The 71,916-nt window shown below is 42.9% G+C and overlaps 3 protein-coding genes and 2 long non-coding RNA genes across 6 annotated transcripts in view; 2 read left to right on the top strand and 3 right to left on the bottom strand.

The window, feature by feature from the left end:
• Positions 1-19,533: 19,533 nt before the first annotated feature.
• On the bottom strand, positions 19,534-26,224 carry LOC134093923 (uncharacterized). Its single transcript, XR_009940393.1, has 4 exons — positions 26,096-26,224; positions 23,649-23,930; positions 19,911-19,947; positions 19,534-19,586 (listed from the first exon to the last, which is right to left on the bottom strand). It is a non-coding gene; the product is annotated as an uncharacterized LOC134093923 (long non-coding RNA).
• Positions 26,225-28,030: 1,806 nt separating this feature from the next.
• LOC134093922 (uncharacterized) lies at positions 28,031-42,855 on the bottom strand. 2 transcript variants are annotated; one of them, XR_009940391.1, is made up of 4 exons: positions 42,684-42,855; positions 31,704-31,852; positions 28,725-28,782; positions 28,031-28,564 (listed from the first exon to the last, which is right to left on the bottom strand). It is a non-coding gene; the product is annotated as an uncharacterized LOC134093922 (long non-coding RNA). The 2 variants fall into 2 exon arrangements; XR_009940392.1 differs by lacking the exon at positions 42,684-42,855 and adding an exon at positions 31,985-32,096.
• A 48-nt stretch (positions 42,856-42,903) lies between these two features.
• On the bottom strand, positions 42,904-53,547 carry LOC134093921 (two pore channel protein 2-like). Its single transcript, XM_062547230.1, has 23 exons — positions 53,477-53,547; positions 53,201-53,378; positions 52,876-52,992; positions 51,416-51,525; positions 50,848-50,920; positions 50,430-50,529; positions 50,249-50,314; positions 48,939-49,003; positions 48,742-48,848; positions 48,247-48,328; positions 47,977-48,063; positions 47,568-47,687; positions 47,069-47,128; positions 46,455-46,583; positions 46,124-46,173; positions 45,857-45,956; positions 45,595-45,666; positions 44,921-44,994; positions 44,726-44,828; positions 44,543-44,625; positions 44,311-44,392; positions 44,121-44,212; positions 42,904-43,802 (listed from the first exon to the last, which is right to left on the bottom strand). The coding sequence occupies exons 1-23, from the start codon at positions 53,530-53,532 to the stop codon at positions 43,724-43,726; spliced, it is 2,085 nt and encodes a 694-aa protein (XP_062403214.1). The 5' UTR covers positions 53,533-53,547; the 3' UTR covers positions 42,904-43,723.
• Positions 53,548-54,731: 1,184 nt separating this feature from the next.
• On the top strand, positions 54,732-66,190 carry ric8a (RIC8 guanine nucleotide exchange factor A). Its single transcript, XM_062547229.1, has 10 exons — positions 54,732-54,898; positions 56,343-56,390; positions 58,411-59,040; positions 60,268-60,362; positions 60,556-60,706; positions 61,328-61,423; positions 61,622-61,766; positions 62,611-62,755; positions 63,595-63,714; positions 64,047-66,190. The coding sequence occupies exons 1-10, from the start codon at positions 54,809-54,811 to the stop codon at positions 64,180-64,182; spliced, it is 1,656 nt and encodes a 551-aa protein (XP_062403213.1). The 5' UTR covers positions 54,732-54,808; the 3' UTR covers positions 64,183-66,190.
• A 665-nt stretch (positions 66,191-66,855) lies between these two features.
• psmd13 (proteasome 26S subunit, non-ATPase 13) overlaps positions 66,856-71,916 on the top strand; it is a 6,306-nt gene continuing 1,245 nt past the window's right edge. Inside the window, exons 1-10 of the mRNA XM_062547897.1 lie at positions 66,856-67,039; positions 68,429-68,507; positions 68,627-68,661; positions 68,783-68,838; positions 68,969-69,012; positions 69,109-69,195; positions 69,300-69,471; positions 70,670-70,749; positions 70,842-70,967; positions 71,097-71,159. Coding sequence (XP_062403881.1) covers positions 66,939-67,039; positions 68,429-68,507; positions 68,627-68,661; positions 68,783-68,838; positions 68,969-69,012; positions 69,109-69,195; positions 69,300-69,471; positions 70,670-70,749; positions 70,842-70,967; positions 71,097-71,159 — 843 coding nt within the window. The 5' untranslated portion in view covers positions 66,856-66,938. The remainder of the gene's footprint in view (positions 67,040-68,428; positions 68,508-68,626; positions 68,662-68,782; positions 68,839-68,968; positions 69,013-69,108; positions 69,196-69,299; positions 69,472-70,669; positions 70,750-70,841; positions 70,968-71,096; positions 71,160-71,916) is intronic.

The raw sequence follows: 71,916 nt of genomic DNA, 5'->3' as shown, positions 1-71,916 counted from the left end.
ATATTTCACATGAACAACAAAATACTTTACTTTTTAAAAATGTCATCTGGCAAGTTGAAGTTCACAAACCGTAGATCAATTTTTTTTTTTCATAAACTAAAAATGACTGGTATGTGTTGCCACATATTGCAGTGACGAAAGGATTTTCAAAATTGCTTATCATTAAAAAGGAATTTCAAGTTCACAGCTTCAACCACAATACGGAAATATATAAACATAAACAGACGAATGTAAAGAACAAATGTAAACATATTGGTTACATCATGGTCTTGGCAGACAGTCCTGAAAGTGACTAAAAAACAATGATGTTTTATCTGCAGCATCTCAGATAGTAGAGCTCAGCTCCTCCACTAGAACTCCCCTTCCAGCAGAGGCAGGAGCTGACTGCTGTGTTATGGAGAGTCCTCAGGTGGAGTGCTGGTCCAGGGGAGTGCTCCCTTCTCGTTCCCCACACCATAAGGCAGGAGCTGACTGCTGTGTTATGGGAAGTCATCAGGTCGAGCGCTGGCCCAGTGGATTGTTCCCTTATCGTTCCTCACACCACGACTCCTTTAGCGGGAATCAAGTGGGCTGGTGCCATTCACACACACACACGAGGGCCACGCACATCATTGTAGCCAACACATGACAACCCACACCTATACACACACAGCACATTCCTCAGGCCTACACAACCAGGCTGGCAGAGAGGGGGCCCACACCCACACACACACACACCAGAAGTTGGACACTGCTCCAATAAGCGATTGGTTCCTGTGTTTCCTTCATACTGTGAGTGGAGGAGATAACACCAGTGTGTGGAGCCTTTACTCATCTGATGGTGCCGTCACCGGCCCCTGGTCAGCCCAGAAGTCAGCCTTAACCCAATGGTGCCGTCACCGGCCCCTGGTCAGCCCAGAAGTCAGCCTTAACCCAATGGTGCCATCACCAGCCCCTGGCCTGCCCAGAAGTCAGCCTTAACCTAATGGTGCCGTCACCGGCCCCTGGCCTGCCCAGAAGTCAGCCTTAACCCAGTGGTGCTGACCGGCCCCTGGTGGGTTGACAATAGTCCATCATACTACAAGTCCTGTGCCTGTGTTGCCACTGAGAGGAAATGCCATGAGTGCACCTCGGATGACCTAACAAATCTTTCCTCATGCACACACCCTAGCAAACGTTTCAGTGTGCAGCTGTCTGTTTGTACAAAGCTCAGCCTGTTAGATAAGGAAGAGCCAGCTGGATCCAAATGTACCCCATCAACCCCCACCACCAACATCCCACCCACCCACCCACCACCCCCTGCCGCCACGCCACACTCGCTTTCCCTCTCGCTCTGTCTCTCTCTCTCTCTCCCTCTCACTCTGTCTTTCTCTCTTGTTCTGTCCCTCTCTCTCCCTCTCGCTCTCTCTCTCTCTCTCTCTGTCTTTCTCTCTCTCCCTCTCGCTCTGTCTCCCTCTCTCTCTCTCTGTCTTTCTCTCTCTCCCTCTCGCTCTCCCTCTCGCTCTGTCCCTCTCTCTCTCTCTCTGTCTTTCTCTCTCTCCCTCTCGTTCTGTGCCCTTCACTCATTACCCACATGCCAAAGCATTTGCCAAGTGGGCAGCTGTCGGCATGGGTGGTAGAGAGTGATCGCTTGTGAGGGGAATTCACTTTTCTTTCTGTTCTTCTTCCCCCCTTTAAGCCCTTCACTCTGAACAAGGCCTCGGCTTATCCAACATGGAAATCAGCATCAGAAAAGCATTTTTGTTATTTGAATATGCTATGAATATATCTATATCATGTCATTACCCAAGCAGAAGGGGCTGGGCTATTTTATTGGGGGTTCTATTGAATTAGCTCTGTATGGATTTTTATCTTATATATTATACTTTGGTGATATAGTGTTTAAATAAATTAAATCTTTAATTTATTGCGCCTTATAATTTTACCTCATTCACTTCTTCAAATGAAAAGATGATTTGGTTGATAGAAATAGCTCAATATATTTCAACTGGTCTCAGATCAACAGTATGACACTTTCCATTTCCCGTTGCAGAGCCATGTTTGGCAATGTCAATGAGAATGTTTGTTTAAAGAATCTCTATAAAAGTGATTTAAGTATGTACCACTGCTCTCAGTGGCGATGTATATTTAAAGATCTGTTATATGGAAACAGACCACACAGACAGAAGAGGCTTGCAGCTCGGGCCTTACTCTTTAGTATAAGGCTGCTCTGTATACATTCACTGAGGAGGATTTTTAAAAGGTGCTGTCGGCATTAATCAACTCCCCAGGTTTTATTATGTGTTTTATAACACAAACGCAAGTATGACATTATTTTTGCAATCTGGTCTAATCTCATCAATGGCCGATCATACTCACATCATTTATCATCAGCAGTAAAAATCAAATCATCTGCAAACGATGCCTATGATGATGACTACTGTGCGTTGACTGTGTTCAGGTCTCATCGCTCCGCTCCTGGTCTGTGATGACAGATGACAGGTCAGATAAAGGCAGAAGAAATATGGCTGCTTATGGCGGAAGGTATGGGGACGTGGTTCTGAAGAAGGTTATGCTGTGAGCATTAGAGCACAGGGGGCAACTCTGTGGGACCTTAAATCTGTACAGCAAACAGGTGCAAAATACTGACGGAACATGTTAGACAGGGAGGTGTCTCAACCATCACCTCTCAGACGTAAATAACAGGTTGATTGATACCACGGGTATTGTTCAGAACACTAATTGACCCACTTCAGCCATAAAATGCTTTTCTATGAGAATGGTATGGCAATACCGGACTGTAAATCCGGTCGTAGATTTACGTTGACATCCACGTCTGAAGGAGGTTAATTATCCGCGCTCCTTCCTTTGTGGGTGAGACATCACAAACACAAGTGTAACAACCTTTTAATAACTATTCACATCAAATACATCAAATACATCCTTAGCACTTTGAGATCATTTATTTGATATAAAGCGCAATATAAATAAAATGTATTATTATCATTATTATCATTTTTCCATTAGGCTGCACCCAAAATGATGAATGTGTGTTTTAAAAGCCACAAATATCCGTCTTGTGCATTTTCCCAGAGCTGTCGCCATAGCTACATAACACCTATACGCCTGAGGACGGAGAAAGGCTTGGGTCAATGCACACATTATGTCATCGTGTCATATCACACTGGCTTTTGTGGCATGTGGAGCTGTGAGTTTCGTCTTTAAATACATTTCAGATGAATTTTCCAAATACCTGACTCATCTTTTTCTTGCGCTGGTGTGGCCATCTTGTTTTGTCTCTAGGGTGCATGAGCGTAGTTTGAGAGACTTCTGTGAGTCAGGCTACTTTACAAAGAATGAAGCTGTCTATACATTAAATCTGATCGAATCACTCCAACAGTCTACACCTCCAACTTCGCTGCTGCACATACAGTACAACGCAAATACTGAATGACAGAATTCAGTCGCTTACGGGTGTGGGGAGCATTTTAGATCAGTTATACAGTAGCTTAGTGTAGTTTAGTTGACTCATATTTAGCAGAGACTTTTATCCAAAGTGACACGGACTCGCAATGGCGGGAATCAAACCTGGGTCCACCGTTTGTCAGTTGTGACGTGTCCGCTGCTCCAGCAGAGAAGTGCTGTGAACAACACCACCAACTGAAAGAAGCAAATGTATAGATTATAACACCTACATTGGGGTGTTTGCACAAACACTGTGTGCATTAGCATGCACCTTAAAGCAACACGGTGTACTGAGTGCCCATTTCGTGTGAAGGCAGTAGCTTACCATTTTGGCTTACTGTGTGGCTAACATGTATGACTGGTGTAACATGAATGAGTCTTCCGCTGTGGTAAGAGAGGAAGTCACATATCACTCATTCGAAGAGTAAATAGAAACACGTCTTGTTCTCATAAAATAAAGAAGAATGAGGAACATTCTACACCCACAAGTGTCACAAAAAATGCCACAAGGATGCACAATCCTTCTAACAGGTTTCCCTTTGTCATTTCAGCTAAGAACCAAAATAAACTTTTGGTTTTGGCATGCAAGATTAAGAAGACCTATGTCAAACACAAAATTCTCTAAACTCAAGTCAGCAATTAGTCTCTCAGCACCACAGGACTGATTTGCATACAAGTTTCAAACCTCAATGTGAGTCATCTGAATTATAAACTGAAATCTGACTGAAGTATTGGGCTGTTGTACGTGTAAATACACTGACGGCAAGGTTCAGTTCCACCATGTTTCCTTTCCACGACGAGCGTTGCAAGGGTGGAGGGGGGCTACACCCTTTGCTTCAATGAACTCCAAAGAATTATTTCTCACATGCTCAGTACACTGTCTCTAGCAGGGCAGATCATATAGACACTCAGGAAATGTCCAACTGCTGTTGTGGGACATAAATCATCAGGAGGCATGTGGAGGCTCTCCGCTGGCTCGATTAACTCTTCCCTCGCGACCGGCTTTGCACGGCGCAGCCCACTGAGCTCAGCTCACCAGCATCTGGAGACCTTCTAGGCAGCTCACCAGTTTGCCAGGTTCTCTCTCGCCTGATGATTGGAATTCTTTGAGTGGATTAAGACAAAACCCTGTCTCCAGACCTCAACGCAATGATCTCATTGCGCCACATTACAGGAAGAAAGACACTTTTGTAGTTTTTTGGTGGTAATCTGTCATGGAAATATTATAGCATGTGATCACACAGCTGAGTGGCTCTGTTGATACAGAAGAACTGGTAGATTACCTTACTTTTTTTTCTGTAGCAAATGTCTGTAGAACTCTGAGCTCTGCCTGTGGCTCTGGGGAAATCAAATCCAATCAAGGGGCAGCACGAGGCATTTACTTTGATGGTCTGGTGTGTGTGTGTGTGTGTGTGTATGTGTGTGTGTGTGTGTGTGTGTGTGTGTGTGTGTGTCATTTCAGTGGACTGTTCACTTAAACCCCATGTGCTGGCTCGCAATCAAAAAAGGAGTCCAGCAAATGGTGGAATGTGGGCCTCTGTTACAAGGACTGGTCTGCTTAGGCTCTGCTCAAAGCCAGCGCTCTGTGTGCCGTCTGACCTCGGAATCCACTAAAGTAACATGCCCACCAGTCTGGAGCGCTCTGCTCGCCTCTCGCCATTCTGATGGCTCATCCTCTTCTGACGGATATGAGGGTGAAGTGGGGCCTCTGCAGAGTAATGTCTTACATAAACGCAAGACTACAACGTTTTCATGGCGACACTCGAAATTCAAATTTTCTTCATGCAAAATAAACATGCAAAGTAAAGACGTGCCTCGACTGGTACACTGAGGCGGTGAAACTACCTGTCTTGCATAACCTGTCTTGAACTTCCCATTATCTGGAAATGTGGCTGTGGCATGTGTCTTTGAGACAAGCTTTTCAACGTCTAATGATGATTGAGAGAATGTTAGACTCGTGTGATCAGTGTGTAATAAGCTCTAATCAACGCCGCCTTATAAATACTTACTTAACATACTGTTGGTTTTGGGTCAAAATGCATGAGGTTGTTTATGAAAAACAGGGACTGGTGGGAGCGTTTCCTGTTTCATTTCTATTGGATATTGACTTGTTTGCCGTGGGATTTGTGGATTAAATGAGTATAGACTGGTTTGGAATATGGCGAAGGCCGGGGATATGAAAGGCAAGGCCTCCTGAGCAGCTGAGCCCGGCACACATCGAAATGTTTATCTCATGGCGCTCTGAAAGGCTTACAGACAGCTCCAGACTTGTTGTCATGTTTGCCTGCGAGCTAGTGCAGCAAAGGGGGAATGTTTACATTTCCTTTTGTCATGAAAACAGAAAAGTTGTTTTTGTTGGTGCCTGGGAAGTAGCTAATGGCCTTTTCTTGTCAAAGGGCGCGCTCACATGAAACTGCTTTCTGATTGAGGATAAGCCTGGAAGTCCTGTTTGATGTAGAGATAGATGAGGGTGATATCAAAAATCTATCAGCACTTACAATCCTAAGCAACCTAAAAGCTTTTGTTGAACAGCAGTAACCTTGCTAAGCAAAAATATGCTAAGTATGCAAGCTGCTATTGTTTATGATATCATTAGATCAGTGCTCATTTGTATGTGGTGAATCTGCTGTTTGTGTCTGTTTGATGACACATACCTCATGCAACTTGAATAAAATGTACTTCTCACGCTAGCCTGCAAGGTAGGCTAATGCTAACCGCACAGTAAGTGTTTGTAACTGAACAGCAAATGCTCCATCGAGCACATTCAAACCACACTTGACAAGTCACAATTTGCAATATACAGCACATATATCACATGCCTTATTTGCATAAGTGATGGCTCACTATACAAAGTAAAAAAAAACAAATACCCATCCTGGAGTTCCATCCACTAGTTTTCTGTGTGTGATGAGTGGTTCAGGACCTGGAGATCCCGGTCTACCATATAGCCCAAAACCCAAGCATCTCTCCAGTCCAGCTCCTGTGCCTCCGCGCCGGCTCATTTCTGGCCCTGCAGAATCTGGAAACGATGAAAATGACTTCCTTGAAAATGGGGCCTTTCATACATTAGAACCCCACAGGTTGACCTCAGTTCAGTTGGAATTCCCTGCCCCCGCACTCTCTTTTTCCCCCCGCTGTCTGGCCGTCTTATGCAATGGCCCCTTCAGCAGCCACCACCATGCTCCAGAGCAGTGCAGGCAGGAGACGCGCATGGGACCGATGGGGGTGGAGACAAAATAAACGGGCGCAGGGAGACGAGCTGATGGAGGGAGTCACACGGAACCCCTGACCTGGGCCTGCAGGAGCTGCCCGAGCACGCTCTGCTCCGCTCCGCACGGAGCCATCTCATCAGCGGGGTCTGATGGGGAGATATCAGCGACGCGGAGAGGAGTGGGGAACAGGGGGCCGTTGTTTGAGAACTCAACGTCGGCGAGACCAGCAGAACAGGACGGTCACATGGGTGAGAGCGGCTATCGGTGGCGAGGGGCAGGTTTAGAGTTTGGGATGTCTGAGGCAACTTTGGCCAATTTCACTTGTCGCCATGAAACAAAGGAACATTTGGGGAAATGCATGTAGAATGTAAGACTAATACTCTCATAGAAGGTTGTTAGGTCTGCAATTAATTGAAAGCCTTATTGCCATATTGATGCTAGTATGTTCTTTTGAGAACACAAAAAAAGTCACAAAATAGAGACAAAAAGTCAAAAGCTGAAAAAATCTATACATCCAGAAAGCAGTCCCATAAGTTAGTGTGTGTGTGACAGAAGAACACTCTCTCTAAGAGCTTGCACAAGGTATAAGTGAAGTGCTTTGTAATGTGCATATTAAAAGCAGCACTCTGCCTGGTGTGTGGGCCTGCGGGAGCTTTGTTGTAGATTACCATTCCAAGACAACCCAGGGCAACAGGCAGCCAAGGGGTGAGGAGGACATGAGACAGACAAGGGCTCGCTCCTTTCTTTCTCTCTCTCTCTCTCTCTCTCTCTCTCTCTCTCTCGCTCTCTCTCTCTTTCTTCTCTCCCTTTCACCAATTCTCAGCACACACACGCACACACACGCGCAAATGCGCGCACACACATACACACACACACACAAAACAACAACAACAGACACAATACACAGAAACCACACAGAGAGACACACACACTTTTTGCACTTATGTGCAAACACTCAAAGACAGAAACGCTTTTACAAACTTACAAGACGTCATATAGATGGCTGCTTGTCAAACTGAGTAACATATATACAAATTCAATCATATATATATACAGTATATATATATATATATATATATATATATATATATGATTGACACACTGTAATCATAATAAATAAAATGTTTTTTCCATGTGCACACTGCCAATCACATTCAGAATAAAACATTCAGCTGTATCTGCACACTCTGCCTGTGGATCCAAACAAATCTATGTTTTCAATGTTTGTATGAATTCACAATGTGGTCAAATCTGCGGTTGATTAACATAAAGAGTCCTCCAGTCCCGTACCACACAGTCTCCATGTTTTTTTGGTGGAGAGAACACAGGGGAAGAGTTAGGGGAAATACCCTCATTGCCTGCAATCTGATCCAGGAAGACAATCCCTCCTTCCCAGTCTGAATAACCCCCCCATATGCTCTGCCAGATCAGCCCACGCTGCAGCCTGCCCAGCAACCGGCCGGCAGAGCGCCGCGGCCACCTAAAGGTAGCGCACGCCCGCCTGCCTGGCCTGGCCCCTCCTCACACGCTGCAGCCAGAGGCGTGCGCCCAGGGAGGCACGCATGCGCCCCCTACAGGAGCACCGCCTCCCCCTCAGCCTTTGTTCTCCGCCTGCAACTCGTGCCTCCGTTTCCTTTCAGTCAAAAGCACAGAGTTCAGCCGTAGTCCATGCCTTACTTACCAAACGAATGCTGTATGGCATTGCACAAGGAATCGTTTTGAAATCATGCATGTCAGTTGGTTTCAAAACTGCAGTATAGTGTGAAGTTAGGTGTTTGTTGGTTTGTTTGTTTTGTTTTTCCTTTATATACTTATTTATTTTTTCTGTGAAAATCTCTCCTGAATTCCTGAATTAATTAAACCAAGTCCCATAAAGTACTATGTCGTAAATTTAGATCAATGTGGTCAAATTATCACATTCTATGTATTTACAAGCTAACAATTCAATGAATGAATGGACCACATGGTGTACCACACTGTTGGTTTACCATACAAGCATGAGTGTTGTGCAGTGCTTATATGTAACAACAAAAAACTAAGAATAAACTAGACAAAACATGTATAAATGTGCTATTAAAACACAGGAAATGTGTTATTTCAACAGAGAGGAATAGCAATGAGGTTCTTTCTCCAAAGTAGTTGCACAACCAGCAAAATTACCATATCACATGCTGCTTTGAAAACTTGTTAATATCAGCTGCCCTTTTAGTACAGCAGTCAGATAGTGTTTCCCATCCATCCACACACATATAGATGTGTGACAAAATAATACACTGGGGAGATCAAGTAAAATTCTTTTTAACCTTTTTGGGATTCCCCCTATAAATCTTGTCTTTTGTTATCGTACTCTTTGTAGCTTCCATCAGAACATGCCAACAGGATTGTGCTCTAATTGTGAGCAGGTGAATTGAAGCAGGTGTATTGGGCTTCACTTTTGGTCAGCTCCCACCGGTGTTAAGTTGCCCCATATCTCATGTTAGGAAATTGTGGCACTCAAAAATGACAAAAAGAAGATGAAACCTTCTTACAGCAGGAGTCTTATCATTTTCAAAAACCATACCTCGAGGAGGGTTTCTCACCCATACAGTACAATGGGCCATAATAGCTTTATCTTTTCACTGAGACCTGCAGGACACAGCTCCACGGGGATCTCCGCACAGAAAGCCTTTGAGCAGATGCAAGCAGACCTCTGATTTATCATGTGTCGCTGCTCAGCCACAGTGTAACAAAGTCTTTCCTGTTGGCTATGGATCCCTTCGGAGAGGAGAAGGGGCCGTGCAGGCTGGGGTGGTTGCAAGAGAAGAACTGTGTCATCTGGCCTTTTGGAACACAGGAGCCGTCCGTCAGGAGGATTCCCTCCCTGTAGACCGGGATTCGTGCAAAGTTTGTCAAGCCCTGAACACTTTTGGGAGTTGCACTTCCTCACAAGACCGAAATTCAGAGATATGATAAAAAAAAAAAAGAGAAGAGGACAGAGGGGTGGAAAATGCCATCCTTCTGTGTACTGATGTTGCTTTAGGTCAGAAAGAGCCCACAAAGATGCCTTTGTTTCCTGATCTTCGCGTGTTAGCTGGGTCAAGCTACTCTAACTTTATAGCTTCAGCAGTGCTCAGGAGGAAGTAGCGTTTAAAAACGATGTATGTATGAGAAAGACAAGTCCTTTTACTCATGGCAATATATGCTTCTTGGCCATTAATCATGTTTTAAACCACTGCCTGCCTGGAATTAAAGTGCTGTTAAGAGAGGCGAGCTGTTTATATGTTGTCATGGTCCATTAGCACATCTCCACATGCACAACTGACGCATCCATCATTGCGTTTGCATGTATCTGAATAGCCCCTGGCGAGCCGTGTACTGCTAAGGTCACATGTCATTGCGTAAATATTTGTGAATGGGGGGTGACTGATATGGAGAAGGCACCAGACTCGCCCATTCACAAATTCCAACCGTTGTTGAGACTGGGAGAAGCCAGAGATATAGGGGACGTGCTGCTCATGCGCTCTGTTTGCCCATATTTTTATGAAAAGAGAAAGAAGGAAAAAAAAGAAGGAAGAAAGAAAGGAAGAGAGAAAGAATTTAAAACACACAGATAGGCATTAGTCAGACACTGAAATATAAACAGTTCATGTGATTCATTTATACACCCTGCATAAGACTATTTGCACAACATGTATTAAAACATTATGCAACAAAGGAGATTTCTTAATTCGTTTGTTTTAAGCTTTATGTTCCCGAGCACAGTGTTCTTCTCAAATCATCTGAGAAACAGGTCCTTAAACACGCAACACTGCTATTCATTGTACTACACCATTTCAAAACACACAGACACACAATCACACATAGTCCTCAAGGTACGACGAAGCTAAATTGGTCATGAGGCGTCCGGTCTGTGTGTCGGGGTGAATAATAGCCATAAGTTCCTAATAAGCGGGAAACTTTCTCCAGACTGTGGAGGAGACCTGCGTCGCGTTGCTTTGGAGGACTGCCAGAGGTGGATAAAACATACCAGGGGGTCTTTCCTCCACTAGCCGGCCAGAGAAAACATTACCTTGTGATGTAGATGTAAAACGTCTGCCTGAACCAGATTTACGGCGCTACACTGAAAACCTTTATGATTATGACTTCCATTGATCTCACCCCTGTGTAATGAATAGGCTGAGTTTATTTGATGACTTTGGGGTGCCATTGGAAGGTTTTGGTTTGTTAAAAAAAAAAAAAAAAAAAGATTTTCATGAATAGTCTCCTTCTGTCTGAAATCAGACCATATGTGAATATGGCTGTGAAGTTGTAATGATATTTACCATATTAGTCTAAGGATTAAACCTTTTTTCCTAGTTCCTTTTTTTATGAATGACTAGACTATTTTCAGTCATGCTTCAATTGTTAGAGACTTCAGCTGGTGTGGCTCTGTTTTGTTGCGGCTGGTGTTTGTGTTTTCTCTCTTTGTGGTGAACACACTTGTACAACATGGACGTATCTGTCCTGTCCACTCCTCACATGTGGTCAGGTCTGTACAGTGAGTCCATGCAGCAGTTGGCGTCCTTCCCCCGGTGAATTCAGCAGCCCCAGTGCCATTCATCTTCACTATCTCCCTGTCTTTTCAGAGACTTCAGAGATTTGTCAGCATGAATGGAGGGTCCAGCATTGTCTCGGCTGAGCAGCTCATTCCAGCACTTCTCGCTGACCTCTCCACATTTAACCTCTCACCCGGAAGGGCAATATTAACTCTTCACTGGTTTCGGAGCAGGGCTCCCCAGCCTGGCCCCCATACATTCCGTGAGAACATTCCTGAGGTGTTGCCATTTAAGATCAACCATTCTAGCATTGACCTCTGTCCTGGGCCCCCTTGATCTCCACTCTCTTGTTTCCCCAGCCCTGCCAGTGCTCTGCACAGAGAGGAAGAGGCCTGGGGGTGGGGGTAGAGGAGGAGGAGGGGGGGGGGGGTTAGACTGCGCCCTCTCAAGAGGCAGCCCACCCAGCCTGTCAGGGGGGCCGGCAGCCCAGGACCTCCATCCCCCCTCCGACTTCCTCCTCTTCTACGTCTCCTCACCTTCTCCGCCTAACACAAAACACCTGGGGGACTTCTGGGCTATGTACATAGAGCTTTTTTTCTCTCTCCTGGTCACACAAGGCGATGTTACTTCAGTCATGCTAACCCAAGCATACCCTCTGAGCAAAGAGGCATTCCAAATGGTGACAGTGCAAAATTAGCATCTCAATCAGCAAAGCCCCGCATTCATCACCTTAATGATGAAATCTGGACAGGGAACTGAATAAGTCTTTCTCTTGGAGGGTTCACAAGGTTTGTCCCAAAGAGTTTACCGACAATAAATCATGTAAAGCAGATTTGTAGGTTGAACACTGCATGATCAGTGTGAACTGCAGTTGTCTTTCTCTTGTCTACATCCTTGTCATAGACACTTCTAAGACTTATTTCATTAAATGCACTGGCTCCAATACAATAGTCCCTACCTCAAATTGACCAGGATTGATACTATAGGAGACTTATTTAAACATATCAGTCACAAAACTGCATGAATATGATCAAAACCAATATATATTTTTTTTATATTAACAATGAATGGAAGAAACAGATATTTTTTGTGTGTTGATAAGACCGTTTAATTTTCTTTGAATCAACGTAACTTTAGTCAATCTAAAAATACTTGTAAATAAGCAAGAGTGGATCATATGAAGAAACCCTTACACAGGAGAAACAACATTTACAATCACAATTACAAGCACCTTTTGCTAAATATGAGCACAGTTGTCTCTACAAAAGCAAAAGACAAAAACTTACCACTAACTTTGTGGTTAGACAAAAACCTACTGCTAACTTTGTGGCTGCTATGTTAGACATAGATTCTATGTTTAATCAAGAATGGCTGAGCAATCTTTCCAGCACAGACATCAGCTGGAGAAACTGTTTGACTGCGTGAAAAGCGCATGTGCTTTGTTTTGTGTGTCAGCTCAAGTCATTGGCGGGTCACTCCAAAGGGCGCCTTGTGTGACAGCCCACCTGTAAATGGCAGCTCTGCATTATCTTGGCGGCGGATGAAACGAACGCACTATCAGAGGACTTGATTACAGCAGCTCGGCTGTTGACACTAACAGGCCAAAACCCAGGTGAACTGCCTCTAACATCTGCTGTCACTCACAACCCGACCGGCTTCAACACACACAGACATCACTTCATGTTAAATAGACTGAGGCATTAGGGGTCCCTGTACACATTGCACAAAGCAAGCTCCACGTTTAAAGGATTTTGGTGTGGCTTGGAACTCGACTGGCTTGCAGAGAACAGGGTTCTCGACATCATCAAACACCTTTGGGATGAACAACAGACATTGCGAGCCAGGCCTTCTTGCCTAACATCAGCGCCTGACCTTCCAAATACTCTACTGAGTGAATGAGCCAATATCTCCATGGAAACTCTAAAATCTTGTGGAAATCCTTCCCAAAAGAGTGGAAACTGTTACAGCTGGATAAGAGGAACAACTTCCTAATCATACCTAGATTTAGAGTGGGATGTCATTGAAGTTCCTGTAGGTGAAACGGCAGGCATCTTGATAATTTTGTTTATGTAGTGTATCTAAATCAATTGAACATTTAAAATGTATCTTTTATTTGATTTGATTTGATTGTAAATTGCACTGGATCAGTGTGATGTTTGTATATATGTGTTTACTTATACACTTACATATAAAAAATATACATGTAACAGAACATTATAAAACTAGCTACAGTTTCCTGTCATAAAGCTGTTTGAAAGAGCCGAAAGATATCCTACATTAGCTTCCTAGTTGTGTAGCTGAGGGTTTACACAGTGTGAGTCACAGGATCACGGGCTTTGTAATGAAAATAAAAGTAAGATACGTTATCAGCTGACAACATCTCCGGATGTTGACATTTTTTCCATGTACCTGTGCCTAACCTGATTGGTGGGTGTCCTTGAGCAGTCCGCTTAGATTCCTGTTAGCACTAACCTCGTTTGTTCCCCTGCTCACACCAGGGGAAGAGGAAGTGAAGCACCAAATGAGTTTGCCTTGCTGTTCATTTGTCATTCATGACAGACATGATACAATACATGTGTTTGCCTTTAGCATGAACGTTTCTTCTTCTGTAAAGACACTTTTGTCTGTAGTATGGAAGTTTCTTCTTCTGTAAAGATATTTTTGTCTGTAGTATGAAACTTTCTTCTGAAAAGATAGTACAGTAAAACTGGATATGGGTGGCTATCACTAGGACATACTGTAACTGTTTTTACCAATATGATTCATTTCTTCTATTAATAACATATTAACACTTTCCTTTGTGACTCATGCAGGAATCCAAACAATAGGACACAAAGAGCCGTCTAAAATCAACTGAGAGTATTTGTCTCGAGCTTGGGAAAGTATGTACTCCCACACTTAACACACTTATCAAACTCTCTTTACAGCTCAGCTCACTGGAGGCAAGAGTTCACCAAGGACAATTAGCTCCATTCTGCTTGTGTCTCTAACACACCAAACACATTTTCTTTGTGCCACATGCGCAGGAGACAGAATATGTGTGCAAAGATAAACATGACTTCATGTGGGATTGTGCCGAACCAAAGTTAACTCAGAATTCCACACATCAATAGACTGTATTTTTTGCACAGATATGACTCACTGTATTACATAGCAATACAACTCAGGACACAGTAAGCATACTGTATTTCCTGAAGAGAACTATAGGTCCATTTCTCAATTTCCTGAAATTTTCCAAACAAGTTTTATGGAACGTTGGGATAATTTTAGGACAAAGAAAGTAGCAAAGAATTCTGAGAGCATGCTGGTGCTGGCAAAACATCTGCCCTTAAGAGCTACAGTATACAATACAAGAGATATGCTTCAAGTAAGCAAATCTACCATGGACATGATCAATTATTCCTCAGAAACTCATCTGTTATCTGTAGATTTGTCTATGAAAAACTTAGATTGGGGACTGAATTAATTGATGACCAGAATGTATTATTATTTTGAGGTAGTTAAGAGTGGCCTAATACATATTTTACAGAGCATTTATAAGCCCAGTCAGAACAGACTTACAGTATGAGAGACAGTTTCAGAGTGAGCTTGGGACGGTCATATTCATGTGTCTTATGACCACTCGTGTCATGAGGTGCCATGTGAAAGCAAGTGAATATTTAAGCATTGCTGACTGGACAAAATATAAAGAATACAGTAGGTCCAAGTCCAAAATGGCTACAGGTTTTCATGTTGACCACACATTGGCATATCTGATTCACCCTGAGTAAATTAGGACGGACTAGTGTTCAGACCAGTCATAGACTGTATGCGTTGCATTCACAATAACCTGAGTCAAGTTACTCTGCTCTGCAAAGTGTGTCCTTTTCTCCTTTTAGAAATAGCTTAAGGTTGGTCCAGACCAACCTTAGGAACATATGACTAACAGAAGCTATACGTAGCTGAGAACGTTTCATGTCATAAGCTTAAGGTAGGGCTTAGGGTATAACTTTTGAATGACGGAAAATTAAGGTTTCGGGACACAAGGCCACAAAAGAAAAGACTGACCACACTTGCGGTCCAGTCTACCAGGCACGGCCAGTTCACTTCAGATAGTGAGCTCATGTTTAATTAAAACATCGATCCCATGGAGGTTATTTGAAGAAACAAAGGATGATGCATGTTGACCTTACTGAGGAAAAGATAAAAAAAGAGAGAAAATGGAGGACAACAGAGCAATATGTAAAAAGTGTGATGTTCAAACAAAAGGAGGTGTCCTTGATCTGATAGAGCCGTGTTGTTTTGAACCAACACGTCACTCTCTGGCAACCGCCCAGCATAGATGGCAGTGACAGATAGGTGGCGGTGAGTTATTTATTGTTGTTTGGTGGTATTTATCTGCTTTGTGTCTGCAGGGGTAGGGCTTCCTCTGTGGCCCCGGGGCTAATGGCTATCCTGTGAGGGCCAACTTTAGCAGCGGCGTGTCTGCGGCCGTCATGGCTTCCTCCGTTGGTCTGCCCTCTCCTCTCCCCTGAGGTCCGGTGGGCCACGTGTCCCTTATACAGGATCTGTGACCTGTGACCTGTGACCTGTGACCGCACAGCTCAAAAAGTGCTGCGCTACTCAGCATTTTTTATTACACTTGCCAAACTGTTAGCTGGTTTTTGCTCACCAGTTGGTGTTATGGGCGAATGGAACATGCCACCAAACAAAGGCCAGAACTCAATTGTTCACTTAATGATATCAGAATTGAAACAGAATGTAAATAATATATTATAATAGAAGCTAGCAGCAAGCATAAATAGTAGTAATAAGTTGTAATAAGTTGTGCAAAACCAGAACAGTTTGACATTAAAGCATCTTATAGTATGACACTGAGAAAACTCAAATTACCGCAACGTGGTGGTTATGCCACAGTGCAGCTGTAAATTCTTGGTCAACATTTGTGTGGCAAGGCATGAAATACCTCGATTATAGAGAGTGGGAAGGAATGTCATAAAAAGCTTTAGGTGTGTTCTTGAGATTCACATTCATGAAACGGAAACATAGGCTACATATTGCAACAGTGACCTTGAACATTGGCCTTTGACCTTCTGAGTCAAATTAGTTCATCTTAGAGTCGAAGTTGAAATTTTTTGCTAAACTTGAAGTATGTGCCTGAAGGCCTTCTTAAGCATTCACAAGAACGAGATTTTCATGGTCACAGTGACCATGAACTTTGACCCTTGCCCTCCCAAATCTAATCAGCTCATCCTTGAGTCCAGTTGAACATTTATACCAAATCTGAAGCATGTGCCTTATGGTGTTCTTGAGACATCATATTCACAAAATCGGGACAGGCGGAGGGCTGGCGGACACAAATCCTCTGGCCACAGCTATCGCCAGGCTGAGGCATAAAAACAAGATCATTTGCGCGATTTAAAAGAGGACAATTTCACTTATTTTGATGGCAGATACACTTTGATAAGTGCATTATTTTCCTATAAACGCACGGCGCGGAGTTGATTATCCCGCTTATACCACTGCTACTATCACTTTCGTTTATATTGCCGCTGTCTTAGATACAACGTTGTTGTTTTTACCGTTACATTGACATTGGCGAATTAATATTCAAGTGTAATAAGCCCAAAAGTAGGGAACTACTTCATAGCCGTGCGGTATATAGAAAAATAATGCACGTTCCAAACAGCGCACCACAAAAGGAAATTTGACCAAGCAGTGGTATAATTGAATACATGTAATAATAAACTTGAATTCTACAACCTTTACTTTGACAGTTTGTTGCAGAAGTTTGTGTTGTGCTTCTTAATCACAGATCACATTGTGTATGCATGTTCTTTATGTGTGTGTGTGTGTGTGTGTGTGTGTGTGTATGTGTGTAAGAAGTTGAGTCCTACACGCATAGCCCCTCTCCAAAAGTGACCATCTCTCATTTGAAGCATCACAAACTTCTGAATGCACTAATAATGGGAACAGAAATGAGGGCATGTATGACAAAGTACATTATGAAAGTTTTTTTTTCCATTATTTACCCCTCCTGTTGTGCACTCGCTCTCTGTGGCTAATGGTGTAGCCGCCCGGCCCCTTTCTCTTTGTGCAGATGCAGCCATCGATTGGGCCCTGCACAAACCTTGATGCCTCAAACAATAGCAAAACCGACAGATATTAGTGAACAATGATGATCTGTTGGTGGCAAGGCCCAGGCTCCAAATAAAAGCTGTCAACATGATTAGAAGTGGGTTTATTGCGAGACAATGCTGAGCGTTTGCGAACGCATCCCAGAGTGAGCGGAGAGAGGGGCGAGCTCTCCCCCCTGCTGCGGCGGCTTCACACCACCCCATCTAGGCGAAGAATCAGGCCTTCCCAGGCCAACGCTGACGACGTGAATGCAGCCCTATCAGCACATTGTCAGGGCTTGCTTGTTCAACAGATGACAATTCTCATTTGAGTTGCCCCTACTCAAGACAAGGTCCAATATGAGCATTTGTGAAGCATTTGTTCCAGGGCATGGCTAACACAGAGAGGGACTGACAATGCAAGCATATCTCTTTTTTGTTGTAGGTATTTCTCTTTTTTTTCTCAAAACTCTGGTTCTTTCATGCCAGAAAAAAAGGAGATTTTTTACAACATAAAATTAATCAGAACTCTGAATGAGACCTCTGCCCTGAATTTATGAATAGAAATGGTTCTGGTCTCTTTTAAAATCTTTCTTTAGAATCTTTTTATAGAATATTTTACTATATCACTTAATCATTTACATGAAAGTGTGTAAACGATTCATTATGACCATACTTCAACCTAATCTATTCTACCCAATTACAAATATATTTTATTGAAGCTTTTGGGTTTTGTAATGAATTACAAATGACCATCAGTTCCCCTTTAGAATGCTGTGCTCAGTATGATATGTGTTTAGGGAAAGCCCACTCCAAACACAGACATGAAACATGTCTCACCTCCAACTAATCTCACATCTTGAAGCAATCTCCCAGCCATCTAAATAATGTGGCATGCGCAATGCACGTGCAGCTGTTTGACTGAGGCCAGACTTTTTAATTGTCCGGGTGGTTATAACATCCCATAATGATTATTTATTCTTCCCCACATCCATAGCTACCATTGCAACCCCTTCTCTACCCCCCGCCCTCTCCACACACTCACACAGTGACACACACACACACACACACACACACTGCCGCGTCTCCCATCTGTTGCTGCAGCAGTGGACTCCTCTGTTTGCCTGCCCGCTGTGGCTGGGACTCACTAGGCTTTCAGCAGAACTAGCCTAGCCTGCCTTTGTTCACCGACTGTACCGAAGCCTGGACATTTTGTTCTGCCCAAAACAAGGCCCATGTAATTCCCAGTGAGGCCATGACGATGGGTTGGCCGGGAGGAGGATTCCCCTTTGTCCCTGGCTGTGGCACATGTGTGCCTGTGCTTGACTGTAGAGGCACTCAAACCTTTTGCTCTTGACATTTAGAGAGCATCTTTGTTTTCTACAATTGCTGTACCCATTGTAATGGGCTTCCACACCCAAAGCAGTCAAACGTCTCCAAGATATAAGGAGCCCTGTCAAAGCAGATGACACCACTTTAGCTCAAGTTGCAAAATGAGAGTAAGAAAGGTTGGATTTGGGTTGAAAAGTAATAGTTAAGAGCAGTATATGACAGAAACAGACAAACCCTTCAATTGTGTAATATAGTTTAAGTCAGATTTCTAGGAAAAACACAATACAGAGGGGGCCAAACTAAAAAAGAGCAAAATGAGGCCACTTGTTGGATCCAATTGTGAACACTAGATTACACCTGAAGCCACTGCACTGACCCACATTGATTAGTCCAACTGGCTGTAGGGAGGGAGGGGGGAAGGGGTCAGTTGTGTCTGCGTATGACAATGGTCCGCTTAATTGTATGTAAGACCCCTGTTGACAATAAGGGAACAATATGGTACAGTCTTTTCCACAGTGAAACCACTCAAGCAAAAGCAATAGGTTTGAATGCAGCACTGCACACACCAAACTTCTTATAAATCAGTCTTTTCCACATTGTTTTACAACGTGAGTGTGTGACCTTGTCTTATAAACAACTAGGACGATGAAGGGGTAATGAGGGGAAGCCCCTGACATATACAAGTTTAGAGTTTTATACCCCAAGAGCTCACCAGTGCCTTATGGAATCAATCCCTTCACATAAAACTTTCCCCGGTTATTTCATACCCAGCTATGTCTCTGGAGGTGTTCATGACATATGGCAAGCTTTAGAGCATTCCCACTTGAGAGAGATAGTTCAGATATCTTCATTTTCCTCGCGGCATATGCGCTGTAAATCTAATTGAGGTATTTTGCTCAGAGGTACTGTCTGCGTTATTGAGGTTCTGCTTTGGTGTAAATCTGCCGCAATACATACCTGGGAACTTTCACTTCAAGCTTCCTGGAGACATAGTTTCAGTTCAATCTGACCTGTGCGTGAGACATAATATGTTTGGTTGATCCCTGTATGATGATATTCCTAAAATGGCTAACGATCTACAGTAGTTTAGTTAAAACTTTTTTGCTGTTTTGAAAGCAATGTCTAAGAATTAATATGATATGTCATATTGTTTCACCTTATGTGTTTACATGAAGCTATCTAGACATACAAGAATGTCTAGAAGATCACTGGGCCTATTTCATGATCTAACACATTTGTAAGGTTCTGGGTTGATGACAATATCATTATCTGCCCGTGTGGACTGCACGCAGCACAGAAGCAAACCCCCTTAAAGAGGAATATGTATCACTCACATTGCCATTTCTCCCCTCATTGCACTTGAGACAAGCCCTATAAAAGACAAAAAAGACTGTAATTAGTTCTTAGACAAAGGACACACAAATGTGCATCTATGAACAGATTGGCCACCATGAATGCCCACTGTCCAGAGGAACACACAGTTGGACAATGGGAAAGGTTTGTTTTTGTCTGGCCCACTCATTACAGAGCCGCATGCATGTGTGTGTGCCCGTGTGTCTGTATCCCTTGACGCGTATGAATCAGGCAGTGTGTATGACCACGTTTCTCTCTCTCTGTCTGTCTGTCTCTCTCTCTCTCTCTCTTTCTCTCTCTCTCTCTCTCTGTCCTGTGGCCATGACCCTGTTAGCTACCACCAAGCCAGTGTGGAACCCCATCCCAGAGTGAAAGGCGGTGGGGGGTGTCAGGCGGGCAGCAGAAGAGAAAGATGGCAGTGTGTGTGTGTGTGTGTGTGTGTGTGTGTGTGTGTGTGTGTGTGTCTGTGCGAGCGAGGTGGGGGTGTCAGCAGGGGGGAAGCAACAACGGGCGCCTTGTGCCCGGCGCGTGGCAGCTAGTATGGGGCCCCTGGCCAAGATGATCAGAGGTGCGGAGGGCCTGGGCCTGGGCGGGGTCAGCGCTCCAGCAGGTGCGTGCTTTGTCTTAGGGCCTGGCCGCTGCCCAAACACAATGGGAGCAGGCTGACCAACCCCCGTGAGCAGGCACACAAGAGCAACCTGTTGACGGCGGCCGCAAGAGGGTCAAGTCTGTGGTCTTCGCAGCCGTCTGGACAGCAAATGGTGGCCTGTACCCCCATCCCCCCCACCCCACCCTTAACACACAAACACACACACACACACAAACACACACACGCATGCACGCACACACACACACACACACACATACACACACACACACACACACACACGCACACACACACACTCCCCCCGCCCCCTTCCACTGCCGCTCCCGCCAATTCTGCTCTGAGACAGTCGAGCTGCCCAGTCGAGCTGCCCTGGATTTCACACATGAGGCGCTCTGCAGCTCCACACTTTCTGCAGCTGTCCGTCCGTTGAGTCATATGACAGACATGAGCGCTCATTTGCATATTGGCTTTCACTGCGCCCCATCAGGCTTCTGCTTCTGCTCCTCTCTCTCTCTCTCTCTCTCTCTCTCTCTCTCTCTCTCTCTCTCTCTCTCTCTCTCTCTCTCTCTCTCTCTCTCTCTCTCTCTCTCTCTCTCTCTCTCTCGATCGAGGTCCCCCCTCCTCAGCGTTGAGTTGACTTGGCCGAGGGTCAGGGGACGGGCGAAACGGAGACATCTGGCACCGAACCCGGCGAGCGGCGCAGTTTGGAACTTCTTGGAGCATCTGTTTCAGTCGAGCTCGGAGCAAGGAAAACAGCCTAAAACTGTTCTTCTTCTGCCCTCATATGTCAACTGTGAGCGCTGCCAAAATCACAAATTGAGAGAAATTAGATTGTTTTGTTTTGAGCTTCGCTCAGATGTTCCCGAGCTGCGCCAGATCAGTGCTGCTCCCACACTGCAGTTGAAATGGCATACTGTAGTTGTCCCTCGCTAGGACCGCTAGGAAAGAAATGTTTTCTGTGCTATACGCACTCATCCATCAGTCCTAATTAAAGTGGACAGACGCAGGGGCCGAGGGCCCACAGGCTGGACGCACGCTGCCCTCCGAGTCTTTGGTCTGAGAAGTAGCGCCTCCCAACGGCAGACACCGGTACTGCCGCAGCCCCCTTTCCCGCCGACAGCGCCAGCCACTAACAATCAGTGATGCTGCCGTCAACAATGGGCGCACATCAAAGGCCGCGGAGAAGGGATGCAATTACTGAGCGCAGGAAACAATCCATGCGGCCGCCGCGTCCTGAGAGCCCCTCTAGGATAATGATGGGAACATGCCCCCCCAGCTCATTTGCATCCCCCCCCCACCCCCCCATTAAAGTGTAAGAATCTGTGGTGAATGCCGTTTTGTCCGATCCTATCCCACTGATCCGCTGTCCATCTTAAGAGAGCTTCTCCATGGTTTCACCTCCGAGGTTTGAGAGCGTGGTGTGGTTTTTTTTTTTGTTTTGTTTTTTTTCATGAGAAGGATCATTCCCAATCTTAGAAGTCAATGGAGGCTACGGTGCACAGGACAAACATAGCACGCTGGAGGTGGAGTTTTTTTCCTGTGTGAATATGTAAAACTTCCTTGCTTCCTTTGATAGAGCCTGAATTTGAGCCGCTTCTCAGAGGAGACAAAAGCGACTAGAAAAAAAAAAACACACACACACACACAACAAACAGCAGACCCGGCAGCAGTTTTTTTTTTTACTCCTCCTCCAAAAGAACACAGACTTAAGATTCCCCAAATAATCAAGTTGCTCTAATCCAAATGGACAGGCAATCAGCATACTATAGTTGGCAGACACAATGTGCTGTAATTACTTATTCACAAAATGCAAGCATCTAAATGTATGTGAAAAAATCAGGGGGGCGGAGTGGGGAAAAGCTTTAAAACATTAAATAGCCTTAGATAGACTCAGCTCAGGTCTATTTGCAAAGAGAACTAGGGTCTGTGCTGTTAGCCTGAAAGGATAAGAGGAAGGGAGAATAGTTGCTTTAGATACCTACACCAGTAAGGACTGTCGACACATGTAGTGATACACGCAAGAGGTCAGCTTTCACAAAGGCAAGTTCATGCGCATATTCCCCACATTCAGCTGTCTGCCATTCCAGTGCTTCTTGAGCTCCTCAGCAAACTCTTTGACCGGCACACAGGAACAGTCTCTCAGTGTGGTGAAGAAACACAACAGTGGCTAAATGACTTCCTATATACCTCGTGCTGTTGTGATTAACAGTGGAAAACAACCCGTCATAAATACAATGTGCCTTTGTGAATAAAGGCAGCCCTTAAACCAAGGCAGAGAACCTCACGGCCCTATTTCCTGTAGTCCCCGTATACCACTGAGAGAATAGCACTGTGCCTGTCTCAACCCCTGTGCGTCTGCACGACAAGAGTTACTTCTGTGTAATCTCAGGGCGCACAGTAATTTAATCACTGTGTTGAGCATAACTGCGCTATAGCTCAGCACATAACCAAGTGCTTAGTCACTCCCTAATGGGCCTGCACGGAAGGAAGGCATTATCTCCCTCCGTGCTTTTGCCGGGGACTCTTCGCGGAGTTGTTCTTTGTGGGGGACAAAGAGTTATGTGACTCGCTGCTGAGTGTTATCAGTGAGGCGAAAGGCTCAAGTAGAGGTGACACTGATAGCCCTTCTAGGATCACTGGTTTGGGCTGATGGAGCTGCGAGTTCAGTCTGTTAGATAATCCGCCGCAGAGCAGAATCCACACAGCTCCTCGTGCGCTCACAGAATGAGCCGGGTAGCAGCTAAGCATGAATGGGAGCCACTTTTAGCTGCGCTCGCTCTATCTGCTGAGTGAGAGCCTCTGGCACCCGGGAGAACACCGGCCTCTTAAATATTAACCCTATTGTTGTGTACGTGGGCATGTTTTTCTCTAAGTGCTTGGGTGTGTGTGTGTGTGGGGGGGGCGGGGGGGATGAGAGGGTGGGGTTGGTTCACACTGCTTTTTTCACAGGGTTTGCAACTTCAGTGAGGAACTACACTTTTTCCACGTGTGCCCTCTTCCTGCCCCTCTCTTGACTTGTGCTGCCCCCCCCCCCCCCCTTCACCCCCCCAGCCCCCAGTTCCAGTCCTTAATCAGGAATGCCAAACACTTCCCTGCTCTGTGTCACTGATACCTGCTGCCCCAGGGGATCATTACTGGAGTCGCGGCAGGTCTGAGGGCCGCAGCACGGCCAGCAGATGGACAAGCGTCGCGGTCACGGCCCGGTCCCGGCCCACGCCCGGCCCCGTCTGCCGCTCCCTCTCCATTCTTCACACTTGAGCAGCGCTGAGCAGACACAACAGCCCGCCCCGGTCACGGCTGTTTACGTATCCTCCTTTTAATGAGCAGCTCTGCGGCCCAGCACCCACAGAAAAAAGGAGCCTGTCCAGCGCTGTCCGGTCCCCAGGTCGGCCTCCTGAAAGAGCCACGGAGAGAAAGGCGAGACGGTGAATGAGAGTATTCTCACGCCCCCCCCCCCCCCCCCCGCCCCCCCACGCCACCACCAGCAGTCATTCCGGCGCGGTGTGAACCCTGACCCCGACGCCTCCAGACCACACAGCCACCCCCCCATAGCCCCCGCCGTGGGCCGGCCCCTGATAACACCTTTTGATTTACACTGGGTCACCCACAGTCAGCAAATGCGAGGCTTTGAAGTAGAGATAGCTGAACTATTCGGGCACTCAACGACTGATTAGCTCGCTCCAATGGCAGCGTTCCACTGGCACCAGATAGAGTGGCAGCACCTCTGTCAGCCCGGCGCGTTGCGCTGCTGTAGCCATGAATGTGCGGCTCAGGAGGTGTCACATGACTGGAAAGCCTCAATGAGTTAGCCCGGCATACTTGGCATGCACAAACAGATACAGCGTGCCGTTGGCCAAAATGTGGTAAAGGGATTTCTGGTATTTAGTAGTCATAGCGATTTGTATGAATTTGTCATATAAACACAGTCCCACTGACAAGTATGAGGATATGATGCGTCATCCCCACAATAACAGTTTCAAGTTCCAATGTTTTCAGACAACGCAAAGCAGCACTTCTGGTATCTCTGAAAAGTGTTGTGTTGCCTTTAAAAGACGGACAACCCGTTGACATCACTGGACTTTGTGTGAGCTGGTGCTCTTTAACAGCCTCTGATGAGCCCTGGTATGCGCCGCAGAGAGGAAGTGGAACCTGCTTTACAGGCCTCCCCTGACAGGAGTCTGTTGTGACTTTTTGGTGGTCCCATTAGGGGCCCATTAGTTTAAAATGGGGATTTTTAAGGGCCTTGCCATTCTGGGTGACTCCAAACACCACCCTTTAACTCTCTACAATCACTCAGTTGCCGGAAAGTCATTACTCATGGGTGTGGAAACACATGCGTTCATTCTGGGAGGCTTTTGCACATTCCTGCTTTTGCTTATCTGAGACGTTTCAAAGTTAGTTAGCTTTTAAAAATTGGTTTCATTCAGGTAGGTGTTGCTTCACATGGAACGTTTTTCAAAGCAGCAGGCAGATTTAAGCCTTTACTATGACTACCTGTGGTATTTTGTCAAATGCAATATAACATTTGCACAAAGATTGAAATAAATGCAATATGATCTACCTGTGGTATTTTGTCAAATGCAATATAACATTTGCACAAAGATTGAAATAAATGTAATATGATCAATCCAGAAAGACATTTAAAACATGTCTGAAGGGTCGTAAAGTACAAAGTTGACTTCCACATGGCATTCCAGTACCTGTGGTACAGGCTCTGCCATCTCTGAGGGCATTTCTGAGTTCCCCAGAGCAGGCTTGAGCCATACAGCAACTCTCCTTATCTACAGCCATTTGTAGCAACCATTAACATTGAAGAGGCTCGTAATCTGTGCCTATAGGGAGGATTGCCTTTCAAAGGCACAGGGCATTCCTGAGGTCTCCTCCTTTTCCCTCAGTGTAGCCAGCTTTTATATGACATCTGTCCTGTAGTGCATTTCTCTCTGTGTGTGTGTGTGTGTGTGTGTGTGTGTGTGTGTGTGTGTGTGAGAGACAGAGAGAGAGAGAGAGAGAGAGAGCAGATCATGTGAATGGTGAAAACCTGCTTAAATAGCACTATCCTGATACATTATCCTGCAATATCCTGATTCGATTTTTTCATTCTGTTCATTTTTCATTGTTCTTTTAACCACACTGCCCACTACATTAGCGGGCACAGCGTTTGACTAACCTGAAACTCTCCAGCTTCAGAGTCAGGTGTTTGGGTTTTGATGTCAGGCATTCAAATTGCTAGCTGGGATACTCTAACAATAAAATGTTTGCTTGCAATTCAAATTGTGAAGGAAGAGGCTTTTTCTACCACCGCTTTTACTGCAAACTTCCTCCACAACACAGCTGCAGCTAATGACGGCACTTTCTCTGAATGGACCGTCTTTTGGACACAGATGCACTTAGGAAGTTCATTAGTGAAGGGCACTGAGGCTACTGCTCAAAGTCATTGACACCTCACAAGCAGAAATGTGTTTATATAGTAATTACAGAGTTTTTATATTAAATCACTAGGCTAACTAGCCGAGAGTAGCAGGCCATACTTTGGTGCTTTTGTGATGTTAAAGCTGTTACCTTGACACACCTCCCATTCAGATTTGCTCTGTTCAGTCCAGCTTTTAGGGCCTCTCTCTGGCCCTAATGGAGACGATGTCTGCAATAGTCTGGATTTGAATGGTCCTTCCGAACACCGTTAGCATCCCCTAGCATCCCCGATAGCATCCCTATTCCCCAAACACATATGGTGTTAACAGCAGGACAAATTTCCGTTTTGGTTTCCGTTTTGGGATGAGGTCCTGTCCATCCCTTTAGTCGTCCTTTTTGGACACACCATTGCAGGGGTTACCATACATTACCATACAGGTTTCCAACCGCAACCAAGAGAGCCGAAGTCACGCCCTTCTACTTCCGGTCTATGGGACCTATTTCACGATTTTTTATGCATGGGAGTCAATGGAGAAATAACAATTATTTTTTGGTCCCGTTCGAGTTGGACCGTGCATTTCACATATGATGTGTGGGAATTTAAAAGATATTTTTTCACATTAATAAAGTTCTGTTTTTCGTTAGACTTTAAAAGTTATGTAAGTTTTGTGCGAATCCATTCAGTGGACTACATCTGTCGTCTCAACCGATGCACGTCACTAACTAGCAAACAAGAGGCTGGCTAGTTAGCTAGCTATTATGCTAGTTAACGGTTACATCTTGCTGCCAGCTAAGTCACTTAACAGTAGTATTTGTACAGTCTATGAATGAAATACAACTTATCTGAGGTGTTCAATCCTCTGACTCATCATATTTTCATTGGCAAGGGGGAAGCTCAAATAAGACCTGTTGCTGGCGCCCGTGGCTGTGAATTGGTCTAACGTCACTAACGCGACTTATGTGTTTGTAGTCGTTGAAAACACGATCTTTCACAATGTTGTAATTCACTAGTTATGACATACTTTTCAAATGTCTTTACATGACAATTTGTCATTAAAATTGACAAACAGCATATGGGTAATTCAAGGCACAAGACAATCGGGACCAGAAAATAATTGATCTTTCTCCATTGACTGCCATTACAAAAAAATCCAAAGATAGGTCCCATGGAGGCAAACGGAAGGGGCGGGACTTCGGCTCTCTATACATAGATTTCTCGAAAACATGCGCGCGCACGCAAGGGGCAGAAAGCACCATGAACAGCATAAAGCAGCTGCTCTCCGTGAAAATATTAAAATGAATTTTAGTGCCGAAAACAGCACTATTCGATATGACGATGGTTAGAGAATGTTCAGGAATGTAAAGTAATGCATATATTTGCCAGAAACACCAAAACCGCCAAAAAGACGATGTTTTATAAATAATGAAAACGAACGACAAACTCTGAAATAAGCTCATAAATGAGATGTTATCATCATTTAGACAACAGTGGCATACAAAAAATGCCGATTATAGCGTACAGCAGCTGGTTATTAGGTTAACTTTATAACGTTAAGACCGGCCATTCGGCGTCTTCTGCCCCGTGGGTGCGCGCGCATCTAGTTTTGTTAGTAAACAGGAAATCTGTCTATAGCCTCATTACATTCATTTTTAATGTATTATATATACATTGATGATCAATTAACCAGACTGGCACATTGCTATCAAAAGAAGTTTCTTGAAGTACCTAGAACAACCACTTCTTACAGGAATGTAGCACAAGTAGTAGGCTATGTGTACTACTTTCCCTAAAACAGAGATCATTGCGACAAAAAGAAGAAAAAAAAAATATTTCCAGAATTTGATTAGATCTTAATCCTATTAGGAGAAGGGCAGACTGCATCAATAGCTGCTCAATATGGTACAGCCTGCAACAGACTGAAGAGACCCTGGGTCAGACATAATGCCATAATATACTGAATTAGCGCTTGAATCTTCCAGTTGTGTTTTTTTTCCTCATAATTACATTATTTTGTCCCTCATCATTACATTTTATTCTCTCAGAAGTGACTCTTGAGATTCTCATCCTGTTCATCATTGTTTTTTAGTGATCACGATTGCTAAATGGCAACTCAGTAAATAGTTAATTGTTCATTAATAAATGTAGCAATTGATAGATAGATAGATAGATAGATATAGGCTACTTTATTGATCCCCAAGGGGAAATTCAAGAATTGAATTGAATTGGCCAGTCCATTGCAATCCATTGAGCTAATACTGGGGAGTTTACTAATACTGGAGAGTCTGACATGATATAATTGCAGGAAAAAACATGACAAGGACAAAAACTGTATGTAATCCTATTATACTAGTATGATCTCCTCCCTCCCTGTCTAGCTCTGGACTGAAATCTGGCATCCCTGTATACAGCCAAATGGTTCAAAGTTTAACAGAAAAAAACTGGGGAAATAACTTATGAATGGGTTCAAAAGAAGATTATTGTCGTCCATTCATTTCATCAAACACAGATAATCGTTTAAATCCTCTACTCCCCAAGCCTAATTCTAGAGTAACAGTTGAATCACTTCCCCTGCATTGCAGATACTGGGACTCCCTGGCCTCCAGTGATGGGATGTATACCTGTAAACATGGATAGGATATGTACTGTGCTGTGAATGTATATAATATTGTACACTTTTACAGGTGTATATAGTCCCATCATTGGTGACTTCAATTGTCAACTATATTCAGTTATCTCAAGAAGACAGGGGAGTTTCCTCCACGTATGCACATACTGTACATTTGGAATGATGCTGCTGTGAACATCGGCCTACTTATGCATACAAACACCTGCACACCTGCAAATATCATAAAGTGACATGAATTAAACAACAAAATATGGAGTTGGCAAATGACCTGACATGTATGTGTTCATATGTTTGAGCACTGTCATCCGTGGTCATCCGTGGCCTCAACACATAAAACTACTCTTTGACAGGAGAGATGAATGGGCCTCTGTGTTGGTCCCAAGCACCCAACAGGAGGCTAGCACACAGCTTGTTCCTGTGCCATAGCTTTTGAACCCTGAAGGTCCAATCCCTTACCACCCAGACCTGAACCTCCCTATATCCCATGATGACTTCAACCTTCCACCATGCAAGCCACCCTGGCTGTGGAGAACATCTGCAATCCTTCTGCAATCGCAAACACACGGAAATGTCTCTGAGATGTAACTGCATATACTGCAATATGTAATACTATAAACTTATGCTATCTGAATTCTCTACCAATGTGGTCTCATTTCATCATTGCTTAGCCACGTCTACTTAGTCAAAGTTACTGTCTTTACTCTTATTCTACATACTGTGATCCTGTTTACGCAGATTGCAATTGACGTCTTGGGGTGTGAATAGGGGCAATGAAATAATTAAGCTAATGAGTCAAACATGAAACGTCAAAGGCACCCATTGGAAGCGTTGTATCAGTCAGTGATACAACTTACAAACAAATTACAAAAATGTCCTTCACTTCAAACAAATTCTGCAATTCTGGATTCATTTGCAAAATGTTTGAGATGCAACACAGATGAAACTGTGATGGGGAAATTCATTCGTAATAAAATGCAATTCATTTTATTGTCAATACAATGCAAACTTTCACTGCACTTTCTGAAATGACCCAAGGAAGAAGTGTTGAAGTGAGAGTGATCCGGATCACCGTCTGGATCCAGGAGGCGGTTATGTTTTCGTTTGATGGAGGTCTTTTCTCTTGGAGTGCTTTTCTAATTCTGTAACTGATTTACGTTGTCATTCTAATATGCTTTCCATTCTCCACACATCACAACATGCCTGCTGCTGTCATCTGTGTCTAGCAGTCTGACTGAGACTGAAATAGCCTGAGGGGAAACTCTACAGAGCTATATGCTACTATGTTACTAGTTGCACGTTGTACCGGTATAAATATGGCAACTTTCTAAATATACACTGTATCTAAGTTATCCATGTATTTTTACAAATTAGTCTGTGTCGTGGTAGCGACGTCTTGGGAGCTTGGCAGATAAAGGCTATCATAGGTTGTAGTCTACTCTTGTGCTTGGAAAGCAAAGAACGAGAGAGGTATTCAGTTGATTACCATCTGCGATATAACCACTTTCTTTAGCTTTTGTATGTCCTGTTCCCTTCTCTGAGTCTGTGTGCCAACCTACATTCCATCTTTTGTGTCTAAAACCACCACTGATGACATCAGGATTGGCAGATAACAACATCACATTGTATTACCAGCACTGGACTGGTAGTAATGAATATTTCTGGTGACATTCCTGGCAGGTAAATCAGCGAGATCATTCCAAAAGCTGCACTAGAACTCGGATCACTCTGCATGTTATCAATTTTCTTAGCGTGGCTATCCGACGACTTGCAGTGTTTCAGTGCGGTGCTTAATGTCACATGTTCTTCAGTCATCTGACACTGAGGATGTGCAGCATGTTATTGGCCTACAGGAAACAGGTTTAAATTGGCTCCATTTGTCTCTATTGTAGTCCTATGAGGTGGCTGTGTCCATTTTCTTTTACTGTCTATGACCCCCCCAACCCAAACCCCACCCGCCTCCTTTTCACCAGTAGCTCAACTGAGACTACCACTTATCCAGAGTGTCATCACTTAAGGCCAATCTCCACTATAGGCATCCCAGGACCACGGCCAGCTACCAAGCTAAACATGCTAATTGTCAGCACTCAAAGTCAATTCTCAGTGGTGGACTAGTGAAATGCAAGACTAGAGAGGTGTGGGCACAGTTAGATTGAAGAGGGGCAATTATCCTACTATTTACTAAATATTTATCATATTTAAAGACTTCAGGGGGTTTAAATTCAAATTAACTAAAGTCTAGGTGAGTCCATGCCCACCTAGCTTTGTTGGTTGTAGCAATGTGGACTTGCTGCTAATCGGATGTTTTGAAATAAAACTGCATGTTGTGCAACACTATTTAAAACCCTATTCATCATTTAGCCAAACACAATTGTTAATCCATATCCAAACATATTGGCTCTGTCTGGCACACGGGAGTTTTGGAGATGCCATTTCTACACTACATCTTTAATCAGATTGGAACTGAATGAGGATCACACATGTTGTTTGAGGATAATCTCAGAAAAATAATTGTGCAGGATTAAAGAACTGTTAGCCTCATCATTTCAATACATCTGTCTTATCACAATGTGCCTGGATTTTGAGACTTTCCCACTCACAGAAAATTCATAATTCTGGGATGGAGGTTGGTAGGCTACAAGTCAAGGGTACAACAGTAATACGATGAATAGCAAACAGACAAGAAATAAGATATATTTAGGATCCTCTAGTTATGCTTGTGGATTACAACTGGAGTCTCGAATCCAAAGTCACCAGTTCATAATGATGAGTCATCTGTTCCACTGGTGCTACTCTCACAGTAGTATATTTTTGCATTAATCAGCGGATTATGGACAGCGCACCACATTGAAACTCGAGGATTTAAAAATATCTCGATTTGATAACCGTTTAATATTTATTGGTAAAATAATAGATCAGTAAATACACCAAGGTCCTGCCCACTCAACTTCCTTCAGTACCTTAGCCCTCATCTCAGAGTGTCAGGGGGTTCATTGGGGTTATCGAGTTGGCATCCTTTACAGATGATTCACTGTTAGGCTCTAAAACCTCAAAAGGCTCAGTAATCTGGCTTCCCATACACATATGTCCCCAGATGCCATATGCATGATGACCTCACAGGACTCAACTCTCACCTTAAAGCAACAGCAATGGGCCTCTTCTGAGGTATGTCGTTATAGGCTACTGGTTTTAGTGTCATCTTCTGGTTGTTTTTGATGGTACAGTATATGGCCATGGGAATAAGCCTGTCCTCACTGTCCTGGTTATGTATTAGGTCTGAGTTCTGGAACAGAAAACCCCATGAAAATGTAAGGAGAATTTTCTCAGCATGACACTGAAACAACTAGCCAAAAGACACCACATACTGTATAGTGATAGCATGTTCTTACTGGGAAGTTTAAAACGAACTCCTTACTGCTGCTTTAGCACCACGGATATTTCTTTGCTGACACAACATGGATTCCATCACTCATACTTCCGCTCCTCTCTTCTCATGTTACTGTATGTGTGTGTGTCATTTCCATGGAACATATTGTCCTGCAGGTTCACATGCAAAAGCACAGCCACCCTAAGCACTGAGCAGCCCAGCCTGGTCGAGTGACATCAGCCCACGACTGTAAGGAGGATGAGGCCACCAGACAAAACAGACAGATTAGGGGCAGCACTGAGCAGAGAAGAGAGGGAGAGAGGGAAAGAGAGAGAGAGAGAGAGAGAGAGAGAGAGAGAAGGGAAGAGAGAGAGTGAATGGTTGGGGGAAAGAAGAGTGGGGTACTGGGCGAGAGGGGTGCTAAGCTGTAAACCCAATTCATCCCAAATTCACCCTTTCTGTCCCATTTACAATGACAGCTTTGTCAAAGAGAGCCAAAAGCAGAGGGAAAAGAGTGTGTGTCCCCTGGCCTGGCTTGTGGAGTGTGCCTCACCACCCTTACACACCTCCCTCTCACTCGCTCTCTCATTCTACCCTCCACTCATTCTTCTGGCGCTCTGACAGTCGGAAAACAAGCCCCAGGAGCAGCTGCTCAGCGAAACGCTTCTCTCCACCAAACTCTCCCAACCGGAGCCTCTCTGTTTCTTGGAGTTTTTTTTTCTGAGAAGTGCTTAAGCCTATCAGGCCCAGATAAAGAGAGGGAATTTTTAATATGCACTCTTCTGGGGAACACTTGTCTTTTGCATAATAATACTTTTCTCTGCCTAGGTGCCAAAAAGATGTGGTGTAGACATTATGTTATATACTGTTCTGGTATATACTTTTCCCACAACTTCACATGAAACTCCATACTGAAGATCCATTGGTCACATTTTACCTATGTATATGCAATATATATATATGATTCAACTATATGTAAATTGAATTTTGTTTACATTCAAAAGTATGCTGGTGAAACATTAAATTATTTTCAATAAAATGCTTTTTTTTCTCCCTCTTCCTCTAAATCCCTCCTGACACAGTGACACACACATACTTCTACCATTAATATGCAGTTTCAGTTTGTCATAAGCATTATAATAGAGGCCTACCAATCAGTACCCATAATCCCCAGACCACTGGACCACACACCATGGACTCAACATACATCATTGTCTGGGTCACATTAGCCAGTCCAGACAATACCTTAGGACACAAAATTGGCATCATTGCACAAAAACAGAGCACAATGTCTTTATGAAAACTTCATTAGGAGGCCCAGGCACCACTCCCTCAGGTACACCATTGCCTTGCTCTGTCATTTAGCATCAACACCCGCATCCATTTTCACATCAACAGTTACACACATTGAAACATGCCATGGCTCATTTGAGGGCACCCAAAGACCAACAATGCAAACAGTATTTATTTATTTGTTTGTTTACTTGCTTATTTACATTTTTGTGTGATGTGTGTGTGTGTGTGGGGGGGGGGGGGGGGTAGGGTGGTTATGTAATCTCAAAACATAACACTAAAGTCGTGAAAAGCAATTAATAATCCTGAATTTGAATTTTGACAGCTAAATCTTAAATCAAAGAAAGTCTCAGGAAAAACCTGTATACTCAGTATTCTGCCTAGTAACCTGACAATCTCTCTGTGGTGTTGATGGACACCAGAAATTTGGGGTCAAGCTTGAGAAGAGGCTTTTGGGGAGAAGCAGGAGGGAGAGAAGGGGGGAAGGAGCGAGGGGAGAGGAGCGAGGGGAAGGAGTAGGAGTTGTGGGTGGGGGGAGAGCTGGCGCCAGCGTCTGCCGATCCCCACATGCCTAGGGAAGATTTAGTGCCAAATCGGGGTTTGTTGGGGGGGAGGGCTGAGCATGAGCCCATTGGGGGCTGTGAATGCAGGGCCGTTCACGGCGCATTTCACGCCTGATTGATCAGAGGGTGCCAGGCCGGCCCCTCGCGACAGCTGCAAGCTCCGCTGGCCGGCCGGCACAAAGGCGGCACAGCACCGCACACAAGAATGGCTGACAGCCTGTTGTTAACAACGGGCAACTGTGTGAGGTATGTATATCAGGGCGCTAAATACTGGCAGTGTTAATCAAGCGGCAAAGAAATGCCTCCCTCCCTCCCTCCTTATCTTCCTCCCTCTGTTTCCTGCACAACTGCGCCGGGCTTTCACCTCTCACAGCTTACTTCTTCACACACAAACTCTCTCTGTCTTTATCGGAATTCCTGCTTTTTCTATAAACAAGGACCCAAAAGAGAGAGATTTCGGTCTAAGAAGATATGCCCAATCACAGCCACTGTGCCACGGTTGGCATTACTCTCCGTACCAGGAAGTAGCCATGAAGGACATTTACTGCAGAGGCTTTTACAAGAGCAAACTTTACAAGTTCGCAGAAACCTGTGGCAAAACTTCTGTTCTGCATGTTTACGTGCATTTTTGCCATTTGGGCATCAGCTTATGGAGATGGCACTGAAAGAGTTGACGTGTGCACATGCCAGTCCACAAAACCTTGACCTTGACCTGCTCCTCTGCGGTAAACACCAGTGGTGCCAGAGGAATGTGTGGTTTGCTGAGTCTTTAGACGAAAGGGGAGATCAGCCACACAGCTTCTGTAGGCTTCAGCCCGGGCCCAGCTTCACATTCTCCTGCGAGCAGCACTGTCAGTGTGGAGCGGAGGGAGGGAGAGAGGGAGGGAGGGAGGGAGAGAGGGGCAGCTAGAGGGGCAGAGGGAACGCTAGCTAGCATTAGCATCCACACTGTACAGCCAATGATGGCCACCCAAACAATAATAACACCTAACCAGCTCAAATGTTGGGCTTGGATGAGATATGCTACAACACTAGTTTAATTTGCTGTTATTGATTGTTTGTGAAGATCACAGCGATTGTGACTTTGGGATATGGAGTGCTTTCTCAACCCAAGATGCCATTCACTTGTTTCCTATGACCTCATATATGTGGGAAAAATGACTTCATATCACACCGCACCATGATACCTGGGTCTCAAGCTTGAGGGACCATACAGTCACACCATTGACTGCAATGTGTTTGTATCCAAACAAGCCAGTTCAGCATGTGAGAATCCTACATATCTCTGTACATGACCAACACAACCAGTTTCATTCACACAGTCTCTCAGTCCATTTACATTTTCGACAAGTCGGGCAGATAACGCTGATCTGGTATTTGTGCTTATCTTCATGCTCCATGGGGCCTCAGGAAGTCCGCTGTCTTCTCGGCCAGACCAAATAGCACAATTGTGATTGAAATCAGTTCTCACACATTCCCTGCTCTGTTATGTGACTTTATCGTCCTCACATGCAGTGACCCGATGGGAAAAACATTATCAAGCATGATGCCACCACACGAGCAGGCTGTAGGTAGCCTATGGACTGTCTGTCGCATGCCTGACATACATGTCACGCTGTTTCCCACGCATGCTACGCCTTTAGAGCATCCCAGAGACCGGCCACACATGATGAGCACTCAGCAGCACCTTTATCTTGCCTTGAGTTGGACAAGTACACACTCTCCGCTTCCCATTGGATGTAGACACTTGAATGCAAAAAAACCAAAAACAGTGTTACAACAAATTAGTGGAGCTCGCGTCTGCAGTTATCTGCCATGACCCAGAAACCGTCCGGCCCGAGAGTTGACCCCCTGACTCCCCGTAACCTCTAATCCCCAAGGCTGTCAGGGAAAGTTCCAGAGACTGATTGAGGCTGATGGTCACTAGCAGAGAGGTGAAGTGGACCGCAACCAAATCGCCCCGAGACCTCCGCAGACTGTGGTCATGTTTGGCTCCGCTCCAAGAATAACCTGTGACCCTTGAGGCTTGAACAGTTATTCAGGCTGCATAGATTCAGTCAGCGTGCCAAACATTTCCCACTGAAAGCTTAGTACGTTAGAAATAATCGAATTATTGTATTAGTCCAACTAAAAGTCTGGACTTTTAAAATTCCTGTAAACATGTTAGTCCGACTGAAATCGTACTAAATCAAATTTCTCACAGTCGGACTAACACACCCAGATACCATGGCTGGTAGTCAACTTATTCCTGCATGTATAATTCAATTAGACCCATATTGGCTTAGGCACAATAGCACTATATGCACATGCTCCAAAATGATGCAGATTACACCTTCACCATCAGTCATAACCACAAGGAATAGCATCTCATTTGTAAAGCCAATCAAGCGTCACACATACAAAATGTACAAAGCTGTAAGTTGTCAATGTAATGGTAGAAGTTGTAAAGTTCACATTGGCAACACCATGATGACTGACTGATGGTAATAGTGATGGCATGTAACTCCGGTTATCATTAGTATGACATGACTGTAAATGGGTCCAGCTGGTAAAGGCAGGCTTAAGGTTTTCTTCAGTTATAAAATGCATTTTCCTGCCTCATCCAGCTTCACTTCCTCATCCATCCTTCAATCATAATCTGCACCTGCTCATCATCCCCTCACCTGTTCTTGCACCACCTCTATATAAACTCACCTGTTCTTGCACCACCTCTATATAAACTTGGACTTTGTATCACACATCAAATCAACTTACATAAGGCAACCGCTTTGTATATAGCCCTGCCTGTTCTGAGACCTGTCTTTTGTTGCTGTTTCTCTGCAGTAGGCTGTCTGAATTGTATTCTGTGCCTGGGTAACATATTAAAACCTAATGTTTGTGTTTGGTCATCCACTAAAACATTTACAAGTTCAGACATAGTTTTTGTTTGGTTTTGGTCTTTTTGGCACAGCTTTGGTTTATATTATGTCAAATATCCAGTTTGAATAAGAAGTTTAAAAATATCACAAATGTTCACTTTGCATTGGAACCAATCTCTAGCCTGCTTTCAGTTTGGGTACTCTCTCAGTTTCATAATGAGCATAAAGTTAAAGTTAAACTAAAGTTAAATCATTGGCCCAGTCTAACTAATCACATTGATCAGGGATTTCTCACAAACTGATAACATTGATAACAACCTGCATTGGCATTCACTAAACAAAGTATATACCTTTGCCGCATACATTTGCACATTCTTCCAAATGCAATTTTTTACGTTTGCCGGTGTTGCTACAACCGTTTCACTTTCAATTTCACAACTCACGTCATTCGCTCTCGAAACTGATTGGCCCGCCATCCAGGAAACGTTAGCACATTGAGAAGACCCAGACTAGTATCTCAGTGAAAGGCAAATGAGCGGAGCTGGGTGGGGGCCAGAACAGCTTGCTCTCATTGCCACCCTCCACACTGGTCCTGTGGAAAGCCTGCCCTTCCTCAAGTCTACCTTGCACGCTCCACACTGGTCCTGTGGAAAGCCTGCCCTTCCTCAAGTCTACCTTGCATCTGAACGTGTGCTCAGGCCTTCCACTCTACTTCACTTTGCATGGTGGTGCCACTTGTCTGCAGCGTTATGAAGGCCATGGAGCTGCTGGCTGCACAGAGGGAACTCAAAAGAGAGATAAAGACACAGGAAGTATGCTTGCGGCTGAGATGCCATCAAACATAGCCAGAGGTAGAGATGTACTGTAATGATCGCAAAAACAGCAAGGGAACATGAGCTGACCATTCATGCAATTTCTTTGAAAAAAAGAGATCACTCTAGCCATATAGAACACTTGTTGGTATAGGCTAAGAAGAAAATCGTGTTCAAGCATAAATGATCATAGCCACAATTCTCCCAGCTCACAATTCGATATGTATACACATCAATATGCAGCTTTGCTGAGTACCTTAGAGAGGCAATACGGTAATAAGAATGAAAACATGGATATCAGTAGCCTCTTCAGTAATGTCTGACATGACTGGACCTGTTTGAGAAAATGCATTAAAACAAGGAGGAGGGGGAGAACTTTTGTTATTTTTCTTACTGTACAGAGATTCAATATTTATTTAGCTTTATTCACTATTCCAAGACTGAAGACTATACAGTATGTGAATTCTTAAACATTATGGCCATGACATTGACACATTTGCTCCCTAAATATACATATGTAATATGTATGCTCTCTTAATGAGACAACCATTTACCATTGGCACATTTTAAATGACGAAAGTCACCTTTATTTTTCAGCTCCTATCACAAGAACAAGTAGACTTATAGATGAAAGGGAAGACGGAAAAAGAATGCAGTTTACATAGTTTGCTCCTGAATGCACACATTCCATGCCTCAGTCCCAGCCATCCCAGGGAATGAATGCAGGCTCTTTATACCCTCTCTTCAACACTTACAGTACAGAGCGGCAACTCAAGCTTGTCATGTGAGAGGGCAAAATATGTTGAATCACCTCCAAAGCCAAAAGGTTGAGGGTTTGAGTGAGAGTGAGTGAGTGAGTGAGTGAGTAAGAGAGAGAGAGAGAGAGAGAGAGAGAGAGAGAGAGAGGTGGGGGGCATCATTCACCAAGACTGGGGACATTGTGCTGCTGCTGTGGGAAACTGGGAAAACTTCCTCCTCGAGTGATTACCAGGAAACTTAAGATGTCGTATCAGTGACCCTTCTCACTTCTACCGCATGAGCACAAATATGCAGGGTGTGCTGTCTTCTGCCCCAGGAGAAAGGTTACAGGAGCGACGTCCCTGTCTCTGTCTCTGTCTCTCCCTCCCTCTCTCTCTCTCTCTTTCTCTCTGTGAGTGTTTGCAATTTATAGGCAATGGGAATCTCAATGGCTCAATTACAATTTATGCTAGGTAATCCAAAGAGTCTTTCTTAGACTCTGGGACTTCCCTCTTTTATTCACCAGTGCCATTACTTCTGCAGTTCTTGCCTCATTAACGTTGGACATCTTGATATGGTCATATGCTGGATCCTTACAGATAAACATACTCTTACTGTACATGTATATGAGTGGATCATGGCCATTCTTGCCTACTACCAACAGGCTTGAGTTTAGTCTTTAGTTAAAAGATGCACACCCTAAGACAAAGAGAGAGACGGTGGACAGTGTCCACCACAGACATTCTACTGCCACCTGATAAATGCGGGCCATCAGTCTCTGTCCGACCCTGACCACCTTGAACTCAATGTAAATTTCCCTCATTCAGCGAGGAGAACAGCTGCAGGGAGCTCTTCAGATGCCAATATTGACCTGAACTCTTTAAATAAGTCACTTCACATAAAGGAAGCTTTTTCCCTCCACATTCTTCAAACAGACATGCATAGACAGACACGTGATCACACAGACTCACACCCACACACCCTGCACACACACGCACACACACACAAGTACACACAGAGGCCTTTGGTACTTTTCACCTGTATGCAAATTCTTCCGGTACCGCTCAAGGAGGGGCACAACGATGGCTCAAAACTGGAGGCCCCTTTTCTACAAACACAGACAGTTTGTACTTTGACCACAAGTTAATTAACTGAACTAGCTTTGGCCAGGTTTGTGTGAGGTCCCTTCAACTTAATCAGGCCACACACAGCACTTTGAACGATGGTAGAGCTAAAAAAAAAACTGCAATGCTCTGGAAACTGAAATAGTCTGGAGCAGTAATGGCATTTCTACACAGAGGTACAGAGAAATACATACAGTAGGGTCAGTATAAACTGACAAGAGAAATATCTTAGAAAAATCTACTGATACTATATGAAGAACAGTAATGTAAGCAGTGTTTTGAACTACTGTAATTTCTGTGTGATTCTGATTCTGTTGTTCAGCTTATGATGGCAAAACTCCAGGGGATTTTGGTTTTCAGTTATGCGTAATGAAAGAAAACACATCACTGAAAGATATAACTGAAAAACTGAAAGAAGAGAAAAAAAAGTGTGTTCTTTACAAAACCAGTTTATCGGATATCTCTACATCTAACATGATATCATATGCAAATCTATTCATGCTATCTTATCTTGCATTTGAGAGTTAGTGCTGCAAGTAGAAAAGTTCTTCTCTACAGCACAGCTTCTGGGCAGCAAGTTAGGGCTTCCTCCTAACCCCATGAGCCAGGATGACATAATCGAGTGCCTGCTGTTGGAGCCATGCTTGCTTGGGGAGGGACAGATTGAACTGGGCCGGAGCCTTCTGCTCAGCCCCCATCCCCTTGAACAGCCCCGGAGATAAAGGTCCACCTGTGGTCCAGGTGTGCAGGGTGGAGTGGAGGCTCCAAGGTTACAGATTAATGGCTGCTCCCTGTGTCAGGCGGGAGGTGCTGGCCCGACAGGTGCAACTCCCCTGCTTTAAGGCCAGCTTGAACGTCCGTGATTACGCGGCAGTAAGAAAGAACCACAAGATGGAGGCAGGGAAGCCTAATTACAGAGTGGCGTTGATGGCAAAAGAAAGAAAGAAAGAAAAGCTGCCACTCTCACTTCTCAGCCCCTCTTTCTCTCTTTCTCTCCTTCTCTCCCTCTATTTCCCTGGCCATTCCCTCGCTCTGCCTCCTCTCCCGCGGTCCTCCTCCTCTGATGTCCCCTCTGTTAAGGGCTTACCCCGGGCTGAAAAGAGCATTGTGCCGCCTGCACATCTCCTTCATTGACTGAAGCAACAACAGACACACATCAAAAAGTGGGCTCCCCGACTACTGAGTGCCAGCCCTTCTTTAATTGCTTCCTCCAACAAAAAAAAATAGATCCACACATGAACATTATCCGGGCATTATATTCCTATGGGCATACCATTGTGCCAAACTTGTGCGCATATGTGTATATGCTGCTAATTTGTGGTTCCATGGGTCTTTAATTTATAGAAACAGGACTTAGCTGGCGCTCTGAGAAGAGAGTGGGACTGAACGACATCCCTACCTCTCAAGGGCAAAAGGGCAAAAGGGCAAACTATATTAGACTATGAATCAAGACACGAAGCAAATTACACCTCAACACACTTCAAGTAAAAATATGTATAACGTCTAAAATAAAGTAAAGTAACTGCATTCCAGAAGAACAAGGAAGCTGTAGTCAAGTGTAGATGCACCTGGAGTTCCAAGGAAATGTTCCAAAGCACTCACAGTAAGCACATGGCATGATGCTATTGTATTGTATTGTTTTGTATTGACCCAATATTTATGATAACTAAATTACATTTGTTGTGATGACAGGAAAATGCTTTTTCATTGTCAGAGATTTGAAACAGTAGGCCTGTTGCCTCATAGCAAAATAATTCATCAGTGTGTAATAATTAGCGTCTTGCTATATTCCTATCCATTCTCACACTGACATACTGTATCCTTCATATAATGTTATCAGCTAACAGGAAGTACTCAAGCATGTTACACTCCATGAAACTAGAGTATGGTTTCAAATAAAGGCTGATGGTTTACATGAATATGTACAAATCTAGGCAGCCATGCACAGGCAAAGAGGCACTATGCACAGCTATGGAACTAGTGAACACAATATTTTAGTTTGACACAGCTTTCCTGTGGATGGGTAGACAATTTAGACAAGTATAAAATGTAAGCACCAGTGACACCTAGTGCTAAAGTGGGTACTGGATGTTGCTCTAGAAAGTTGCCAGATATATCAGCCACTCCTATGCAAATGTCTGAGAAGGAACAGTAAGACAGAGAGTGCAACTGTCACACACTAAAAAGTGCAGTCTTGGCAGTAAATAGTTTTTTACTGATTGCTCAAATCCTCTAAGATTCAGAACTTGCTGCTTTGAGGACACATTTTTGAGTTATGGCCACAGCTGCGCTGACTGTACAACATTCCTATCAGTAAATGGAAGTGATAAGAGTTGGCTGGGGGGCCATACCACCAGTTGAAGGGTTCAGGGCATGGGGGTGGAGGCTGCTTTGTTGGGTCATGGGCAGGACCGAGCAGGTGCATGTAGGAACAACCCAGGTATGGATTAGATCCTGCCACGAAACCGCTCAGCAAGGTGAACAAACAGGCTGAGTGGGTGCTGCCTGGATATGAGCTAGTAGGTCTTGTGTGGGTGTCTTGCGTCAAGACATGCTCACTGGTAACTGTTTATGTTCGGTATTCTCACAGAAATCTGCTGAGACATACACAGTCAACCACACACACACACACACACACACACACACACACACACACACACACACACACACACACACACACACACACACACACACACACACACACACACACACACACACACACACACACACACACACACACACACACACACACATAGCCTATGTATATTATGCTTATATGTGTACACTATATGTAATCATGATTTTCAAATACACACATAATGTGCACATATTATAATTCAATATTATTTGCAATTCATGTAAAATGTGTGTATGTGTCGAATCAACATCTGTTGGCAAAAGCTGGAAAATGTGCCTGTGAAATAAATGGGCTTCACTAACTATCTGATGCTGAATCTTAATGAAACAAGCACTGAATCAGTAGTTTTATTTACATTATTTGACCTAGCAAAGGTCAGTAAAGCATGTCTCAAATCAGTTTAGTTCGTTTTGGTAATACACTGCTTGATTAGTTTATAAAGACATAACATGAGTAAAGAAAGAATTTTCTCTAAAGAAATGAATAGACCAATGTAGAGAAATGCCATGGCCTGCTTGATAATGAATAGAAACCCACTATGTGACAAAAGAGAATGTGAGACACTGCAAAACCTAGCAGGCAGGTGGCAGCATTTAGCAAAGAATCAAAATGCCCAAGAAGGCCAACATGGATTTAAGCAAACTATGATGGTGAGGAGTAACAGCCAAGAACTTAATAACGTAATAATAGACAATTTCACTAATTTTCAATAGCTACATACCTGGGATCAGCAATGGTAGTGTCAACAAGAGCTCTATGGTGTTGCACATGACCCGCTAAACACATCCACACACAATGGGAATAGATTCAATCTCAACTTGATCTCAACCCAACAAAACACCAGATGTGAAAATGCATGTGACCAGCTCAGAGATACAGAAATCAGCTGTTTCACATCCTCACAAACCACTTACACGAAACCACAACTTTCCCAACCACTCAGTAATCTCACATGAGGCCTGCGTTGAGAACTTGTCAAGGAAGTTGCGCAAAACTGCATGGACTGTGTGTTGTTATGGAGAACAATATGGACTTCCTCATCAGTTCAAGACAGGTCATATGGTTTCAAAAAAACTTGAAAGACTAATAATGGAATATGGCATGGTTTCATTAAGATTTAGTTCAATGTCAAAATGTGCTATAAACTTTGTACAGATTCTTAATATCTCATTCACAGACTCACGTGTAGGCAAAAGTTACAGACTCGTGGATACTACACTACATGGAGCGGCATTTTCAATTTCATGTAAATGGATGAAATAATTATTTTTAAATAGACAAGACAAAACACAGGATTTATCGTATTATTTCTTCACAGCAGGTCAATTAGTGCTATTAGTGCTAGAGACAGAGCAATTGTACGGTTGGTAAGACAGGTACAGTACAGGCTGAAAGAGTCCTGTTGTGATACACTGCAGTCGAGCTGAGAGTGTAGTGTACTTAGCTTTCTTCTTGAGGTGCATTACAGAGTAAGGTGAAGATGCGGGACAGTTGGTAAGACAGGTACAGGCTGAAAGAGTCCTGTTGTGATACACTGCAGTTGGGCTGAGAGTGTAGTGTCCTTAGCTTTCTTCTTAAGGTGCATTACACTGCAGTTGGGCTGAGAGTGTAGTGTACTTAGCTTTCTTCTTAAGGTGCATTACAGAGTAAGGTGGAGATGCGGAACGGTTGGTAAGACAGGTACAGGCTGAAAGACTCCTGTTGTGATACACTGCAGTTGGGCTGAGAGTGTAGTGTACTTAGCTTTCTTCTTAAGGTGCACTACAGAGTAAGGTGGAGATGCGGGTTCTCATGTAGCCTGCTAATGATCTCCTCTTCTGTGGGCTCTGGGATGTGCTCTCTAACCAGAGGAAACATGAGCAGAAACCAATGAGTCTTGACATAAATTACTCCTGAAACATAGTCACATAAAGTTAAATGGGCAGCAGTTCTGAAAAGGATCTCATTAGACTAACGTCATCAGAATGTCTGGAACAGCATATATGGATGTATTGAGAATCCAGGTTTTAGTTATCAGCTGCAATACTCCATACCCCTGCAGGGGGCCCCAGATCCTCGCCAGGCGTCTGGCACACTTTGCTCTAAATGGGTCTGTGCAGAGATGCTAGTCGACCCTTTGAGAAAAAACTCTCCAGAAAAGCAGGTCAGTGTTTCCCACCTGAACATCAGCTGCACAGTCGTCTCAAAGTCAGTCACGCTCAGATCAGACACGGAGGACCCATGACTCCTGTCACACTTATAGATGAAGTTCTAGACCAAGAAGGGAAACAATTTTTACAGTATATCATATCATATCATATGTACAATATGTAAATCAAGGTAGATGTTCATCAATATACTGGCCTTACCTCTATAATCAGAGCCACAAACAGGTTCACCCACATGATTGAAGAGGTCAGCCACCAGGAAATAAAGTAAATCTTTGACCATCTGTGATAAAAAAAAAATGCAAAATGGAATTAAATTAAAACATTAAATTATCAGCCATCTCCAAACTGACATATGTACATCCAACCTGATAGTGGCTAAGAGTGTATAAAAGTGCTGGGTGCAACAGGCACCAGTAGAGACACAACTCACTCTGAGGTGTGTCTTGAGTAGGCCTCCAGAAAAACCTGCCAGTTGTTCACCACCATGATGTTGTAGAGCAGAACTAGAGATGCCTAGGGGGTAAACAATAAACAATTATAACACTATACTACTCAGGACAATCACTTCACATTAAACTATTAGTATGATGTGAATGTGTGTGTGTGTACTCACAGCAAAGTCATCAAAGTTGTTTGCCCAGTAGCCAAGTTGTTCATATGAGCCACATTCAACTGAAACGTTGCCACTGTATTTCCTTATTTGAGAATGACTGCAGCTGTATATGAATGAATACGCAGAATGTAATATAAGTCCCAGTACCAGAATATATAATGGGTATGTTTACTGCTAGTTTGTTAAAAATATTACCTTATATTAGTGGGAGACACAATCACTCCCTTGAAGAGCCAAATTCCAATGATTGCATAGACATAAAAGACAACCTTAGGGACAAGCATAAGATTGTTTCAGTGTAAAAGCATACTCTTGTCAGTAACCTCTGAAAAGAAACAACATCAGCTTCAGAATTCTCCTCTAATACTAAAGTAACATCTCTAACAACAACATAAACCGAAACGGCACATAGAGCACACACTGACCTATCCTCAGTCAAACTGAGTCAAACAGCTATCCCTACTTGATATTTAATCAAACACCAATAGGCACATTGTATTAGTCAGAGTGAGAGCAGTAGGCATCATATGATCATATGAACAGAGAATGCTCAAGTGTGCCCACACATACAGTACAGCAGAGTTAGTGCTGGCGGTGATATAACTATGTTGATTGGTAAACCAATAAACACTGTGTGGCCCTGACTGCCAGTGCAATGTGAAAGTGCACCGAACTCACAGAACATGTAAGAGCCCAAAATACAGCATAAAAGGTATTATGCTACTGTTGGATAAAACCAACAGCATACAACTTATGAAGTCTGCCCAAATAGAACAGGAGGTTAGTAGCATGCAAACACGCTATACCCACACATACAATTGTCCCCAGACTTTTGTATTATTATTATTATACCGTACTTATGATCTTACCACTAAAATTCCAACAAACGCTCTCAGGTTCTTCACCAAATCCATAAGGGTGCTGGCCACCAGAGCCATAAGCTGAAATCAGTTTATAAAACAAATTAAATACCATTAAAATGTCTACAATCCCTCATACCCCGTTCAAAAAAAAGATTCTCTCTCTGTTTCATTTGGACTCCGAGTGGCAATTTAAATAACAAACAAACTAAAATGAATTCTAATTACATTAGATGAATTAACGTGAACTCCAATATGGCATTTACAATACCTTTATGTTAGGGATAATCCTCAAGAAACGGACAACGATCAGCATGTTGACCAGATGTGCCATCTCGTACAGAGGCAGCAGTCCTTTCTTGGCAGGGTTCCTGCAACAGAACACACTATGCTGATGTAGCACAGACAATACAACAGCACTGGGGGAAGTGGGTGCAACATAAACATCTCTCCATCCAAGTGTGACTTTGTGTTTCATTCACTAAGGACGCTACTGCAAATCATTGGTTCATCGGTCTCTGTGCAACGGTGAACTTACCAGCTGGCAAATGGAAGTCTATAAGTGGCAAAGACACATATCTGAAGGACCTGAAGAAAAATGCAGTCGTAAAGATATAGACATATAGAATAATATCATATGCATGTAGACGGATGCAATGTCATTAGTCATTCAGCAGAGTATTCCGCTCAGATAATGCATTTAAAATATCACTAAAACACAGTGTTCACCTCAGGCCCACAAAAGATCAGCTGATGGAGAGGCATTGAGCAAAGGCACTTGTTTGGCTAGTTAAGGGAGTCTACTGTATATAATGTATTGGAACGCCTCATTGGGCCATGATGACACAGTACATAGAGACTGTGCTTACCAGTAACAGTACTGTTAGAAATCCATCAAAAACGTTACTTCCATGGGAAAGGTAGCCTCTCCATCCCATAGAAATTATTTTTAGTAGCATCTCCAGCAGGTAGCACAGGATGAAGAAGCAGTTGATTAACTGCAAAAAGGAAAAATAAATAACTTTTTGAAACTTGATCAATTGAAAATGTTATCCTTATGCATGTATGACATTTCCTTGCTCACTAAGGAATCACCTGCTTGTAATTTGCATTTTTAAAAAACTTTGACAAAAAAAACTTTGAAATGATTCTGTTATAAACACACCAGTGGTTTCCAGTACATCCTAGCAGTGGTTTCCAGTACATTCTAGAAACTGTAGAAAACTCATTAGCTGACTTAACTTTCGACCTTCTTACAAGTCCAAATAGAATTATCCTTACTTACTAGCAGAGTGCTAATTCAGCACTAATTAATTGACTTTGGCAAGTGCATTTGACAGTGACACTGATCAACAAATTACCAACACTATCCCAAGCTACTTAACTCATTGAGTAAGACTACAGCACAAATACAGTAGTTGGCCATGAACAGCTTATATCATTCCCCAAGATGACAATGAAATGACATGAAGGACCCAGTCACCTCCAAATAGTAGTCATCTCGTTGAGACAAGGTCTTTCCTGAGTCAATCACAAGGATAGTCTGTAATACAAAAGCATTTTGTATGGATGTAAGGTAAGGTAAGGTAAGGTACTTTTATCTATATAGCGCATTTAACGTGCACTGAGTGCAACCCAAAGCAAAGATGTAACATCCCCTCATTTCTCATCAATCTCAGACACAAAAAAAGAACAAAGTATAAATATCATCTGTTGCTCATTTGCATTGGCTAACAAATGTCACAAGCAAATGTCAATCAAATCAAAAAGATTTTGTTTGATATAATAGACAATAATTCCATTCTGTGAACGCTGTATTCTAAAACACCTCAGTACCCTATGGGTGAATATTACACCAGGCTAGTGAAAAGCATGCTGTTGTAAAGGGTAGCTGAGCGCTGTCCAGCCGCTCTTACACAGATGCAGATGAATATTACACCAGGCTAGTAAAGGGCAGCTGAGCGCTGTCCAGCCGGTCTTACACAGATGCAGATGACGTTGGCCAGCGCCACGGCGTTGCCTCCCACCGTGATGACGCCGTGACTGAGGACACGCTGCAGCCTGCGCAGGATCACGGAGGAGTACTCTGGAGCCGGAGGGTGCTGGAGGGACACAGTGAATACAAAACAGGACTGCAGGTCAGATCACCAAGCCTCTCAAACATAACGCACCGTCACATGAATCCACTGTTGTTATGATTGTGATGCAAATACACCACAAGGGGCATGTACTGTACATACAGTATATGCCGTAATAGTTGGCTGATGAATCAGTCTCCAGCAGGCTCAGTTCATGTAAGCCCAACAGAGCAGACTAAGGTCCTTTTCCATAGTCTACAAATGACTTTGTCAGTGCCTTTTCAAATACAGCAAATACGGCAATGTGATTCACCTCTTTGATCCTGTCTTTGTCCAGTTCGTCAAATAACATCTGAAAGGCTTCTCTCTCAATGTGGCCATTATGAGACTGCAGCGCTTTCTACTGAGTAAACAGAACAACACAAGAAGAGCAAATGGAAACTGTAAAAGATTAGCTGTTTCTGTTGTAACTGTCCACAGCGATCTGTCTTTTTGAACACTGCAGAGCATCTTTGTACAGGCTCTTTAAAAAGCTCGTGTTAAATGACATAAAGAGACTTGAACTGAGCATGCCCAAACAGACTTTAATTATGGCCTGCCGGTAGTAGGAATCCATCTTGACTCGTCTCAGAACCTTCAGAAGTGTCTTCACCTGCACGCATTCACTACAAAAACATTACAAGATTGTTAAACTGCACAGTCAGAATCGGTCACCACAATATTTACTCTCTGCCTCCAGTCAGGGATCAAAAACGTATTGTTCTAGAGTCCCAAAACATGGCGAGCAAAGGGAATCATAGACCATAGAGGTGCAGCAGATACTGATGAAGTGGACAAATCCTACAGCATTGCTTCAGATCAGAAGAGTTGCTTTTGACCATACTGCTATTCCCAATGAGGTATGAACATTAATAATACTTCCTGACTTGCATATATACGACTTAAATATGTATTCCTTACAAGACTGCATACAGTAAGCGTTGTGAAACTTGGCAGGATCTCACAGAAAGTACAAACATATGTATGACTATTTCAAATAGGCATCCTGGTTGCGAGTCCCCACAAAGATGTCCCTTACATCATGTCATCATCAGAGAGAGTGAGTGCTGGCTGCTGGCAGCTGAGCAGCTCAAAGGCAGCTCGGATCCCCATCCTCCTTCTCAAGATGGACGTCTGGATGGACAGCTAAAAACATAAGAAAATATCTTTAACTAACACCTTCCTAATACGGCTCAACTAAGGTCACATCTACGAGAAGAAATAGGAACCACTCACCAGTAAATATCCCCTGAATTGATTATAGATGATGGCAGTCAGCAGGTTCATCAAAAAGAATGTTCCTATAGACATTAGATGCCATTTAACTTGAAAGGCCTTTGAAATAAAGGATTTCAACTACTGTGCCAATAAAAAGTGCCCCCCCCCCCCTTTTATTGCTTTCATAAAATGAATCTTTGTCAATTTAATTTGGCCTTTTTACAGTAATTTACAAAAAAACAGTTCAGTAAAATCCATCATTAAGGAATGTGAGGAATATAGCAAATGGGCAGATCTGTCTAGAGCAGGCTAAGTGACCGTTCAAGAAGACTACTGGTTGGGGATGCCACCAAGGCAACTTTGAAAACTCTGAAGAAGTTAGAAGCTTCAGCAGATGGGAGAAACTATGCATACAGTACAACAACTTTTGTTGGTTGTTGTATGTCAAAGCTCTATGGGTGAGTGGTAAAGCCCTTATTAAATCTCGACTAAAGTCGCCTAAAGACGTGGGAGACTCCAAGGTCATATGGAAGAAGATCTGTTGAAATCTAAATGGATTTGTTTGGCCATCAGACTAGATGCTATTTTTGTTGACACCAAACACTGCACATCACCAAAAGCGTACCATCCCTAATTTGAAGCATGGTGGTGGTGGTGGTAGCATCATGCTGTGGGGATACTTCTCCGCAGGCCCTGGAAGGCTTGTAAAGGTAAAAGTGAATGAATTCAGCAAAACATATGGAAATCCTGGAGGGCAATCTCCATTCTGCAAGACAACCACAACTTGGGAGAAGATTTACTTTCCAGTAAGACAATGAGTGGAAGCATACAGCAGAAATGGTTTAAAGACAACTAGAGGAATGTTCTGGAGAGGATGAGTCAAAGCTCAGACCTCAGTTCTATAGAACATCTGTGGCTGGACTTGAAAAGGGCTGTTAACTCCCAATCTCCTTACAACCTGACAGGGCTTGAGTGTTTTGCAAAGGAAAATAAAATGACTTGTATCAAGATGTGCCAGCCTAACGGAGACCTATATCCACGCAGTTTCCATACCAAAGGTGCATCTACTAAATGCTGACTTGAATGTGGGTGAATACATACTGTGTGCAATCACTTATTTTGCATTAAATATTCGTAATTGATTAATATTTCTTTGTAGAAATCTGCTTTAACGTTGACATTCGGGGGGGGGGGGGGGGTAAATTGATCAAGATTCCACTTATGAAAGCAATAAAAGTGGAAATATCCAACTGTAAGTGTAAATCTATACAGGTGTGTTTCATGTACAGTAGCTTACATTTTGAAATCTGAAAATAATTATGCTTTACCGAAACCACTGAAGAGGATGAAAAATAGAGAGTAGATTCTGTTTGAAGAGTATGCTGGGGTCATCACTTTAACGAACAAAACAAACTTGTTAAAACCAAAGCAGTAATATCTGTATTTTTCAGATCACACAGCTCATTCTGCTGCTTGTAATTATTATGAATGGGTAATGCGGTTACCTACCGTCTGGATTATTTGCTGTAGTGATAAGAACCAGCAAAGATGTGAAAGACTGAGGAAGGCTCTTAAAGTAAGACTCCCATTCTGTGTGGGTCTTGGATTCCTTGTGAAGGACATAATGTAGGTTTTTAAAACAATTTGGAAAATATCACAAATTATTTTACAGTACCCTGCTGTATATGGACTGAGTGATATGCCAAATGTGTAAAGAAGCGCTGAGACACTTATGAAACATTTATGAAACATAACTAGTCATCAATCAAGGGCTGGATTAACATTTATCAGCCTTAAGAGGTTATGGCAAGCTGATTCTACGTAATTTGTTTCATATGCTGTTGTGACAATGAGTAGCTTCTCTTAAAGTCAGAGACAATTGTTCACACTCCTATTCATTTCTGCCCATGTACTGTAGGCTTCTTACCTCTTGTCTGGTGAACAGCAGCATTCCAAATATAGTGAAGAGACACAGGTGCAGAACTACAAGCAAAAAGACACTAGAGAGACAGCAAATATACACTGACGTTACTGAGAAAGCTGATGTTTGTATTTTTATCTCAAGACACAAGATCTTTACACCTACATTTTGTTCCAATACCATTCGTTGTTTCACAAAATTCACATTTCAAATAAGGGAAAGTTATCCCTTAATTTAACTACAGATGACATAGTGGCTGTCCCTACATTCTTTGGACACTTTATGTTTGTTTTGTTTTTACTTTAAAGTTTGAGATCATTTTTGGTCAAAGCTCATAGAAAACAAGCAGCCTCCTCACTCTCCAATGTGCCTGTTGGGGCCTCCTCTAACTCAGGCAGACTCAGGCATGACTTTAACATGTAGTAGCCATAACCACGACTATGGTAAGAGGTTCCTGAGACTTGTGACCATCCCATAGTTCTCTTTTGTGGATATAACAGTACTGTGTAATGCAATATGCAACTAGAGAGAATATGACACAAATTGACTTTAAAAGAGATGTAGCCTAGCCTACCTCATAATTTCTGATAGAGTGCGTTTGATGGATTTCAAAGTCTTCTTCATCAGTGATGAATTTTGCAAGAGGAAGAATGGCCTTAGGAGTCTTCTGAATCTAATGTTATGCTGCAATTGCATGACACATGGTAAGAAAAGCCTTAGGGCGCTTACATACTCAACGCATTGCTACGCATACGCGGCCGCAAGGCTACGCATCGCTACGCTTCGATACGCGACGCACCAAAGCATGCAATACCATGCGTTGTCGGTGGGGGCGATACTCCAATAATTGTTCAGTATTTCAACTATATGTCATATTTACAGAAGAAGCTTTGAATACAGTTGCGGGCAAAGAGTAAAAACTATGTGAAAGTACGAAAATGTCCACATTTGTACCCAGCTACCGATAAATACTGGCAGTTAAGATGGTTGAGTGAGTTCGTGAAGCACAGGATTACCGAGTGAACATTTTCGGTAGGCAATAAATAATCAACGTTGTGTGTACGTGTGTGTATGAAGTTAATATGCTGTGTGACCTCCTCGAGAGGCTGAAATGGGAGAGAGAGATTATTGTCCAATGTTTTTAACAATACCAGTGGTCTTAAATTGTTCAGGGTGTTGATGATTATCGCCTATATATGATGTGAATGTGGATAATACAGTGCTACCCCCTGTTGCGTGAGCGGTGTATTGCGTTTTGCTATTGCCCGCGTTGCTTGCGTTCGCTGTGTACACTGTACACTATGACTGTGCAGTCAGACGCCTGCGTCCGCCAACGTATGCCTCATTTTGTCACATTTCCATAAACGCGACCTGATTGGTTTGTCAGTGTTCGAAAATTTGCATACACTGAATTTCATTGGCTGGCGCTTGCGCGATCCGTCAAAAGTTGAACATTTCTCAACTTTTTAGCGGAGGCAACGTATCTCAGGCAACGCATCGGACCCACAATTCAGTGCGGCATGAAATGAAGTCCAGCCAATGTAAAGTGAATGGGAAAACAACGGACGAACGTTGGCGGACGCAAGCGTCTGACTGCACCGTGACGGTGCAGTCAGACGCCTCCGTCCGCCAACGTATGCCTCATTTTGTCACATTTCCATAAACGCGAACTGATTGGTTTGTCAGTGTTCGAGAATTTGCATACACGGAATTTCATTGGCTGGCGCTTGCGCGATCCGTCAAAAGTTGAACATTTCTCAACTTTTTAGCGGAGGCAACGTATCTCAGGCAACGCATCGGACCCACAATTCAGTGCGGCATGAAATGAAGTCCAGCCAATGTAAAGTGAATGGGAAAACAACGGACGAACGTTGGCCGACGCAAGCGTGTGACTGCCCCGTGAAAGGGAGCCCGTCACTCGCGTAGCTAACGTTACTTGCTTGCGTTGCTCGCGTTGAGTATGTAAGCGCCCTTATAGGTATCACTATGTAAAATACATTTGAATGTGATTCCATGTTTGAATGGAACATTTACCTCTTGACAAAGCATGGCCCAGGATAATGTCCAGTCCATGAAAGACAATGCAATAACCACCATGTAGCCTATCAGCCATCTGCATTTCCAGAACTCTCCCCAACCAATCAGATAGATCTATATAAAATGGGGAACAGATATCATGTCTGGATGGATAGAATAGAGATAGTAAAACCCTTGTGTTAAACAAAATTCTTCAGTAAATCCTTAAGACATAATGTTGAATGAGATCTTAAATATCTTAAATAGAGACAACTACAACAAAGCCATCATACTACACAAAACAATCAAGAGGTAGTTTGGATTGCTCGTTGTCCAAATGCACCTTTGCAGCCAGGTCGAGTGTGAAGGTGAGAAGGCAGAGCATCTCGATGGTCTCCGTGAGCCCACACGGGGCTTCCCAGGGGCACTGTTTGTAGCGTAGGTCAGAGGTCTGGGACAGGGAGGAAGGGCTCTCTATGAAGGCAAGGCCAAGGACCAACACTATCATGACATTCAGCATCCTGAAGTGGAGAGGGGGAAAGAAGCCATATGGCCATATGAAGAAAATGCAGGATATTATAAAATTGTGAAAATAACCTCCTAACTGTGGTCACCTTACCACTGCCATATTCTGGAGTAGTACCACCTGTATAGCTTAAGAGATCTGGAATCCATGTAATGTTTTATGGAGCGGTACTACCAAAAGAGCAGAGACAAAATGTGAAATTAGCAAGATAATTCTGTTCCAGGCAGTTACATATTGTTATTGTGCAAGATGGTAACATACGTTTATGGCATCTTCAATCAGTACGACTGCCTGTCGGATATAGAGGTCCACTACACAAGTGAAAGGGGGGAAATATGATTTCCATTGTAATAGCCTATTTACATCATACAATGATAGGATATGGTTGATTTCTAGCCTAGTCAATTGAGATATGTAATGCAGAAACAACAATTATATCACCTACCACAGTGTGGCAACCAAATCGACGAGCGCCTTGTCCTGGGGTTGAAATGTGCGTTCTTTCCATGATCTTTTGGCTGTTTTAATATGCCTCCTTTGAGAAGTGGTAACGTTTCCATTGAGTTCCTTCAATGCCACAATATAGAACCCACTGCTTTCGATAGGCCTATTCTAAGAAGTAGGCTACCAAACAAATTTAGGCTACCATACTTTAACCATACTTTAGCCAACCAATTCCATTGACCATCTCCTCTGGTGAAAAGAATTTCTCTCCGTCAGACCTCTATCATATGACATTTTCAGTAGATTTCAAACTGGCATGTCACACATTCACAAGAACTGAGGTGATTGGACGCTGTCAGCTGCAACCCTGCGAAGATATTTGTCACAATGATGAGAAAGCAAGCGAATTGGCTATGATGATAATCTCTGATGTGGTTCTAAGAAACTTTACATTTTAAATCAACTGGATTTGAAAGACACAAATTGTGCTATTGCAGACATTTACACCAGACGAATTGAATTTCACCAGGGTAAATAGCTGAAACTGACTTTTGATACGAAATCTGAACGACTTGAGGGAGACTGCAAGATATTGCTTTAAAATCTTAAAATGTTTAGGCCTACCATGTTGTAAATCGCTTTGATTAAAAAGCGTCAGCCAAATGTGATGCAAATGTAATGAGATTGATCTAACATGTGAGGCTAACGTAGGCCATATTTCTATATAGGCCTACATGTTGAATGGTTAAATTCGCTCAGGGGCAAAATGCACAAATACTTCATTTCCCAACATCCTCTTCTGTGGGCGTCCAATCCCCCTCTAATCTCATCATCCGTTAGGCTGTGAGTTGCAAGGATTACAGGCTAGGAGCGAAGATTCCAGTACGGGAGTGATATCTGATTATTAGGCCTACTATCAGAAGAGCTTTTGCATGATTGTCAGTGAGACGGAGAGCATTATAATATACCTTGAGCTCAGCTATGAAGATGGATCTAAATGCCATAATAGAAAAAATGGAAACCGGCGATCAGGATGCTGCACTCCTAGCGCTGCAGACTTATAATAAGGAGGTAAAAGATTACTACTGCAAATCAGATTATGATGTCCCTTTCATGTGTCATGATTTTTAGTGTATTGGTTTGTGATCGGAACCTGAAGTTGTCCACTTTGTTTACTCATGCTTGAGCTTGTGGTTTCTGGATTCATGAGTGTAAGTTATATGCGTAGACGATGCGTATCTTAACAGCCTAATAACAAATCACGAGCGTCTATAGGCTACGTAGGCTTGACCAGGCTGGGTAACAGCTTTTTATTAATGATCAATGTTTATGAGCTAGTATTGAAGTTGCATGTAGAAATAGCCTGCTGCATACATGTTCACAACTTCATTTGTAGCCTGTGTGAATGTACAGTATAGCCTACTGCGGTGATGTTATCAGGTATGACAGCTGTCAACGTGATTATTTTGGAAACACTTGAATCGCTCAAACATGTATAGTTGCCTAATTGGAACTTAATAAATAGTTGTTGGACAAGACCAATTGTAGGCCTAAATGTTTGTTCAAAATTGTTTAGCCTGTACTGAACACCGATGCTGACAGCAAACATTGGGACCACCACTTACTGTAGATGAGCTTTTGGCACTGCTGATGCTTGGGTCCAGACAAATAATACAGAGGATAGCATTGTCACTGCTCTTTTGTCATCTCATGTTTCATAATCATGAACCCCTTGACCATTCGTCCTCGCATACCTCTCCAGGAATGGTTTACTGGTCTCCTTTTTGAATTGGCTGTGGTAATGGTTGCATAATGAGAGTTTAATTGTATTACCTAACAGTGTAAAAATACTCAAGTAGCCTACAATAATAAGAATAGTAATGAACAAACAAATAGCACATTCGGCTGTTAGCTTTTTCTGACAGATAATGCAGTAGGTATTTTGACACTATAGAAAAATGTATTTAATCCACGTTTGGTTTGGTTGAACCTGTCTCCATCAGTTGTCATTTTGCATGAAATACAGGTGGGTCAGAAAGTTCAAAGGAAATCAGACCAATATTACCCCCTCATTCTAAATCCATTTTGGATAGGCTCCGAGTGTAATAAATATTCTGCAGCCTTTTCAACTTTGTTTTGACGCAAGGGGATTAGGCTACATGCAGCAACACAAATAGCTATCGCAGGTGCGCTACAAATCCTCAGCATCTAAATGGCTGAGCAGCTGCTAGCCCTTTGCGTGAGCTCTGTGTTACTGCATGTTGGCCAGCTCAGCCTAGAGCACTAGCTTGCAACCAGGTGACTTTTAAATGTTTGGCTAGGAAACTTGCACACACAACAATGTTCTGTCTTCACACCTAGTGATAGATTGTGGATACTGTTAAACCACGTGGTTTGCTGACGAGGCATGTTTCCTGGCCAAAAGTGATATTTTTCACAAGAAACATGAAAGTCATCTGATCTCACCAAGACCTGTGTGAAGCAAGTCAATGATCATCTTTCTTTGTTTTTGTAGAAGAGCCAGTGCTTCACATTTGACAGAAATGACCAAGAGGAGAGACAGGTAACGTGTGACCACATGTGTCTTGAACATTGATTTATGGAATTGTAATGATATGTTACTGTCATGTTATCACTAGTTTTGAACATTGAGTTATGGAATTGTAATGATATGTTACAGTCATAGCATCACTAGTGTATTCAAAGCATTTTGTCATTGCCACACAAATGATGACTCAATTGTCTATCCAACAATGTACTTTCGACTTGTTATTGATTATAAACTAAAATACTCCTATTCATTATTCTCTCTTAATTTTAATCTGTATTTCTTCCTTGCATGCCTTTGTTATAGGATGACAATTTACAAGAGGTATACATGATGCATAAAGTAACCTGCTGTAAGCAATATTATGTGGGAAAACTCTAGGAAACCAGCTGCCATGATAGGAAAATTGTATCTGGAACCCTCTTCACCTCTACAATTGGCAAATGAGACTTTTGACTTTTTTATCAGGAAATGTCCACAGGGATTGACATTCCTGTCTGCCAGTTACTTTGCAGACATACCACTGAAGTGAGGTGTGGACTGACCATGTCTGGCACTGTGTTCAGAGAAGGCTTGCATTGCTTACAGCATGTTTGATATACCGTACTAGTAGTTGTGTAATGTGGCCTTAGAAGCAAACATTTATTTCTGTATTTTTTTACAGAATTAAAGTTTGGATTTTATGAAAGGCTAAAGACACCTCACGTGAAATATCTCCTGCTAAAGTTTTCATGGGAATGTGTATAAATGTGGGGTAGTGAAAAAGTTCCCTCAAGCTGCCTCTTTTTTTCTGACCAACTTTAGATTTTAAAAGAAAGTTTAGAAGATGCAATTTGTATTTTTTATATACTATGTGTATGTGTGTTATTTCCTAGGGCCTAAATGCATTCGGGTATGCATTGTAACATTTTCAGATGATATGAATATTGTGGTACCATTGTTTGAAAATAATAATTTACTCAAGTTCATTCATATCATTGATCCGGATCATTCCATGATTAGTATTTCCTGTGAAGACACTATAGCTCATATCGTACTAATCTTAATCATCTTTAATCTGGCATCTTCTGTTGGAGCCCATAGCTGTCTTAATAGATGCCAGGGACAGATGGTCTATGAAAGAGAAAGAGAGATATAAACCAAAATGAACATGGCATTAGGGGACCTTGCACATGGACTATGTGCCTTTCAGCTTGTTTAATATGCAAGTTGTTTCAAGTTTGTCGTACTATCTTATTTGAGACAATCAGTGATTCTGTTTCACCTTTGTGAACGCCTGTTGATATTTGTACTCAACTGTCTATCAAATCTGTTCTTTCTGTGGTCATGATGCGCTGTGTTGATTAGCCAGGGCTGTTTAGGGCTCACTCAGCCCAAGCCACTGTTGGTCTCCCATTCACAGAGACACAAGTATGCATGGAAACCATTTTTAGATCGCAAAAAGACAGACAGAAGAATTAGATGGCACCTTGATGTGTGTTTTTCTTCCTTTGTATTTATTGCATGGAACCAGGAATCCACCTTTTTAGGCACAGCTTACTGACAGTTAAGTCTTTCCATTAGATTGTCACACAGCACATACTCGAGGGTTTATATCAACCTTTTTCTGCCATCAGTCTTGAGGGACAGTTGTCAATTGACTGAGTTGAATTTACGTATTTTTGTCTTGGAGGAAAACTATTTTTCAGATGCACAAGCATTGAAATGAGTATTTAGTAGTACAGGTTGTGAATAACACATGCGCTTGAGGCGGAGCAAACTCTCCCATTCAAAGCAGTTTGAATGTCCTTGAGAAGGAGAAAGAAACTACTCAAAGGAAGGTTCCCTTGAATGGAAAACTGTTACAGAGAAACGCCTACTTTGCTCGCTCCCCTCTAATTCTGATACTTGTACCTGCATTCCCATGAAAATGTAGTCACAAACACCTTGTCCTCACATTCAGCTGTGATCTGTGTGGGCCCCCAGCTCTGTGAGTGTGTGAGTGTGTGTGTGTGAGTGTTAGTGGAGGTGTGTGAGCATGTGCCTCTGTGTGCAGCACCTGGGCGAGCTGGTGCTGGGCTATCTGGAGCGCGAGCTGCAACCGTCCTGCCAGCTGGCCTGTCTGGAGACCATCCGCATCCTGTCCCGCGACAAGACCTGCCTGGCCCCCTTCAGCAGCCGCGCCGCCATGGAGACCCTGGCCCAGCACGCCGCGCTCCTGCCGCACCCGGGCCAGGCCTCGCCCGAGAGCCCCGACCTGGAGCGCATCGTGGAGGCGCTCAAGTGCCTGTGCAACATGGTGCTGAACTGCGAGGCGGCGCAGGCGCTGGGGGCGGAGCTGCAGCTGGTGGTGGGGGTGACGGAGCGGCTGAAGCAGTGCCGCGAGCCGCACTGGACGCACGAGGTGCGCTTCTTCGACCTGCGGCTGGTCTTCATGCTGAGCGCCATCCGCATGGACGTGCGGCTGCAGCTGCAGCAGGAGCTGCGCGGGGTCAGCCTGCTGGCCGAGGCGCTGGACGCCGTGCTGGGCGTCTGCTGGCCCGACACCTACGAGGTGGCCCGCGCCGGGGTCGCCGAGGGCGACCAGCTGCCCCCGTTCAGCCGCGAGGTGACCGACTGTGCCATGGAGATCCTCAAGATCCTCTTCAACATCACCTACGACACCAACCAGCGGCAGGTGGATGAGGTGAGAACAGAGACATCCACCCATTAACACCCACTGTGCGCTACGCCATGATAATAACAGTACAGTGATAACATGTAGTGAGAAGAGAGACATCTATGATCCACCCATTAACACCCACTGTGCACTACGCCATGATAATAACAGTACAGTGATAACATGTAGTGAGAAGAGAGACATCTATGATCCACCCATTAACACCCACTGTGCGCTACGCCATGATAATAACAGTGCAGTGATAACATGTAGTGAGAAGAGAGACATCTATGATCCACCCATTAACACCCACTGTGCGCTACGCCATGATAATAACAGTACAGTGATAACATGTAGTGAGAAGAGAGACATCTATGATCCACCCATTAACACCCACTGTGCACTACGCCATGATAATAACAGTACAGTGATAACATGTAGTGAGAAGAGAGACATCTATGATCCACCCATTAACACCCACTGTGCGCTACGCCATGATAATAACAGTGCAGTGATAACATGTAGTGAGAAGAGAGACATCTATGATCCACCCATTAACACATACTGTGCACTACGCCATGATAATAACAGTGCAGTGATAACATGTAGTGAGAACAGAGACATCCACCCATTAGCACCCACTGTGCGCTACGCCATAATAACAGTGTAGTGATAACATAACATGTAGTGAGAAGAGAGACATCCACCCATTACAACCCCCTGTGCACTACGCCATAATAACAGTTCAGTGATAACATGTAGTGAGAAGAGAAACATCCACCCATTAACACCCACTGTGCGCTACGCCATGATAATAACAGTACAGTGATAACATGTAGTGAGAAGAGAGAGATCCACCCATTAACACCCACTGTGCGCTACGCCATAATAACAGTGCAGTGATAACATGTAGTAGAGACAGATCTGGCAACTGGGTGAGACCTATTAGCCAAGACATCTTGCTTTTTTAGAGTCCCAGATTACATCATGAAAATGGCATTTTGTGTTTTGTGAATACCATATTGCGGATTATTTGTTTAGTAATCATATCAGAAATGTGTAGTTGCTGGTTTGTCATAAGAAGGAATAAAGACTTATTGTCATACTTTCATCAAATGTATATGCTATTCATTCAACTTCATTCAGATAATCTTTAGAACTGAACCATTTTAGGGTGATTTTGCTCAGCCGTTCAGGCTCATGCCTGGTGTTTGTCTGACGTTGTTTCTATGTTATTATTATGGAACATTGCAGGAAGAGGCTGCCATGTACAGACACCTGGGGGCCATCTTGAGACACTGTCTCATGAGTGTATCAGACAGCGACGACCGCACAGAGGAGTTCCACAGGTGAGGACACAACTGCCAACCGCAAATTAGCATGCACATGAGTACTATCACGGGAATATGCGCACATGACAACCACAACAGTAACTCAAAATGCCTGAATCTGTATCCTGTGTGTGTGTGTGTGTGTGTGTGTGTGTGTGTGTGTGTGTGTGTGTGTGTGTGTGTGTGTGTGTGTGTGTGTGGTTTGCCACAGCCACACCTGTAATCTTCTAGGAAATTTGCCACTGCCCTGCCTGGATGTACTCATACTGCCCAAAGTGCAGGCCGCCTCTATTGACTACATGGGGGTCAACATGGATGCGGTCCACATGCTCCTGGAGCTGATGGAGAAGAGGCTGGACAGGGTCAGACATCTGATCAATCACATGAATTCTCCAAATCAATTCAAAAGAATTGAAGGGTTCAGATGCAAAAGCCTCTAAATCCGTCTTTTCTTTTAAATGAGCATTTTGTATCAGGCTCCTATAGGGTTTCGCCTACAAATCAATATTTCAGACGAGGAAGAGAATGGTATTTAGTGAGTTTTGAAGCTAAATTATTGAATCAACTCACACTATTTATGAAGAGCATTCACTCACCATCATTATCTCATTTTTGACAAAAGTGGCTTTTAGAGGCTTTTGCATCTGAACTCCTCCAGAAGGATAAATGCAGTATATACAGTACATGTCTAATGGAGTATTATAGAACTGCCTGTTCACGTATTGTGTGTGTGTTGATATTGCTTTTAGTGCGTGATCTTGTTGGTGAATAGTTCTCTGTTAGAGCTACCTGCTTATACGTACAGTATGGTGTAGTCCGATTGGGGTAGCTGTTGTTTTGCTTAGAGCACTGCTCAGGGTGATGATGTGCACAGGGGACTGGGGAGTAGGCCACAGCTGGGCCCCTGCATCAGCCAGGTCTCACTGTAGCTACTGACGCCATGTGCATGTCAGTCATGCGGCTCGTGTGCTTGATATGCGCAGGGGAAGAAGATGAAGGAGAGCCTGCTCCCCACCTTGAACCTCCTGACAGAAAGCTCCCGCATCCACAGAGTGACCAGGAAGTTCCTGAGGATGATAGTAAGCCCCCGGAGCTGCTTTCCACCCTCTGGACATATCAATAGAACACACACACACACACACACACACACACACACACACACACACACATATATATATATCTATGTACTGTATGTATGTATAGCATGTAACAGGTCAAATGAAGTACCATGTTTGGCGAGGGTCTGTGGTTAACGTGGAGACTGTGCTGCTCCTCAGGTGCTGCCCCCACTGAGGGACGTGAAGACTCGGCCAGAGGTCGGGAACAAGCTGCGGAACAAGCTGGTGCGCCTGATGACGCACATAGACACGGACGTCAAGCACTGCGCCGCCGAGTTCCTTTTCGTGCTCTGTAAAGAAAGCGGTGAGAAGCAATAGCATTTATAGCCAATAATCATTTATTACCAATCGCAGTGCACAATGCACATACAGTAGAAAGATTGCTCATTGTTGTGTCAAATGTGGCCTAGTCGGGTTATGAGATGTATTAATTAACTCTTCTGTACCATCTTGAATACTCCAGCTACATCAGAGGACTAATCTGGTAGAGGACATTTGATCAGAACAGAGATTTATATAGCCACCGCGATATTGCTGTTCACACATTTTGATGGTATAGCATTTTTAACAGAGAGTTTACGTTCCGTCCATGGGCATGTTCACAATATTGCACACATACAGTAGGTTTGTATAAAACCAATGCATCAGCTGCACATGTAGCTTTCAACTCTCAAAGATACCCCAGCACTGATGTGTTGAATACTTAATAAATAACACTACAGTATTATAGTATACTCCCTTGGCATCACTACCCTGGACACTTGACTGCACAATTACACGGAGAGAGCCAAGCCATGTCACCATGGTGAATGGAGCGATTGATGAATGTTATTTTACTGTGAATAGATCGTGTAATGGGATGAATGCACTTCATTTTGTAGTTACACAGTAGTCACATTAAACAGTTGAACAGTATACAGTAGTAACACATAACATTTTACTAGGCTATTACAAGGCTATTTATTACATTTACAAAACTCTTGTCTTGTACAGTCAAACATTCAGTAGTGATATGTACCACATACAGATCCCAGATATTGAAATAAGCAGCCATTGGAATGTTTACAATCATGCACAAAGATCTTATGCTGTAGGTGAGCTGTTGTCCTAGGCACGGGTGTAAAACTGCGTTTGCCCCCATGTTCTAGTGTCACGCTTCATCAAGTACACGGGTTATGGCAATGCGGCGGGGCTCCTAGCAGCGCGAGGGCTGATGCGTGGGGGACAGATCCCTGGACATTACTCTGAGGACGAGGACAGTGAAACGGAGGAGTACAAAGAGGCCAAATCCCAGTAAGAGCAGGGGGCGTCTGGTGTGTGTGTGTGTGTGTGTGTGTGTGTGTGTGTGTGTGTGTGTGTGTGTGTGTGTGTGTGTGTGTGTGTGTGTGTGTGTGTGTGTGTGTGTGTGTGTGTGTGTGTGTGAGAGACAGCTTCTACTCCTCGACTTCTCCACCAGTGGCTCTGTGTGGGCCACAGCATGTTTAGAAAAGAATTCCAAATGTTGGACCAATTATATACAGTCTATCCACAATTTGAATGCATTTTCATAAATATGTTTCTTTTTATTTTGTTTTCCAAGTAAGTTTGTTTGTTTTCCAAATTTCAGTGGAATTGGGTTATTGTTATTTGATTTATCTTTACTCAATCAAAACAACACAACTGCACTTTTATTGATATTACCTGAAATACACAAGCCCTGAAGAAGACCACTCTGGGTCGAAATATGTTGGCTTGTGCGATTTTTAAAGTAATATGACTTAAGCCATACCCAATAAAGGCTCTTTAATTCTATCCTTCTATTTTTTCATTTGACCGAGTGCCTTGGACCTGCTTTTTTGTATCATTGGATTTTTCCCTTTCCCAAGAGCACCATGCACAAACTTTATCTCTATGCAGTTGAATGTATAGCGCTTTGGGAAAAATATATCACATTATATATTATACAAATAAAATATAATATATATATTTTTTTCTTTCTTTTTTTAAAGAGTAAAGCTAAAATAGTAGCCACAAATGATTTTGGTGGGTCCACAGTGGTGAACAGAAGTCCCTCCGTTGATGTAGTTTTGATATGTTTGTCTCTGTGCTGTTTGAAGCGTGTTGTTTTCATCTGACTTTAACCCCTCTGCTAGAATTAACCCGGTTACAGGCCGGGTGGAGGAGGAGCAGCCTAATCCTATGGAGGGGATGACGGAAGAGCAGAAGGAGCTAGAGGCCATGAAGCTGGTCAACATGTTTGACAAGCTCTCCAGGTACATATTCAATTGTCTTCAGTGAAGGAAAAGTTACAAAACCAGCCTTTACTGTTGATAACAAGTGGTATAACCTTATGTCCAACTGTCATAGCCTTTTCTATATCCATATATTCTCTCTTCAATAATACATAAAATAGTCCACATCCGTATACAATTTTCATATATGTAAATGCATAAAAACGTCCATATTCACATATGTGAGCATACATATAGATATATTTCAGTGGTGTGTAAAACAGCTAGATGTCTTGCCTGAAAGGGAAATACTGACAAAACATCAAGAACACAGTTCATCATTTTTTTTTTTTTTAAATATGATTGTTTTCCAGGAAAAGTGTGATTCAGCCTATGAAGCTTGGTCCAGATGGGACGATGACCAAACTGGATGCAGAGGACTTGAAAAAGTTGTCTCAGCAACAGCAAGGACAGATTACTCAGCCTGAGAGCGACGAGGACGTTGAGTAAAGCCACACTGAGATACGGTGATGGTCCCTCTAGTGCAGGGGACCCAGGGATCAGACTCATCATCCATGCCCATAACACCAATGTAATCACACAAGACACCTAATCATACCCACCCTCACCCCCAGGACTGAGACAAAACGCCTGGCAATGTTTAAGTGGCAGTCTTCTCTTGTGCCAGGATGTGTGTGTGCACGTGTGTGTGCAATGGGGTGTAAAAGGGAAAACACTGGTCAACCAGTGAAATAGTTCAAAAGCCATCAGATGGTATGTAGTGCAGTTTGAGGTGGGAAACAGTTAGTGCAGACATGGTGGTTCTAGACCATATTTGCTCCACAGCTTAATGTGCTATTTCAGCATGTTGGGCTGCAGTCCAAGACACGGGTCATATTCTCACATTTGTCAATATTGTTGTGCATCTCATCAAGCTTTCCTAGACATACTTAAACAATATAATAGAAGGTGTCTGAAGGTGTCTGAAGGTGTCTAGAAATAAGGTGCCTGGAGGACTCTGGAGGATGACTTGCAATTTGACCATTTTAACATTAGAATAATTTATTCAAATTGCTATTGCCATGCTCTAACCAAACCTCATTCCACAGCCTGCTGAAACCCGAATGCAAAAGCACTTTTAAGAGCAAAGAAAAGAACAGTGTGTGAGACGAGAGCATGTTGTGAGAGCATGAGGAGATGTATTGTTCATATAGTTGCTATGTTACAGGTAAATATATAGTTTATAACCATATTTAAGTTAAACATAAAAAAATGCATATTCATTCATCTTTATTTAAAATATCATACAGGCCAGTGGTTTTTGTTTCTCTTTATGTTGCTCTTATAAGTCAATTGGATTGTAATTAAATGTACCGTTGTGTATGAAGTTAAGTTTGAAACATTCAAAATGTAGTTAGAGATAGCTTAAGAATTTGAAGAAATAACTGTTCAGACATAATGTCAGAAACATGTATGCTGTATGTTGGCAATAGCATGCTAATATGCTAACTGCGCCGGCCCATCCTCTCTCCTAGTACCACGTTGTACCTCAGGAGCTGATAAGGACTCACTGTTGCACGCAAAGCAAGAGTGCCCTCATGGCCAATATGGTGTGTTCAAGATCAATTGGATCATATAGCCTATACCTATACAGAGCTCCTTTAACAAAAATGAATGTGAAAGAATGTCCTGTGTCTGGTGTTGATTACTGATTTGCATACATGGCAGAATTTGCTCACTTCTGCTGTTAGAAAGCACGTGTCGTGTCTGTGTGTGTACACAGGAAACGCATAACGAGGTAACACAAGATCATTTAACATATTGTTATGCTGACAATCAGTCTAAGCCTGTTGGGTTTCTGTGGTATGGGTTAAATCTGTCTTTTTTAAGCAGATGTTTACAGATGGCATCTAACCAGAAGCTGTTGAGATGTTCCAGAAATATTTTATGATTTTCTTGGACAGAGACACTTTGTAATTGAGTAGCCTATATTCCATATCAATATAAATATGGAATGGTATAAAACATTTATGAGAAATCTATGACAATATTTTCTAATAACTAGCAAACCATTCACTTGTAGATGGCTTATGTGCTCTTGCAGCCAGAATGTCTGAAATGCTTCAATAAGCTAGTACCTACTGTACATGTTGTTTTATTGTTAATATTACAAAGATAACCAAGTAAATATGATACCTCCCACAGCTTCACAGTTCAGAAACTATGTCTAATGATGTAGATGAGCTGGTCAAGTCATGCCATTGCTTCCAGCATCAGGTTAAGTATACCCTTGTTATTTTGCCAGGATATGACAAAATAGTCACACCATTCATTGGGTGGTTATGTGTCTTGTGTCAGGCACACTCTCTGTCCATTCATTTTTATTTCATTGTAGGTGGCTAACTGTGGACAGAATTGTACATTGTAAATGCCGGTCAGATATATTGATATAAATAATACATTGAATTCATATATTGTACTGTATAATGTGGTATAATGTGAGATCAATAAAATAGTTTTCAAATAAGTATTTTCATGTGTTTTTTGTTGTTTAAGAATTAATGTTGCGCTTGATCATGCCTGGCTTTTTGCAGTAGTATATTACAGAAGACACATGTACATATAACTATAACCTCTTCAAACCTAAAGGGATGAATATTGGTTGCACTGATTGATCAGAGATACTGGCCAGTCTGTCTGTTAGCCATTAGTCATTGCAGATCCTTTACATTTTATTCAGCTGTTTAGTTAATAAGATTTAGAATGTCTGGAACTTGCATTTCCCAATATGAATCATGTTTCTTCTACCATTTCCCAAAGTCGGTTGATAAGTTGCAAAACTTGCCTGCCTCTTTGAACAGAGAAGTTGCAAGCTCCTCTCCTGAAAGTTAGAATCTTGTTCATAATAAGTTCCTAATTTTGATGTTCTCTGTGTAGGCTATTCACAGGGCAACTTTTAACCTGGAACCACTAATTTCTTTAATTAAACAGTAATCTGACTTTTTTTGCCAGCCTTTTAACCAGAATTAATTACATAATTTTGCCATCAGGGGGCAGAAGGTCCCCACAATAAATATGCTGTAGGCTAGTTGAAATATCCAGTAGATGGCGGTAATGAATCTCGAATGTTGAAGTAAAAAGTGGGAGAAGAAGACCTTCAACTTGCTGCTGATTGGCCAGAACAGCAGCCTCATTGACATAGAAATTGTTAGGAAGCTAACGTTAGTGACTTGAACAACTGAGGAGCTAACAAATAATATTTTAAAATGAAAGACGTTACTGGATATCTCAAACAACAGCAAAGCAATAGTACGACGCCAGAGCTCGCCACAGAATGGCATACGCTTGAGGATTTACATAACAAAAAGTAAGCAAATAGTTGAACTGACGTTGATTAGCAATGTAGCTGTGTTAGCTAACATTAAATGGCTAGCACTCTTCCATTGGTCATAACCTACGCTGAGTCATGAAGCTATTGAGTTGGATAGAAAGGGTTTATATGTGTTAGAGGATAATGCACAGTATGTTATACACAGCACATCTTATCAGGTTCCAGTACTTAATATATAGATATGTTAATATGTTAAATCAAAAACTACAATGTTATTTTACGGGTTATGGAAATATGTATGTTGGTTAGCCAGTGGCTTTATAGTTAAGCTAACTCTAGCTAACCAACATTCAATGTAGGCTAACATCTGTATAATGGGTACTTGATTAACCATTGCAAGTTATTACACTATCAAACTAGTTGTCGCAAAATGAACAACGTTGGCTATTTACAACGTTTTTGTAAAGCTTTCGTCTTTTGTTTATCATCTTCAAAGGAAATCTGAGTGACAATGTTATCCGGATAACATTAACCTTAGTGACGTTCTATGAATCAGCGACCTCCTAGTACGTAGATCTATTGCAACTATACATTTAGGGCTTATCCTAACATTGTAAGCGTACCAATACAACATTTTCTTTTTTTTCTTTCTTGTCGTTAGACCTGTATGTCAAAAACGTTTGACCCTACGAATCAAGCTCAATCAATGAAACGTTTTGATCGTATGGAATGGATGATAGCCCTTCCTGTTTTTCATCCAACAAGCCTTTTTGTAATGGTGAATAAGAAACAACATTGGCTAAGCCTAGGCCTATACCAATCTCGTCAAAGATGCTCTGCTGATTATATTGGCATATAGTCGGCAGAGCATCTTTTACGAAATTGGCATAGGGCTGTTGGGAACATTTGTAGTGGGCGTTGCGATTCATTGCCAGGTCTTCCACAGACTAGTGAAGTTATAACATTAATGATGTTATGTAAATAATGATGTCTTGGTGTAATATGTATTATTACACATGCACTACACATTCCGCTTTTGGTGGTCTGTGCAACAGCATGGATGATAACATTTTGTCCCACTTGTACAATGCATGTACATCAGTAGTTGGTGTCTATGGCAAATACAACAGAGCAGTGCTTACACTTGGACTGGAGCTCAATATCTGTCTGAATAAAGTAGTCTACACATGAGCTTAGAGGGGAATTACAAGTTGAGAATGGCATGTTTTGCTTTATCACGCCTGACTTTATAGTCTGCATAGTAGTAGACGCATGCACACTTAATAGTAGTCACTGAATTTTCCAAAACCAGTTTAGACCCATAGAGATCAATATTGTTGTACTGATTGATCAGAGATGTACTAGCCATTCATGTCGGTCTATTTGGTCTAAATGGTTTCATTTTCTAACCCTCCTCGCATCTAGATTGTGGCATCAGTTGACGCTCAAGTTGACAGACTTTGTGAAAGATCCCTACTTTGCGTCTGGAGATGGCCTTATTCAGGTGTGTACATTCTTTATGTGTAATTTCATCAAGCTGATAAAAGAAAATCTGTTTGTTTTGGTTTCCATGTTTTGTATTCATTTAATTAAATGATTCTGTTCATTGTGCTCCATTTGTAGCTCTATGAAAACTTCATCAGCGATTTTGAGCACAGGTAAGCTATGGTTTTACTCAAAAAAAGTGCTGATTGAAAGTAAATGTAAAGAAATGCAGTGAAGAAATGCACTTTGTTCATGTATTGAATGTGATTTCATTTCTGTTGTCTTCTGCGACAGAATCAATCCACTTTCCTTGATGGAAATCATTCTCTTTGTGGCCCGTCAGATGACAGGTATTTGTCTCCCTCAGCTGTTCCACTCTTCTCTTTCCATGTATCATTCAAAATTGAATAAATAAAAGTAATGTGGAGGGTTTTTTTTTTGGCAAGATTGCTTTTTGAGTATACATGTGTGCCTCCACAGATCCCAACACAGCCATCAGCTTCTTGGAGAAAACAAAAGAAAAGGTAGCCATGCCTGCATCATCAAATGATGTCCATGTTCTCTCAGGGAAAGAAATGTACTAATCCCCTATGTTGTTCTTTCTCTCTCTGTGAAATAAGGTCAAAAGCAGCGATGAAGCAGTCATCCTGTGTAAGACTACAATCGGCAGCCTGAAGCTCGAGATCAATGACCTCCCTGCAACCAAGGTACCTCCACGCTTATGGCTGTGCTAGCTGTACACATGTCAGAATAACGTTTATATATATATATATATTATTGCTACCGTCTGATTGTCTGTTCTCCCTTGAAGAAAATAATTGAAGATGTGGATGAGATGCTCAACAACCTGCCCGGTGTGACCTCTGTGCATGGCCGCTTCTACGACCTGTCCAGCAAATACTACCGCATCATGGGCACCCATGCCCTCTACTACAGGGATGCGCTGCGCTACCTGGGCTGTGTTGAAATCAAAGACTTGCCAGGTAAGTCCGGCCGTGACCAACACTGTCACCACCACCCTCTGCTATGATCATATTATGCCTATAGTCGTTAGTTGTATGAATGGTTCATATTTACGAGTTAGAGTGTACCACCATGTGTACTGTTGCCACTGCATCAGAACAGAAGGTGAGGGAGACAACAGAAATGAAAGATGGGGACATGTGACATACGGGTGCAGTCTGCGATTCTACTCGTATACACTATTTTGAGTATTCAGTACTTTTCTCCTCTGTGTCCTGATGCGCATATAATAGGTTTCAGAAAGGTCCGGGGCAGGGCACGTTAACCATTGAGTTGCATCACCTCTACTTTTACAGTCTCTAAACACTTAGCAATTTAGCAGACCAATTGCTTGAGTTTTGTCCCATTCTTGCAAATGTAGGACATGTGACCGAGCTGGACCCCATACTGTTAATGTAATATATACCGTAATATATGTAATATGTAATATATACTGTAATATATGTATGTGCCTTTCCAGATGTACACACTGCCATAGGCACTAATGTACCCCCACACCATTGTAGATGCTAGCGTATCACTGTGCACTAGACGATGCACAATCTATGATTTCCAAAAAGAATTACACATTTTGACTGTTCTAACCACAGGATAGTTTTCCACTTTTCTAGGTCCATCTTGAATGAGCTCAGGCCCAGATTAGACGGCAGCATTTCTGGATCATCTCTAAATATAGTTTCTTATTTGCATGGTAGAGTCTAGCCAGAATATGTGGATGGAGCGCCTAACTGTGTATACCTCAGCCTGAGCCCTTAGAATGAGTTTAAACAGGACAAAAACATATAATGCACTATAGGTATAGTATTATTCTTATAGCGTTGAATTATTTGCCCACGCACTTTTTCACAGATTGATGAATACCGTATTTCTGAGATTCTCATTTTATACCCAAATCTTTGTACTTGCACTCTGCACTCTGACAAAGTTGAATCTAATCTAATGTAATCTGATTGAATTATGGTGCCAGTTAATCTTATTAGTTATGAAATGTTCCTTGTGGTTTCTGTAGCATTATGCTTTCCTAGCCTTTTGTTGCCTTTTTGAGACATGTTGCTGGCATCACATTCAAAGTTTCAGTAGAATTTTAGTAGATTATCACAACGGGGTTGCAGTTTGTTTTAGGCGTTCATCATTATTATTTGTTTGTTTTGACTACAGAGGCCGAGCAGCAAGAGAGGGCATTCACACTAGGTCTGGCTGGCCTGTTGGGGGAAGGAGTATACAACTTTGGTGAACTGGTAAGAGCTAGTATTTCATTAGTGCATACAAGGAACTGTCTCTTACTGTCCTGTGCGGTCCTGATTGTCCCCGTTCATGCATTTGTCCACAGCTCATGCATCCTGTTTTGGAATCTCTGAGAAACACAGACAAGCAGTGGTTAATTGACACACTTTATGCATTCAATGGTGGGAATGTGGACAAGTTCCAGAACTTTAAGTCTGCCTGGGGACAGCAGGTAACATCTGTTTTGTGTAGTTTTCCTTGTATCACCGTAAATCCTTAACTACATCTGCACAACATTACTCATGAGATTACAAAGCACATCTTAACGCTTAAAATGCTGTGCAACACTTTTCTCTGTCAGCCGGACCTCGCAGCACAAGAGCCCAAACTCATGCAGAAGATCCAGCTGCTCTGTGTGATGGAGGTGAGCTGTCCATCAATTTCTTTAGTATGGCCGACTCATTCGGTTAGGTCTCCTCCATTCTGTCGTTCACTCCAGCACATTGCCTTTTATTGAGATGTTGGTGTTTTTCATGCTTTGACTTAAAACCACTGTGGCTGCATTGTCTATTTAATGCCTGTAGATGGCAGTAGATACGTCCTTAACCCTATGAGCCCAACTGACGCAAAGTGTGTCAAAAAACACACTCATTCGTCTCTGTTACATTGCTCCATGATTATGAGACCTTTATTGCACGAAAGAGCAGAAGTGGGGCTTTCCAACAAGACCCTTATCTGTACAATCAAGTATGAAAATAAAAAAAATCTTGAAATTAAATCAAAGTATATCATATTCACAGTCTATACTGCTCTGCTTTCACCGACGCATCCATTACTCTTGCTTGAATTACTCGCGAACCCGGGATCGCATAGACATGGCACACATGTCAGAGAAAGAGGAGAAACAGAGCTTTCCATTGATACCAAATACTTCGATCCTTCTGATCAATCAGTACAACAATATTGCGGGTGTCAGTAGACATTTAATTTATTTGTTGTAGTTGAATGTTTTCTTTGCCGGGGAATTCAGCCATAACCCATAAGAAGACTAATTCACCACGATTCACCCGTACATGCAAGCAGTGTTAACACTGACCGTAATGTGAACACTTTCTTGAAAACAGTGATTTAATGATGGATTGTTTTATCTCATTTTAACTTGTTAGTGATTATAATCTTTC

The sequence above is a fragment of the Sardina pilchardus genome, chromosome 10 (assembly GCF_963854185.1).
Source record: "Sardina pilchardus chromosome 10, fSarPil1.1, whole genome shotgun sequence".
Classification (NCBI taxonomy): domain Eukaryota; kingdom Metazoa; phylum Chordata; class Actinopteri; order Clupeiformes; family Clupeidae; genus Sardina; species Sardina pilchardus.
This window is presented reverse-complemented; position numbering and strand designations above follow the sequence as displayed.

Excerpts from the sequence above, each read along its gene's own strand:
- ric8a (XM_062547229.1), top strand. The coding sequence starts at position 54,809 with ATGAAGATGGATCTAAATGCCATAATAGAAAAAATGGAAACCGGCGAT. Across the intron at positions 61,424-61,621 it reads GGAAGTTCCTGAGGATGATA|GTGCTGCCCCCACTGAGGGA; the intron begins GTAAGCCCCCGG and ends GCTGCTCCTCAG. Across the intron at positions 61,767-62,610 it reads CGTGCTCTGTAAAGAAAGCG|TGTCACGCTTCATCAAGTAC; the intron begins GTGAGAAGCAAT and ends CCCATGTTCTAG.
- LOC134093921 (XM_062547230.1), bottom strand. The coding sequence starts at position 53,532 with ATGGATTCCAGATCTCTTAAGCTATACAGGTGGTACTACTCCAGAATA. Across the intron at positions 50,921-51,415 it reads ACTCTATCAGAAATTATGAG|TGTCTTTTTGCTTGTAGTTC; the intron begins GTAGGCTAGGCT and ends CTGTCTCTCTAG. Across the intron at positions 44,829-44,920 it reads GTGTCTCCCACTAATATAAG|CTGCAGTCATTCTCAAATAA; the intron begins GTAATATTTTTA and ends ATTCATATACAG.